The following is a 72,089-nucleotide window of genomic DNA, read 5'->3' on the forward strand; positions in this document are numbered from 1 at the left end:
CTGCAGAGCAAGGGGAACCCACCCCAGTGATGTTTTCAGTCTAGATGTTAAAGCTAAAAATATGTTTAAAGTGTTTGGGAACTGGAGCTCCAACCTCTAAATATCACATGGAAATAAATGTCCTATGATCCTCACCAGCTCCTGAAGCTGTAAATGTTTCAAGTTTATCACAAGATATTAACTAAGTAAAGCCCAATGCTGCAGTTGAGTGAACCTGACACTAAAGTCAGACCTTGCAGCAAGCAATCTTCATGGGGTGCATATTTACATAAGCATTTAGAAATCATTAGTATTTAGGCTTATTGTAAAGCACTTGTTACCATAAAAAGGCAAGAATGCTCTCTCAATTTGCATCAATACTTAACTAGCAAAGAGCCACCAAATCTTAGATTTCTACTAGGCACATAAATCTTGTATATCAGTGAGAACAGGCTTCACATTAGCCAAAAGCCCCCAGCAGAAGCAGTTAGTACCATGTGATAGCAGTCGCTTGTTAATGAAATCTATCCTTTGAAGGAGTGATTTTAGAATTCTGCAATAGCCAATGAAAATTACATGCAAACATTATGGTCATTTGTTATCATTATAAATTGTGATAATGTCATGGCTGACTTACAAAGATGATGACCTGAAAGGCCATGACATTATGACATTACATTTTATCAATAATGAAAAATTGCTTCTTTTGCATGATTGTACCGGAGGTGAGCCAGGACCCCGAAGGGCTGCTGGCTCAAGCAAGCTGGTCTCAGCACTACAGAGGAAAACAGACTGATAAAGAAGTATTTGGGAAAAACAAACCAACTATAACAAGACTAGAGACAGAAGAATATATTTACCTTACAGTACTTAATTTGAATTTCTGAAGACCTGGATGATGTATATCTTGAAGACAAGCACGGGGGAGGTTCACCCAATGCAAAGAGCTTACAATAGTACTTGGATGGCACAGGGAAAGCCTTGGGGACCAATGAAGCCCTTAACAGAGGAGTTTAATGTTTTCAATGGCATTAACTGACAATTCTGATTTGGTTGTTTTCTAATCCAGCCTTTCTGTCCACTGCCTAGAGTGCCCCTCTGCCACATACTTCAGACGATCAGCTTTAAGCTGGATCTTAGTGACACACAGTACCCTGAACTGTCTGCCAGGGAGAGGTGGGATGAACTGGTTGTTATGCAGAGAAGTCATTAGAAATAAAGCTAGCTCATCTATTGCCGCTGGTACAAGTGCTGTCATTTGACAGCTGCTCCAAGAGCCAAAAAGCTGGAGTCTTGCAGGACATGCAGTTCTGCTGTGCACAAGACACGAGACTTCTCCTAACTGCACGGAAACCTGAGCTTGCAGATGCCTGAGCAGATGCCAGGTAAGTATTTACACCTGTAAAAACGTGTAAAGTCAATCCTCCAGCCTCATTATTGCCAGGGCACAGGAGAGCTGGACCGCCTGAGGAATCACAGGAGGTGCGGTGACCGCTGCATACTGCCCTGCACACTGGAAAGGCACTCACGGGTACACCATGGTCCCTTCTTTATGCTTCCCATGCAGCAGTTCCTGCCTCCCCTCCTGGAGCACACTGTGTATCTGAGAAGCACCATAGGGAGTGCCTCTCCTCAGATAACACATGGCCTTGACACACACAGCAAGAGGGACAGCACTGCGCAGCTTCAGCACTGCCACATGCACTTTTCCAGGACCAGAGAACAACTACTCTCAGTCACTAAACTGCTAAAATCCTGTGTGCAGCTGATTCCTGCACTCCTGCCTGCTGTTTCACTACAGAGTGCGCAAAGTCCACTTAAGGATCTCCTACCAGCTGCCCCTCGGCCCCTGCCCCATGTCCCACCATCACCTGCCCAAGGCAAAGCCCTGAGCAAACAGATGGGCCTTGCCCCCTGCCTGGTGCTCCCACTGCTACTGGTCCTATGAGCAACAAAGGCAGAGGCTGCTCAGTGCTTGGTTTGAAGCAAATAGGGGCTATAACCTGAGTTTAGACCAAACCCTAAATTCCTCAAGCCCCTGGAGCAACATCAGGGGGGTATTTAACAAGCAGGACTACCTGACTTAAAGCATCCCCTTGGCCAGCCCCACCAACAGGTGATGTGGCTCTACTCCCCTCTAAGGTGGGTATGTTAATGTCACAAAATGCCTACGCATAAAGACATGTTCCCTCTGTAATTGTTTAGAGAACATCAGCCAAAAAGCCCTTGTGCATTTGTAGTAATATTTATGAGGACAATTTTATGGTGAATATGAAAAGGAATGCCCATAGTGATTCTCTTACGTACTGCAATAATGAAGATCCAAAAAGGAAAGTTGAGCATTTTACCTGCTGTTTTGCCAAGGCTGTAATGTTTCAAGTGGGTCTATACAGGGATGGTTTCTCACTAAATCAACACCTAGTGTTTGCGTTAATGTTTTGGTTTTTTACTCAGAGCTTGAAAAATATGATTTAATAGAAGCTAGAAGCACTGTGGCACCTTGTCTGTTCTCAGCTGCATGTATTCTCTTAGATGGTGGCAAAGAGGCAAATGCTGTACTACACCTAAATACCACGGGCTGAAATTCCTAAAATAAAGACTAGGAGAAATCTAAAACAATTATATCTTGGGTGCAAAGTACATTTAATTGTATTTTGTTTTGGTTTATGTATGTATTTCATAGCAGGAACAGAAAATACCTATTTATTTGATGCCATTTCCTCACAGTATTGGTTTCTGTGGGTGTTCTCTTGATGCCACCTTTTTGAGCCATCTATGTGGAAATTAAAAGCTGTAGCACTTTATAGCTGAAAAATGTTACAGAAACTGCCTTAATTCTAGTGGAGAGGATGGTGGCAGCAGTGCAAGACAGCTGCTTCCAGCACACGGAGCAGCAGCACACAGAAAGGATTGACCAGTTTTCACCTAAGAGGTTCACTTTTTGTGCGCATATGGGCTTCTGCTGGTAGTGTGAAATCCCAGGGCATCTGCCAAGACGTATTGCTTAATGTTCTCTGCTTTTCAAAGGTTCAGTAAGCAAAAGGGGTTATCCTGAGCAAGCTGCTATGACCATGACAGGAGCAAAACACCTCTGTGTATAAATTTGAAACCTTTAACCTCCTAACTGTCAAATTTCAATATTTCTGGTCACAGTGTTAAATGCACCCTACCATTTTTATTGGAAGAGTTTTCAGTGTATGTGGATGGAAAAATCAAAGTTTGCTTTTATATTTACACGCTGTTAGTAAGTTGTTAAAAGAAGAATAAAACAAGGTGACTGCCAGCAATATTTTGTATTAGTATAAGCTTTACAGCTGTAGCATAATAAAACAGCATTCCTATTCTCTCTGTAACCTGTGATATACACTCTAAATGACTTATTGCTGCTTTAATATACACTACATCTTACTAATGATAAACAGACTGTACTATGTTGAGGCTAGGGCTCAAACTAGACAGAAAGGATTAAAGGAAAAGATGAGATGGGATGAGCTAGGATAAAATGTCACCTTAGGAAAAAAAAAAAACCCAAACTAACTTTTAGCGAAAATCCAGTTTTGAAGTCCTTCATATATCAGTGCTCATCTTATCTATTTACTTTTAGTTGGTATTTTTTAGCTTTACATATACAAAGGGTGTCACTGTAACTGACAGGTATAGGGATCTTACACTGCCCTACCCAGATGGTATCTGTCCATTTTTGTGCATGAATCCTCTATTATTCCGTCACAAAGACCTTTATGACAGCAGACAAGTGAAAGAAATAATGGCTTTAGAAAGCTATTTTCCTTTCAAACAGTAAGTAAATATTATCAGATATATGTGCGACAGTGATGCAGAAACCTGACACAGAGCCATCTCTTGCAGGGGAAACACTTGGCTCCTACTGCCTTCAGGGCAGCCACCACCAGGAGCTTCAGCAAGCAGCATTGAGGACAACATTCGTGACACCTTGACAAGGCGAAACCTTCTGAAATGTCAGCACTGGCAGCAGTTACGACTGCAGAGGCTGCTCCCTGTGAGCCCCTCACAGCCAGGACACATGGGGAAGACTTTCTAAGGTCTTCTGCTCCCTCTGTGGCCCCAGGGATGGCTGCTGCCCATGCAGTGTGGCGCAGCCACCAAATGCTGCACAGCTCTTGCAAGGCTGCTCGTGCTCCTAAGCTGTGTATGAGCCAGGATTCAACATTTATTGTTAAGCCCTGCTGCCAAGAGGAAAATTCACTTTGGGGCAATGAGAGGATTACAACCCAGCTTCTGATCTGCCACGATTCTATTTTACACTGGGGTGACTGCTGGCTTCAGTTAGGTTACTGTGCTTTATGTGGAGTAGATGTAATCAGAACAACAAGGCTCTAAGCACCTATTTCTGCTGCAGAAGCATCTCTGCCTGTGGCTCTTAAGCACAACAGGATGGCAGTACCAGCATCTTTCAGGGTCTGTAGGCAGACACCTGTTGCTAAATGGCCTAGCTTTCTCAGAGATGAAAGCAGTAACACATGGCACTTCTGGAGGGGAACATTTTCTTGGGTTGCTGGCACAGATATTTTGAAGGGTAGGTGATGCACAGAGAGCCCTGAGTATCCCAGTGATTTGCTGAGCTGCATACACAGCACCAATCACATATTCCTCCTGCTCTCCTAACTAAAGCATCATAAGCATTTCTGCCCATGAGCTGCAAGGGGACCACCTGTACAACAGCTTTGTATGTCAAAAGCTCTGTACTCTCCTCAGCTCTGCATGGCTACAGCACCAGCATGCATGATTGGGGCTTGCCTGTAGCCTCTCTTCAAAACTGATTCCCAGGAGTCAGACTTTTAAGTAAAAGGGCAGCAGAGGGCAGGAAAGCAGCCAACTCTCCTCTGTTAAATGTAGAGGAACATGTTTCTCAGAGTGGGTGAGGAGTGCTCCCCTCCCTTCTTGACTGGGTGCAGGAGGTCTCTATCACCTCCACCTGCTCTCCCGTGTCCCCTAGGATACTGCACTCCTCCTCAAGGCACATTAATCTGAGCTGGAGGAGCCTCTGAATGCAGCAGGGTGTACTTACTGGTGAGCAGTTTTAGCTGTATGTGTTTCTCAGGGCTGTCTCACGTGTCTTGGAAGCTCAGCCCTGGCTGGGGACCACGAATGGAAGGTCAGGCTCGGCATGGTGATGCTCAGGAGAGCCCTGAGCATGGGGATCACTCCCACATTGAACACCTTTACAGGAGCCCTGCAAAGGCAGAGCCAAGCCATCCTACCATATAGGCACAAAAATGGCTCTCACATGTTTCTCTGGGGACAGGGGTGTTCTAATTTATTAAGGAAGCATAGCACTGGCAGCTGGGGAAAGGTGTCTCGCTGCCCTCTGACCTGTGACTCAGCTTGAAGAAAATGGGATGTCAAAATGCTCTTGCTCTGAAGATGCAGGCAGCAGCCGCAGCTACTGGAGCCAAGCTGTTTAAATTCACTTAAATTCACATCACTTAAACTAGTGATGATTTCTATGACATTGATAGAAAAAGGCAAAAATATGGCAATTGCACCTACACTTGCCCCATTTCACATGGAGTTATAGGGCAAAGCTCAGGTAGCTCCTGCCTGCTGGGATGGGACCTCCTGCTTCACTCTTTTGCCAGTCCCTGATGGTGTCCATGGTTTTGCTAGGAAATACTTGTAGCCTTATTGGATTTCACACAGATGAAAATGTCAGCACAACCTGAAAATCAACAATTCTGCCATTCTGATGGGGAAAGAAAGGATGGTGAGATCTGCCCTTAGTGTCATAGAATACAGAAAGGTCTCATACTGAAAAAAATTAAGCACAGTGCAAAGAAATGATGGTTCTGTCCACATGAAGCACCAGGGCCATTTAGTCCTAATAATCCTTTGAAACACACTGTTCAGAAACATATCTGGAGTTCTTATCACATTTAGGAACTTGCTTAAAACATTTCTGTATTTATCTGAAATCCATTACTAATTGTGATCAGTTTTGTCTGTTGAAAAGCAGGAACTGGAGCCTGCAGAAAGTCTTTGGGATTAGCAACATTTTCTAAATGCATTGTGACAGTGAAAAATAAACTTCATAAATGGTTGTCCAGTGTTTATTTATTTACTATGATTTATAATGAGATTCAAGCCTTTCAGACCTGAAAGATTCTTCACCATGAAATGCGCCCACTGACTGCAAGCGGCACTGCAAGCAGGTATGAGCATTTGCCATGCAGGAAGAAGTGTGTCAATGGTGAGAGCACTGGCTGGGAGGAAGGAGGCTTGAGATCTATCCCACGCCTTGCCAGGATGCACGAGGTGACATTGGAAAGGTCACTCAAACTCTGCATGCCTTCTGTTTGCTGTCTATAAAGCAGCAGCACTGAGGAGGGCATTCCCACAGCACCACAGGATCAAAGGAGAAGAGGTGCTGTTTTGCTGCTCCTAACTGTGCTTTTCTAGGGACACGACTTCTGCTGTTGCTGCTCTTGTTTTCAAAACATGCAATAATCTCAGTTTGGTCAAATAACAATCAAATACTATAATTTTAGCCATGAAATCAATAGTCATGAAAATGGCCCTGGCTCATTATAGCTCTCTGGGGGGGTGAGGGTGTCAAATAGATAAGAATAACAGCAGAACACTGAAACTAGAGTGGATCAAGGACTAATTGTAAAAACATGACGCAGGGCGGTTTTGGTGACTAAATGTAGGAATATTGCTCAGTTACGACCCTGAAATTATATTCCCTGTTTACAAATGCTTAGGCAGATTCTTGTATATTTCTCAAGCTGCTCCTTAACTTCAGAATATCCTCAAGTTTCAGATCAAATGACTGCTTGGTGTTCATCTGCTATGTGGTGGCTAAAATGTTCATTGTACAGTGCGAAGCAAGAACAATACCCTGTTTGTGTTGTGTAACAGGCACAAACACAGCCTAAGCCAAAACCCCATACCCACTGGGCATTGGGTCAAAGCCATAACCAATACAAGAACAGTTGGTGCAAGCAGCCCAGGGACAAGCTGTGGCTGAAATTTATATAAACGTTACAGAAATATTTAGAAATAACCCTTCCCATCTTGTGTCTTTACAAAGATGCTGGTCAGCTTAAGTTTCCATAGCAAAGCAGCACTACGTAATAGAACATTATAAGTTCTATACCATAAAGCCACCTTAACTTTGAAGAGGAAGAGTGCCTGTCCTCGCAGTGGACCTGTGATTGCTGGGACTTCCTTCAGCATCCCCTTAAATTGCTGGCATTTGGCTCATTTGTGCCGCTTCTATTCAATTGTTGTCTGTGTGATTCAATTTACCATTTAGAGCCATTACTGTGTGTCATGAACTTTCTTAATCTGAAATGCGAGAATCTTCTCTTAAATACGGGGCTGCTGAGAGGGAGGTGTCATGGGGGCAGGTCCCACAGGACCCATCGGAGGGGAAGGAGGTGGAGAGACCTGACGAGCAATCCCAGCATCACTTCCTCCTCTTCCTCCTCCCACCTCACTGCACCTTCCCTTCCCACTGCCCCACTTTGTGTCATTCCCCTCCTGTCCACATAGAGCCTTGTGGCATTTGGTATGGAGGTAGGGACCTACAGTGTGCACGGCTGGTTTTCCATGCAAAGGTGGGTAAAAGGTGTATTTATCTCCAGCGAGAGTATTCTGGCTGGGAGCTGAAAGGTGGAAAAATTAAGATTATTATTTCACTCCTTCCATGACCCGCCTCCCTGCTCTGTAATAAAATTAGCAACAAACAACAAGAAAAACATATCTGCAGAGAAAATTTCCAGGCTTGATTAATGCTGTTTGTCAGTTTGGCTGAGCAGAGTGTGGCTGTGGCAGGGAGTCTTGGAGCAGGCAAGGCTGAAGGGGCTGTAAACAAGCTATGAAAGTTTAATGACATTCAAATATCTGAATGACTCCTCAAACGGTATAGTGGTTAGGAATTGTCCTGTACAGCTTTTGTAAAGAATTCACAGGGTTAATGACTAAAGAATGGAGTTCTGGTAATCAATATAGTCCTCTGGCTCTATTGATTGGAATCGCCTGCTTATTTTGCAGCTAAGATTTTTTAGCCCATTCAGAACAAAGACACCCTAGGGGACTGTTAAGTAAATAGGCATTTAAGACTTTTTCGTTGCTAAGAAAGTAGTTAATTATTATTAGTGCTTAAAAGTCTTGATTTAGACAGAACATCCCAATGAACATCATAATTTTGCTAGTTTTCTCTATGCTTTATGCAAATTCATGTGTACTGGCAGCTGTTTAGAAGCATGCACCTATAGGGCTGGGCAAGGTGCTAAGGGATACTTCAACCCAGGAGGGGCTGAAGGCGCTGGGCACCTTTGCAGAGGACCTTGACAAAGAGAAGCATCAGTTCTCCGAGACTGGTTCAGTATTTGTAGGGGGATGACTGCTAAACACCAAGGAATCCTTGTTGATCTTTTGCTGAAAGAGGAGATTCAATGAGGTTGAGGAAAATGAGCTCCTCAAAAGGGAGCTGGGCTTTATATACACATATTCTTCCCCAGAGAAAGTGCATCACAAAACAAACAACTTTCTAGTTCCCCATACACATAAAGACTTTCTGCTGCCGACGTTGTTCTTGCAGGCCGAATTTGCAGAGAATCATCAAATCACCTAAGGCAGATGCCAGTACAAAGGACTGTGACAGAGCAGGGCGAAACCCAGCCGAGTGTCCCTTGCCTGGCGAGCAGCATGGCCCACAGCCTTGGGAAACAGCTGGGACCTGACTGCATTTGCTCTATGGGATTTCAGAGAATGGAACTCAAAACGGAGTGTGCAGTCAGACATCTTTAACCAGTGATGTGAACTATATGGTCAAGCTGACCCCCCACTTCACTGCAGCACTGTGCTGCAAACCCAGTCACACGCTTGGCCCTCAGACCATCTGAAGCTGACAGGGCCTGTAAGATCACTACTACTTTTACAACCATTATTACTAATGTTATTTTCTTACTACCACACATTTTAACTTCTTTTTGCCTTTTTCTTTTTTCATTTTAAACCAAAAGCTGCTCCTTGCTTAGCAGAAGATGGAGAGCAGAATGATGCTTCTCCACTGAACTGCAGGTTACAATGGAGCTGCTTTGCATTTTGATGCCACTCTAGTTTCCTTTGCTCTTTGCCTGTTCAACCATTTCTGCTTGTTACACTTAAAGCTGTGAACCCAGTGTATCAGAGAAAAGACATCCTTTTGGGACTGCAAGCATAGCTGATCTTTTTCATCCCCCTTAAAAATTAATTATCATAGCTGCTTGCTAGTAGGAGCATTTAACAAAAACAGAGATCATGCACCAGTCAACAAGCAGTTATTCACCAGCTGAGACATTAAGAAAACATCACATTTCATATATGATCCAATTAACAGCTTTTTCCCCTCACAATGATTTCCTACATACTTAGGCTATTATATACAATATGTGGAAGTATTCATCACGCTTGCATTCCCTGACACTAATCCTGTTTGTAGATTCTCTTCGCTTTCCCCTTTCTAGGATTTAGAGTGGAGATTCCTGACTATAGCCTGTACAAAGCAATGGCTGGAATTTAGCCATAAGTGATGTTGCAAATCCATAAAGTGATAGATAGAGGCAGAAGGGCAGCTGAGTTCCTAATTTTACATGCATCTTCATTTTGTCCCTGCCTTGTACAACTGTACCCACAGTACATTTGCTCAATGTGACTCTCCAACCTTCGTGGACTGTTTACTAACACTTGGAAACCTTCACTCATTATTTGGTCCAACTCCTAACAGGGATATTGGCCAAATACAAGCCCTGAATCTGACTTTAAATCTCAGCCCAAATCTGCTGCTGTCAAGAATCCTGGCAACTGAATTTTGAAGGTTTCAATGCACTAAATAGCAGTATCTCTTTTTGGTTACCACTGAAGTCTATCCTTGATCTGCATCAGGAGAGTCAGCAAGCAAAAGATCAAGTTAATTGTTCCAAGAATTGGAACAGTTATAACTGTATAATGATATCCGTATCAGGTGCAAGACATGAAAATCATTCCAGGTCCAATACAGAGGATCATTAGATAGATCTACACTCTTCAGGTTCTGATCCAATTTGCAACTGATTTCAGGTCAACTTGCAGAGGTGCCTTTGCTATAGTTTTACGTATCGCTGAACACCACAAGGCTCTAGTGGGACAAAATGGGAGGAAAATAAAGTAATGGGTTTCTCAAGTGTTTCTGAACCTTAGGGGAGAATCAAATTGGGAAGACAAATGGGAGGGAGCTAACCCTGATTTTGTTTCCACTGTGGAGTGTCCTTCAAAATTACAGGCGAAAGCCACATAGCCCATTGTACAACAAAGGCTTTTACAGTGAGTAACACAGATTCGGTCACACTGGAACCTTCTGGGAAATTTTGTAGGGAAAATTCTTTCACACTTTGGGATGGAGGAAGGATTTTAGGATTTGACAGGTTTTCTATATTAACTTATTTAGTTTCTCAGTGGTCAGAAGCATTTCAGGTTGGATAAAACCCTGAACTGGATTCCAAAAGGTTGGTTTCTTTTTTAAGAAGGTTTCTTGGGATCATCAGTGGTGAAAAATAATCTGACATATTATGCAATGTAAAGACCTATTGTGTGTTGCTGGGAATGTGATGCTGAAGAAACAGCTGTAAAGAGTGTGTATTGATATCGGATGTGTAGTCATTAAGAAAGGAGAAAAAGGAAGGTCCAAAGCCAGGGAATTAATGCAGTGTTGCCCAGGGGCTACGTTCAAATATATTTAGTTTTCCAATTTGTAGTTTTAACTTTGCCAATTCCATCTGCTAATTTCATTTATAAACAGCCTGCTCTTTCTGTCCTCCAGTACCTTCCCCTCCCCTCTTTTTTGTTTGTGTCGTCCCCCCCCCCCCCCCTTTTTTTATAATCCTAGCTTTTCACTAAAACACACAGGATCTCCCTGAGGTGCAGAGTCAGAGAACATTTTGCACTGCCAGACAAGGTGACATTCAACCTGGGAGCCTCTGGAAGTTGGGGTTTTACCTTTGCAGGGCTACAGAGGAAACTGCACCATGCCCTGTGATGGGGAGGACAAAAGGATCCTCTGGTCAGTCTTTCTGCACAATTTACTTGTTTGCTCTCAAGGAGGAAAGTATTGTCACCCTTAATGGTGAGTTGGGTTAAATTTCTAATGTCTGCATACACCAGATATTAAGTCTTGAGTCTTGAAAATACAGAAAAGAGGAAGAAAATTACTCAACTGGCTTTGTGCAATGACAAATGACATTTGCCTAAAAATTACTAAAGGTGCTCCTTCTCCATGGACAGCTGAAGTGCCAGTACAGCCAACTGGGCAGACTGGGGCCACTCTTGTCTCTAACAGCCTGTGGTGGTGAGAGTATCATACAGAGTGACCCCTTCCCATAACATACATAGAATTAAAGTCATGGCTATTTTTATTTTGCCTTCAAAGTGGTATTAAGCTTCTGAGGATTGAAGTTCTCTTCCAGGCCCCACCAGAAATTCACTGTGGGACTTTATTCTGTCTCCACAGGCTCTTTTTGCTTTTATTTCTCTATCTGTTTAATGGGGACAGTGACACTTGCCCACCTAAAAAAGTCCTTTGACACCCCCAAATTAAAGTAAAAATACTCATCATTGAGATGTAGGTGACAGAAGGTGATAACTTTTTTTTTTTTTGCTAGAAATTTCTCCCTCCAGTATGTATGCAAGATGTATCTTTATGGTTTGGTTGTTTCCCATGCTTCGTATGAATTATAGAGCAGGCATCTTATACCTTGGTATTCAGAGTAATGCAACATACTTACTAGAAACCCACCTAAGCAATTACTTTTCTGATCTATTGCCAGATTCCTTTCATATCAGCTGCAGCAGCTTGCAAAAACCTAACAAATAACATTTTACATAGGCTTGTAGTCTATATTCAATTTTATCTGATTATTTTTAGCACAGTGATTTGAGAATCCAAATTACAGCTAAGAAAATGGAAAATTCATTTTCCAACAATGCCTTAAGCTTCACTAGCATTTTAGAGTAGAACATTTCTGTGATGGCCTTTGATTCAATCCAGGCTGAACGAAAGACATTTCATCACCACAGAATGCATTTCTTTATTTGCCTTGGATCTATGATTCTGTCAGTATTGAGAGAAAAGAAAAATCAATGCTGCACTATAAACCTCGGGCAGCCCCTGGCCAACGTGGTCAGCATGGTGTGAGCAAAGGAAATGGCAGGGGAAAAAAATTGACCGCTCAGCAATAGTGTGGCACAGTAACGGACAAAGCTCTGGGCTAATAACAGCTTGCAATTACACATGGAAAGCCAAAGCTTGTAGGGCATTCAGTACGAAGGGGATGTAATACAATTTATTGAACCACCGGTTAGAGTTCTGCAGCTTCTCAATAAAAAAAAAAAAAGGGCGAAAAAAAAAAGGGGCTGTGGACCTGTACTGCTTAAAAGACAGACTTACATGGTGCCAGCAGGGGAAGGAGACTTGAAGAAAGCAGAAAGCCCTTCCTTTATGTCTTGGATAGTGAGCAAGTGGGAGAATGCAGCCTATTTATGCTTTCTAAAAATACACCAGACAGGCTTAAAGGCACAGCCCGCTGCCACTGCCCCGGCTGCTGCCACGGGCGCTGCACACACACATGCATCCTGCGCTGGAGCACACAGATGTGACTAGGCACTGCTGCTTAATTCCTAATACATAGTGCATCTACACTGACAGCACACTGCATGTCCTGCCTTCCTGGGAAAGGGGGAAAAGTGTCATGACAAAATCTTTGCTCAGATACAGTTATTTATCTGAGAGAAGCAAGGTGTTTCTGCAGGAGAAAGCATGAAATTAAAATGCTAGTAAAACAGACGTAAAAATGTTGAACTGAGAAGAGGAATTGTTGATAAGCATGTTCTGGAACAGATAGAAATGAAACCTTTCAACTAAAAGCCAGTGAGGTACAGTGATCATAGGAGGTGGCAGCATTTTTGGGCAGGTCAGGCTGCACTAGTGAAGGTCAGCCCTGCAACTGGAGGATACTCCCTTCTTGTCCACTGTGGTGCCCTTTGCCAGGAGGGACAGTCAGGGACACTGCGGCCACTGCCCACAGCAGGCGCGCAGTCCCATCTCCATGGGAATTTGTGCATCCCCCAAGAAGCAGCAGAGGTTGTTGGGTGTAAGCAGTGATAGAACAGCCTGCAACCTCCATGTATTTGTGTTTGTGCTTTCAGTGATAAATAATGTTCTGCAGACAGTGATGGAAAGTTCTGTCACTTGATTGTATGGAGACAGGTGTAGTCCTACAGCCACAGGCAACAAGTACAGCCCAGGCTCGGCCGAAGCCCTGGTGCTGGCAGTGCTGGGACAGCTGAGAAAGCTCGACAGTCTTTGGGAGTAATCTGCAGCAGCACCCACTGAAGTAAATTAGAGAGCCCTTGGTGTGGCCAGGGCAGACCTTGCCTTGGAGAAACCTCTGCATGACACCGTTCTGACCTTTTCCTGCCTATGTTTGCATAAATGTACGTTTACCAGAGAACAGATTACCTCTTAGCATCAGTTTCAGGCATCTGACATAACTGCAATAGTAGCAATGTTGCTCAAAGCCATGATTCAGAGTGAAGATCCATCTTTTCCCCAGAGTTTGTAAAACACAGCAGGAATTTTAATACCCAGCCACCAGATCCTGCAGTTCCCAGGGGACCCTGATCTTTGCAGCACCACATGGGTCTTGCAATTGCCTGACCCCATTTGTACACATTGCTAAGAAACAGCGTTTCTTGTATTTCTGGCTGACACTGACTTCCCAAGTACTGCAGTGCTGGGGTAAAGCGTGCATTGAGAACTGAAGTAACAGCCACAATGTAGCTAATTATTTTGTGCTCTTAATTGAAGACACCAAACTCCCCTCACAATGCAATACAGCTACAAGATTCCTCAGCCTCAGTAACAAGTAACAGAGACAGATTTTCCCCTGTTGTAACCAGAGGAATCAGACAACCAGTATTGCTGTTGGATGCTATCCCAGCAAGAATCTGACCCAGAGGTATTTTTGCTTTATCTGAAATTTAATTTCTAGAATCCCAGTCTAAATATTTTAGCCCTTCAGTTTTCACATCATCCTCATCCTCAGTGCAGTTTACGGCCCTAATCTTTCACTGTGGGGTCACTCCTCTAGGGTTCCCTGCACAGGAGGCAGGTTGCTGCCTGCACATCACCTTCGATGACAACACACCAGAATTACCATGTGAGAGGACACGGTGCATCTTTTGTGACAATTATGGCAGGGTCCCTGCTAACTCTATTCCCTGTGTGATAAAACAGCCTCGCGCCAAACAGTCACTCAGCAAATCCCTTGCCCCTTATCATAATTAAGTCCTTCTACATGACATGGCGCGAGAGATAAGGGATTTGTATGTAAGACATGAGGAAAACACTGGAGTGAGGCGGTGCTGCGTGTGGGGGCCGCGGTGCAGCAGTGGCAGAGAGGGAACCCCTCGCTGGTGACTTCTGCAGCCACAGGGATGGGGGGAGGAGGATGGGAGCGCTGACCATTCCCAATGTCACCTGCAGAGAGCCATTAGCCCTCTCAGCCCTCTATTCCTACATGCTGAATCAAATTAATCTAACAAAAACAGATGACCTGTGAGCTCAGCCTGCCTTACAGCAAAGTCAAACGGGAGCGAGGGGCAGCGGCGGCAGCAGCGAGCGAGGCGGGGAGGACCCGTGCGGTTCCTGCAGCCCCTCGCTGTGGCCTCCCGCGGATCTCCCTCCGTTGCAGGCTGTCACATCCACGCACCTCAGCCACCTCTCCCTTCACAGCCAGACTAACCCTCTCTTGTCTACCTTGGACCGGCTGTGCGCTACCCCCTCCATTACAGACGTACACACACACAGAGCTGCTGACCTAGAGGTGTTAGCCACTCCGCAGCTGCCGTTCTTCTCACATTAATCTATAGGAATCAATGGACATTTCATTAGAGTAATCAAGTGTGGATGCATCCCGCATTTATATCCCGCGCCTGCTCCCTCCCCCCAACTCTTTCACAGGCTAATTGGTCCTACAGCAAAAGCTACGTGGATATTTTTCCCTACAGATGAGTGTCAAGAGCAGTTTTTTGCTGCTGGTTGAAATACCTATCAATAGAGAGGTAGTATAAAAGCCTTCACCCATCAGGCTGTGTTGCTGATGCTAATGCATCAGGCAGTCTCTGTTCTTACACACCCAACTCCCTCCTTTACGCTGTTATCCCATACATCCATGTCATTTACATTTACTTCAACGAGAGAATTAACCCATTGCACTTTTTTAAAGAAAGACTGAAACCCAACATTGCAAGAATTAGTACAGCTCTATCAGATCACAATACATTGAGGAAATTGCTCACTTGTTCCTATTTCACCAGTAACCTTTTTATTTTCAGTCAAATCTCTTCATCTTGCTTACTATGTGATATCTGTGATATCTTATTATTTCTTCTAGTATGTTGTGGTTTATATGCTTATTGGTATACAATGACCCCTCGTGAAAGGTACAGGCAACAGCATTGTTTTCTGCAGCCTTTGTTGTCTGGGAGGGGATGCTCTCCTCTCTAGTCACCTCCACAGAGACCACAGAGGTTTAGTAAGGCAGCACATGTCACAAGAGATGCTGTCCCTAAAATGCATATGTGACAGGAGGCTGGTGACTGAGCAGGGTCCTTACAATCAGGGGACCAGGAACTCTGTTTGGATCATCATTTGGCAAGAATAAGAAAATGTCATGATACTTGTTTGAAAGTTAAGTTTTTCATGAGATCATAGACTTTTCATTCAAAAATAATTTAAAAACATTTTCAGGAGGTGGGCACCTAACAGCTCAGTTTAAAAATATATGAAAGCCTCAGGAATGCCACTGAAGGCAGGAGGCAGCCCAGAGAAGGCAGATGGTGGCTCAGAGTGCTGTGGGTTAGGGTTAGGACCCTAACATGGGTCATGAGGACCTCTGCATAGGGCACTCTCCATTTTATGTCCTGATGGTCCTTCTCCAGGCTGTACCAAGACCAGGCAGGCTGCAGGACAGAAGTAGCCCATATGCTTTTGAGCTAGGGAAACAGGCCTTGGTACTTGGCAAGTTGAAAGGGGACAATTTGCTAAGGGAAGCAACCAGTTTATTTAAGCCGTTTTGATTGTTGTGGAAGAATACAGACTGACAAAACTAGAAACCACCCACTTGACCTGGGGAACCTTCAAGGAAGAAGACTTAAACGCAGCAGGGAGCAGGTGCAGGGAGTTTGGCTTCCTCTTGCACTTAACAACAAACAGGCAACTAAACTTCTCTTTCTTGTTAACAATTTCTGACTATTAAAGATGAGCTGAATTAAAAAATCATGCACTTGCAATACAGCTGGGAGTTCTGGAATGTTCTTAGTCATCTTTCAGCTCATGTCAGACCTGAAAAAAACCCCAAGTACCTATTTTCTACGTAGAAAGCGTTTAAGTGCAAGAGATTCAAGTGAAAAATCTCTTCTTTGTCCTGTTTTTAGAATTCTTAGTGTGAGTTACATGGATTTACCCCAGGTGAAAGCACGGCCCCATTGGCTGTTGGTGCTACAATACATTATTTGTAAAAATACTTAGATATATTGAAGGGATGTGGAAGTCCTTCTCTTTTTCCAACTTTTCCATGTCACATGCAATTTACAGTTTTGTTTAATGAATACTAGGTTCTGTTTTTTTTTGTTGTTGTTTTAAACTAAAGCCTGCTTTTTGCTTATGGCCAAATTCATGAAACTGCAATGAAGAAAAATGAACCCGCTGAAGGGGATTGACCCCAAATGCTCAAGAACAGGTCTTTCAAGACTAACGAGAGAGTCTGCACATTTGGTTTTCCTGCCAGATCTCTTTCCTGAGGGCACACTGCATAATGCAAAAAGAGCTACGTGAAAAGTTTGGTGCAGAGGATGAAAATAGGACCGTTCGGCTGCTCTACAAAGAGATGAGGTTCTCTTCCCCTTCCCCCTCCACACGTTTTTCACTGTAAGCGAAAATGAAACTTGTGCTTTTCAGAGGAAATAGCTGCTAAAGGTTAAAGGGTAAGTCTTCCTTGCTGCAAGCATACATTTTTGCAAGCTGAATCTTAACCATGTGGCCAGCAGCACACACACTGAAGAGAGCCTGGAAGAAGAGTAGGGAAATAGAGGGCAAAAGCATCAAAAGAACATCCTGAAATTGATTCATCTGTTCTTTTTAACTCCTTTATTTGAGTTCTGGCCACCTCCTTCTTTGTATTACACGTTCACTTTAGAAACAAGACCCTTATTCAGAGGTGGAGGGCATTGAGCTGTGCCATGGAAGGGCAGTAGCTGTGCAAAGGAGGAAGAACATCTCTCCAGGGCTGGCCGGTGGCAACCCATGAGCGCAGGTAAGTTTGGGGCAAGAGGCAACTGAAGCCTTGACTCCTTGTCCTGCTGTTTGAACCAATGAGCATATTTGTGCAGTGGATGTACCCAGATAGAAATACAATGTCACACATCATAACCTGCAGGGAAAAGAGTGAATGGAGGCAGGAGGAAGCTCTTTCCCGCTCTAGCTCACATCTCTGCTTGCTTTTGTGGTGAGAGAACCAATTATTGGCTCTTGGGTTTTTCCTTGTGAAGGAAGCTACAGTGAAACAACATCTGAATGGTCCTGAAAGTAGTGCCTTGGACATTAGGTATATTCTGCTTAGTGTGATGCTCCTAGGGAATAAGTGACCCCAAGAAAACACAACCACTCATCAGTATTTATGTGGAGTTGAGAATATTCCTGGATAACACTGTTATATTAAATGCAGAAAAGGATGAATGGGAGTGCAATCAAAACCACACCTTCTGGCAGCATACTGTTTGCAGAATGCAAACGTGGGCAAGTTTGAGTACATAGTATGTCCTGTACACAGGACATAAATGAAGAGCAATATAACACAGATGTAGATCCATAAAAATTACAACCGTTTAGCTTTAAATGAAGACAGTTGTTATAAGATAGCAATTCCAGATTTGAGAAAGAGTCAGCATTTTCTTCGTATTCCTTCTTTCCCACTTGTATCTCCAAAATAAACAATCAATAAACACCTGGGGAGGTTTTAGTGGGGTTTGGCACATTTAGCTAAATGCTGAAGTCTCAGTGAAGCACCTTCCCAAATGATGCAGGGTAGAGGGATGCCTGGGGAATGGCTATAGCCACTCAGGTCAGGGAAGGCCTTGTTAGCAGAAGTCTAACTAAAACATCAGAGAAACTAGAGTTCTTCCAAGTTTGGATTGTCTGTTATTCAACTCAGTTAACGGGATATGTGCAATAGGAATGCATGCCCAGTGTCAGCTTTCACTGACACCACTGCACCTTTATGCCTCTGGAGCTGCTTTAGTTTACCAGCCACTGGCAAGTGAGAATCAACCACCAGATCCACACCTCAGTGTTTCTCCACTGTGGATGTGGGTGCACATCCGCTTTCTCTTAAGATTGTAACATATGCTTTTAATTCACTATGTGAATTTTCACTGAACTTTACTCCTCAGCTGGCACAGATGTGATTTCAAGGATTACCGAAAAATGATCTGCACAGATTTTAACATCTTTATGAAACGTAAAGAAAAAAACCTCAACAAACCCACCTATTTCATCTGGCACTAGGAATATCAGGAACTTTAATTCTAACTGATCCCTTGAAGCCAAGTAATTTCTGATAAAGCCAAAACCATGACTGTATTGGGCTACATTAAATACAAAGTTGTGTTTGGTATTTGACATTCTCAACGCAGACCATCTCAACGTAGCCCCCTGAATTTTCTGGGCAAGTTTCTTGAGTGAGTTGAGATACCTTAAGGGGCATTAAGATCAGCCCTAAGTGGCTGGTTGCAAGAACCCATCAGGGTCAGAAATAGGATTTTTTTTTCCCCATGGTAAATGAATGTATTTTTGAGCCTTTTCTGACACTACAGATTCCCTTTCTTCCTACAAAGATGTAATGAAGGCAAATTATTTACATTCGGTCTGCTGCATAAACTTATTGGTGAGATAAACACCTTTTCGATTTAAAAAATGACCAAACCACCAGACAGAAGATGAGGTCATGAGAAAATGGTGCTGTCTTTCATATTGTACTATTAGCTCTGCTGATATAGGAGAGCTGGGCCAAGAAGTTTTGAAGACAGTATTACTTGTATGTGATGCCGGTGCAGTGCGCAGGGCACAGAGGTCTCTGTGGCTTCTGTTCATACACATTACCAAGAAGAAAGTGAAGCTGCTGACAAAGTTTTCCTATATGGTGTTAGGAAATATGTATCAAGTCTTTTTTTTTAATTCTGCTTCTATACATGAAGAAAAGTGAAAGCACTATTAATGCACTAAAGGACTATACTGAAATCTCCAGGAATTCTCCTTTTTTATCTTTATCTGCAATAAATCCAGAAGAGGAGGCAGTCCAGGAAAAAGACATTCTGAGAAAAACAGCTATGTCCAAAGCCCAGGCTTGTACATTATTTATAATGTGTAAAAAGCCTATACACTCTGTTACCACTAGAACCTGTCTGTTTAGAGATACGGATTAGACAGCAGCAGCATCTACGGCTTTATAAACTAACTGATGGTCTTCCTCATGTTTTAATGGGTGCAACTGATATACAACTGAAGGGATCACAAATGCCTCCATTCTATGCCCTGTAGATCACCAGTAGAGAGGAATAACACAGAATACCACTAAATGGTAGTCATAGAAACCAGTTATCAATGTAAAGGTTTGAAAGTAAGTATAAAAGTTTCTGTTGAGTTATATGCCACTCTTTGCTTGAGGAAGATTTATCATAACACTTTTTTTTCCCCCCCAAAACAAGTGCATAAAGCTCCGTTACTCTTGCAGACCTTTTGGTGTATGGACTGTAACAGAAAAACATAATCCTCAGGGACAGACCAAAGCTGTTCAGAACCTGTGCAGGGAGAAAGAGGGACGCAGAGGATGGGAGCAGATAAGGCTTCCTCTGGGAGAGGTTCTAGATGGGGCAGGGGAAGAGATTACATTAATCCCTGTCCCACTTAGAGACCCTGCTGGCCATCAAAAGACATTCTTGAGCTGAAGAGATGAAAATATTCTAGCTTTGGATCTGTTAAGAGGCTCTTCATAAAATGTCACTGAGCTGGTTTAGAGAAAATGGATCCACTTCCTTTCATCTGCTTTCAGGGTTTTCACAATTGTTGAGGTTAGTGAGTTTGCTAATGGCAAGAAGAAAGGCTCTGAAGTGGTACAAGTGGGAAACAAATCAAGCTGATGATGCAATGCTTGTGGCCCCCAGACCTGTGCTAAGGTTGCATTTCTGTGATGGAAGTCTTTTGCAAAGGCCAGCCAGGGAAAATGAACACAAAAACCAAGACATTCTGCCAGCTGCTTTCCTCTGTATTATACACATCTTTAGCGATAAAACAAACTTGATTGCTATGATGAGCACGAACTCTGCAGAGCAGCTTTCTCACCCTCCCGTTTGCCCAGGGGTGACAGAATGAACCCCTGGTACGGCCCCTGGGTCAGGCTTTGTTTTTGCATTTCTAACCATACTGCCTTAAAAAAAAAAAAAGAAACTCAAAGTACAAATATTAGCAACATTTTTGAGTGGTCAGATTTTAAGGTGGATTAAAAAAAAAAAGTCTTCAGAGCTTGCACTGCTCTTATTGCTTTACAAAGTGTTGCTGGCACCAGTCATTTTAATACCTAGCAATAAAAAAGGAGGTGTGAGTACTATTGCAGTACGATTTGCAGAGGGATGCTCCATCTGAGCACTACTGTGAGCACCACTCATGTTGCCACAGGTGGCTGCAGGGAAGGAGTACCATCGGCAGTACCCATGGCCGTTCAGAGCCAGGGCTGAGCACAGAGCCTCGCCAGGGAGCCCCGAGTTACAAGACTGCTGGTCACACACTATCATCTCTATTTGCAGGAGTTGGTGGACTTTCCTCCTCAGCTAAATAGGCTGACAGGCTTGAAGATTGGCTTTGAGTTTTTGGTTTGAACAAATCAATGAACAACAAGGAAAACTACAAAAACAACAACAAAAGAAATGGTTTCTGAGTGTTACCTGAGAATCCACACAGTTATAGAAGAAAAATCTCTAACAAAAGGGATACCAGGAGCAAGACAAGGGAAGAGATTTCTCCTACAATACACAGATCTGAGCAAAACCACAAAATGCTCTGATAGGGGATTGCTGCTCATTGCATACTGACATATACATGTTCTGAATAAGAAAGGCTTGCTGAGAGTCACTTTTAGGCTGTCCCTCAATGAAGCTGCCAAATTGAAACTTAGAAAAACTATGGTTTCTAAGTTGGTTTGTAACCTGCGCTTGTGCTGGCCACAGAGGGAGAGGATAGTCTAAGCAGTTCCCAGGTGAGTGAAGTGTAAGTAGGAATATGCAAATAGAATTTCAATTAGTTTTCATCATCAGTCTTTCAGTTAAATTACATTTAATTCACACATGACCAACCCTGCCAAACGAAGGGCGGAGGAAGAGAGAGGGCAGGCCAGAAAACCATGAAGCTGACATGAATAACTTAAGAACAAATGTCAATAAACAAATGTTTATTACTTATGATAATGATTCCCATTTCTTATGCAACATTGAAAATAGAGATCACTGCACAAACATTAACTAATCAATGACCTAATTAATGATTCAAGATCCCAAATCAACAATGGAATGAGGCGAGTCCAGTGGAGCTGTGCTATCATAGAGGTGTCCCATGCACCCACAGAGCTCTGCCCTCACACAGAAGCCCAGTGAGCAGCATCACAACCTTTCCTCCCTACCAGCAGCATGCACCGCATGGGCATGGAGCCACCTGATCCTTTGGTAACGTTTGGGTGGCAAGTTTAAGACAGAACAGCAAGCACTACCTTCAATGGGTTTTCAAAGGGGAAAAGTGGCAAAAAGCCACAAACCAACTGGCTCTTATCTTAATAATGATAAATACATGGGTGAGACATTTGCTTAATAAGGTAAACTCTCTTTTATCTGGAAAGCTATGTAATGTTACATTGATATTGCTGCTTTGCCAGCCAACAGGTTCACAAACCAAGTAGGGAGCTGAAGGAGCAAACATCAGATGCTCAGCCATGCAAGAAAACTCAGTGTGCTGGGAGGAGCTACTAGCAGGTCCCTGAGATGGTGTTTCTCTGCTCCTCCCTCCACAGCGCTGCTACCTGGCACTGAGTCCCTGCTACTCCAACAAGGGGGTCAGGGGCAATTGATCGAAAGGAATTAACTTGCTGAGCTCATTACAGATCCTGCAAAAGGTTTCCCAGGATTCTGGGCTATATCCAGCCCAATAAGTGACATTTTGCATAGTTTCACTTGGGTGCAGCAGTTTTAAATTCAGGCTTAGCATTAGCCACTGCAGAAAGGGCTGTGAAACACAGGGCTATAAAGCAGTTGCTGGTGAACCTGGTTCTCTGTTGCTGAAGCCACAGGGAGAAAGGAGGTCAGCACAGCATGGCATGTGCAGCCCTGCAGTTTTCCACTTCCATGCTCTATCTTGCATCCAGGGTAGCGCCGTGTCCTGTTGCTGGCTGAGCCAGTGCCCCTGGAGAAGCTTTCCAGCTGCAAAACACTTAGCTGGTACAAAAGGTAAACCTACATCATTTCATTAGAGCTCAGAGTAATTGAAGGGTCATCAGTTCTGTTTGGCTGATTGACACAGAGGTATGTAAATTTTGTTAATTTCACAATAATTAGGAAAGCTACTATATTATAGAATCTAATGCTGGGCACCCTGACAGGTTAATGCTTCTTACAGTAATATCCTCCTTGAATTATGTTTTAATGTATTTTGAGATGGTTAAGTCTGGCTTGGAAAGAAATTGAGATGGTTCTGGTTTATGAAGGGTTTACTGTGGCTTTTCACAGACATAGCTAGTTTTTTTAATGCATGTGTCAAAGTTATAGATGTCAAAGAATATTTTGAGTTTTCAAGTCTGAGGTTCAAATTCATTATTGGTGTAACTGCCATAGAGGAAACCAATGATCTGACCTAGATCTGGACTTTAGACAAATTTTATCATCCCAAAGGATTATGTAGAGTTTACTTATCAGGAGGAGAACCCAATCACCTTTCTCGGCCCCTTGTCTAAGGAGTGGACTTTGCAGCCACCTTTGCAGTGGATACCTTGTCAAGGAAATGCCTCAGCGTGACGTATAATGAATGGGACTTGCTGAGTGCTAGGAAGAAAACATGCTGCCTTGCTTCTGTGTGTAGTGATATGTGAATAGGCTGAGGGTCAGAGAGATCTGTAGACAACCAAAGCCTGAACTGTTTATAGTTTACTTATGCAAGTTCCTGCTTTTCATTGATCTTCATTCACTAAATCTGGACACTGGGCTACTGGAAATAGCTTCACCTCTCACCTCTCTCCAGTGCTTATGAAGTGCTTAGTTTCATTTTAAATTAGTGGTGAAATTGAAGGGAATCCCTGTTTTAAGCCTCCCAAAATATTTGGAGGCTATAAACCCCTGGCTGAACTAGAGTTTACATTTGCATGTTTCTCTCCCATTTTATAGTGAAGTAATTGATCTGTGTAAAGTGATTCTATCTCATACTGAGAATGGCAGCACGTAGTGCCTCAATATTTTATATGAACAATTGCAGTTTTTAATGTTTTATTAATCTTAACCCAAGACATTGTATGTTACTGTTTAATAGCTTAGCTGCAGTTGCTCTTGAAGTGAGCAGCTTTGGAAGAGAGTAGTATGGGGTGGTTATTGTTCAAAATACAACTGGATTTCAAAACTGAACCCACTAAGTTCAGTTTCACTTCTTAGAATTTAAATCAGCCATATGGCTGTTAGATGCCATTCACCCCAAAGGAGAAGACCATAACCCAGCTGTTGATTCCATCACACAGAACATCTGTGTGATTTAGCCAGGACTATCTGACTCTTTGGAGGGTCCCAAGCAGGAATGATATTATTCTTTCCAAAAAGGAAGGAGGAGAAGTAAAATATCTTCATTTAGCTGCTAAGGAAAAACGTGCCTCTCGGGTCTGAGAGATTTAGACTTTTTTTTCAAGTGTGCTGCATATGGATATTTCCAGACATGAGATGAAAACTGCTTGTCTCAGTTGTGTTTCTTTGAAAGGACCTAGTCAATCTGCAAAAGGATTTCTCTTAGATACTTTTTGTACACTGTTCTATTTCTGGCTTAACAACTTTCCTGTTTAAATCACTGCAAAACATCAGCTAAGCAAAACTGCACTTTACTGATCCACGACCAAAGTGTTAGCATATTGTGGTTGCAGAAAGCATAAAAAGGACAGACTGGAGGAAGGGAGAGAATTTTCATTAAGAGATTAATTAGACAAAACAAGGCAATAAAAGAGACTCCAAAAGTCTCACTCTTCAGAGATTTCCATAATTGTGCTCTTTACAAGCGAGTTTAATCACCCAAAGGAAGAACCAACAGGCAGATGAGGAAGTGGTCAATAAGAAACTATAACTGACCACTGCATTACTGGGGTATCTCGTACACATCAGGCCAAGTATCTGGATTGCCAAAGTAGTGCAATAATGAATCCCGACCCATGTTCGTATCACTGCAGTGAGTTCCTGAGGTCTTGTTCTATTCTGGGGAAAAAACAGTTCCACTTAAATTTTCCCCTCTCATCTCGGGGCTGCCAGCATACATATAGGATATATATTTTGGAGGTCAAATAAATCAATGAGAAGCAAACCAAACCAGAGATATGGTAAACAAACAGCCTAATTTTATTAACTGACTCGGAACAATAATTTTCCTATTATTTTTTTCTGTGCTTGTCCCCCAAAAGCCTTAGTGGAATAAACAATAGAAAAAAGAAAATTAATATGTAAAGTATCTCAGTCTCTTTCCACATGTAATAAAATGAAAACAAATGTTCTCACTTCTACAAACTCTACCACATCAAATTAATAATGGAAAACATCACATCAAAGCACTCTTTGTGCTCAATAGCCTGTGGCACATTTGGACTCATCAATAGATGTTCAACAATATTACAACTTGTTTAAATCTTAGTAAAGTAGTGTTATGTACTATTGTTATTGACTTTCTTTTTCTAATTATCACCCAAAGGTGACAGATGATACAGCACTAATGATCAGACTGTTTAAGAGCTGAATCAGCTTAGAATACCAACTCATTAAACCCCAGCAGGACTAAAAGATTCCTTGCACTTTAAGGCTAAAAGCTTCACCTTGCTGACAACGTTTTGGTCAGTTCTACAGGACACACCACCAGGAGATTTAAGGTGTTTTTTTTCACTGACAGTATCTTTGGAGCTTTTAAGGCTTCTAGTGCAGGTTAAGTGTCTGAATACTTAAAATGTGTAAAATGCATTTAACGTCATGATAAAGAAAATATTTGCAGAACCTGTTTTGTTATGCTGAATCTCCCCTGAATCTGTTTAAGCTAAGAGTAAAACTGTTCTTGATTTTAATGGAAGGTGAAGTCAATAGAAGTTGCAGATCCATGGCATTTTTTTTTTCTTTTAATCCATTTCTCTCAGCCTGCTTGGGAGCAGGGACCACAATGGTGTGTCGGTGGTGTGTTCTGGTCAACCTCAACCTTGTACCAAATTCATTATTTTTTATGAAATTAACTGGTTTGGCACCAAATGTGCCATTTTTACACCTCTGTTTTAGGAATACATTGGCTTAGTCAGGTTTATTTTTGTTGTTTCATTGGATATAGGTAGGGAATAAAATTCCTAATGCTATCCTTGAGTATGAGAAATGACAGCCGTGCCACTGGGGGGTGGAGGAGATGCAATATGACAGCCATCTGCCTGTATGTTCCAGCTTGTCTCAAGAAACCAGACTCCTCCAAGACTCCTGAATACTTTTAAAAGGCCATAAGCTAAGTAGCATCTTGACTGTCTTGCTGCTCCTCTACTCTGCATTGTATTTGCTCTATTTGGTTTGTGCTACTATCAATACTCCTGGACTAAAAGCTCTAAGACTCTCAACATCTGATTCAACTTGGTCACAAACTGACCACCTAAGACAGCAGTGAGCTCCATTATCAAATCACTCTGTTGCAAAAGTACTTGTTTGCAGTTTAAGAATGGTTCAGGTGGAAGAGCATTATGAGAAAACCATAAATGAGAATTAGTAAAAAATGGATGTCAGACTATAGTAAAGCCCGTTCACTTCCCACAAACGCTGTGGTGCCTCTTGCCCAACAATTATGTGTGAGCTGGAGGTTTCAGGATGCTTGTAAGATGCTTATTCTCTCTCTCCCATGTTTTTATAGCCCGCTTGGGACCTTTGTAGACTTATGCTCATTAATCCCCCCGTAAAAGGCTTGGGTATCAGGTGCCTCCATGACCAGCATTCAGACCATTTGAGCAATTAGAGAGAAATACCACAGATCACTCTTAATTCTCTGTAAAGTTTGACTATAAACATGCAACTCTGACAGCCTACTCTGATAGTGTAGCCACAGCACAAACATTCCATCCTACCAATTTTGCTACCAGGTGTTAAGACAAGGCATTTCAAAACTGGAGTCCAGCAGAACTTCAATCCCAAGTGTTCACATAGGGAAGTACCACCCATTTGTCTACAAGGAGAATTATTGTTCGGATTTGCAATACAGATTCCTGACATGAAAATACTCTTAAGCCTTTATTTTCAGAGGTTTAGACTGCTTAAAGTTCACTTGGTAAGAAAGCAGCTAAGGCAAAACAAGAGCTAGCAGAAACAGAGCATCCAAATACAGGGAATACAAAAGTTTAGTCAAAACAGAACAACTTTTTCTTGAGAAGCAGCTCTAATAATTTACAGGTTTTCACTCCACAAATATTTATTTATTTGCAATCTCTAACGGCAAGAGTTGAACCAGAGATCTCCTGAGCTAAAAGTTTACTAAGGTTAAACTAAGGGATGTGGATACACTAAACTCATCTTTTGTGGCTCTGTTGAGAGAAATGCTATAACTGGGAAGTTTGATGCATGCCTGAAGATGCTTGTTTACAGCATTTGAAATCCTCACCTGGAAAAACTTCCATTCACTTGACAGTGACCAGAATTAGAAGCTACCTTACGCTTAAAGCCCAGACACTTTATCTTAAAGTGTGCTATCCCTTGTGAAGGACACAGATGATGGTTTTTCCAATAAGCTGTGTTACTTTTGCATGCAGATCTAAAGGAATTAACTTTTAAAAGATCAGGCAATAGTCACTCTGATCTCTAGATCTACTTTCTCCCATTCAGGCCTCATGTTATAATTCAGGCTAGTAGTTACCCAGTTTGCCAGGTCACATTCCTTAAGAACAAAGTAAATGAAACTATTAGATCTTATTACAAGGACAGGATTAGCAACTAAAAACTTCCCTGTGAACTGCCATCTAATAATTTATGATGGTTTTGATGTTTCCTGGCAACAAGACTCACAGATTAATAAGTCCATAGTCCGCCTCTGATATTTTCTTTCCCCCTATCACCAACTTTTGGACCTTGTAACGTTCATTTTCACTTTAGTGAACTTCACTGTAGCACACAGACAGTGCGGGCCTGGCAGCAGTGCAGCAGTTACAGCCCAGGAAAGATTTTTATCTCAGAATTAGATGAAACCCATGTGATAAAGGGGCACAGCAGCGAAGTGCAGAGCAAGTTTTTCTGCCTGATGTGTGAAGAGAGTGAAAACACAAAAATACCTTTGGAAAGAACCTTCCCACATCAACTATTTTTGTGCCATGAGCTTCCCCTCCTGCCCTCTGCAGACGCATCTCAAGTGCACAAATGATGCCTTGCTCTTTTTTCACTTTCTTTTGTAAGACTACTCATATGCTAAACTGGCCACAGACTTGCCAAACCGTAAACATTGTGCAGGTCAATGAATATTGTAAATCCCAAATTACACAGGATTATATTCTGGGAAACTGCTTTTTCCCCTTCCCCCCCACCCCCTCACTGAGTTGATTGAAACTGAGCATTTTGGGTGGGTTTGAGTCCATGTCCAAATGATACATCTGGCTTTGCTTTTCATGAGGACATAAAACTCAGTTTGGATGCTCCCGTCTCAGCTGTGCAGTCCCCAGAGGATGACAGGTTGGCAGCATTTGAACCATGCTAGCAACCAGAACTATTTACTTTTGAGATGCATAATAAGGGCTAAAATTTCCTTTTCAATATTGACATTCAATGGAAAAGTTGCCTGTTTCTCTGAGTCTTTCAAAACAGGTTTCCATCCATTCCCCCATTTCTCCTTCTCTACATATCTCACCCCTGAAACCTGCAGCTGCAAGCACCATTCTTCTTTGCAGCATGTCAGCATGAGCAATTAATGGCTCCAAAGAGTTGCTTTGAATGACCCATGTAGTCCCACCCACAGGAACTGGCTCTGAGATAGCTGTGCCAGGTAGTTTCATGGGAATCCACAGCAGAGCAATAGTTTTACCCAGAAGTCATAATATTTTGGATGAAATTGTGAACCAGTTTTCAGCTGTGTGCTATGAGCTTCAGGCTACTTTTTAAATTCTCCCCCAAAGCTTACTGTTTTTTACATGAAGAGGCCATATGTCACAATAAACATCAGGCTTAGGAGCGGCTCACACTCTAAATGTCAGGCTACAAAGCTACCTTTAAAGATTAAATCTCTGCCCTCTTCAAAAGGGAGGTTGAAGGGAAAGATGGAGAAATTCCAAATACAGAGAACCTTACAAATAAAGTGAAGTTTACTACTAACAAAACGTATCTTGCAAAAACACACTTGGTGCTTTGCTGTTGGAGCTGCCCTTGATAAAATGTGGGTGTCATTTGGAAAGGACATCATTTCCAATGAATTCTGAAAGTGTCACACAGAGTATTGATTGATCGAGTCTTGCCGTCAGCGTGACCAGGGCCAGCAAAGAGCTATCCCTGTGATCCAATTTTCAGAGCTCACAGACACCTCCACTCCCAGGCAAATGGCGTCAGCAAGTGGCAGGAGGGATCTGGGGGAGGGGAGCAGGAGGGAATCGTACAAGGGAGGGTTGTTGCCCTGCATCTGCTTGTCTAAGCATTAAATGTTATTAGCCACAAGCATGGCACCCCCATTGTGAGAAAGGCTGCTGTATTTCTGGCTTTTGTGTTGCCAGCGGTGCCAAACCATTTGTAAGTCAGAAGTAGGTTCTTATCAGCAAGATATACCCTGATAAGATCATGGCTTTTATGATTCCATCAGTGTTCAGCCAGTTTCCCGCTTCTGCCTACAGACATGTACACCCGGCACAGAGGTGGGCAAGGGCACACAAGCTGCACAGCCACTGCTTTCCAAACACAGCTCCGGCAGTAGGAAGCCACCGGCATGCTGCCTATCTGCCCCATGTGCCACTCTGGTATGGGGCCTGGGAAGCAGGTTCTCCCCATGCAAAGTGCAGAGCCAGCTTTGGGCTCTAGTATAATACTTTGGACCTGCTATTTACAGAGGCTCAGGTACTAAACCAATTAATCTTGTAGGAGAAGCTGGAGAAGGAAATTATCGACACCCATTATGAAGCTGAGTAATCTCAAAAGGAAACTGTTGTCTCAGCCTGAGCGACTCCTGGCTTGGTTCTGAAAGCACTGGTGAGGTGTGCACAGGGATGGCTCTCACTGCTGCACAATTAGGGATGTGCCTTGATTTGCCCACATTAAACAGGAAGAAATATCATGTGGGATACTAGCAAACCAAATCCTTTGCTGGACTTTAGGCACCAAGTGCCAGTAAAACAACAGGAAAAATGAAACAATGGAAAACAAGATTAAAAAGAGAGCAAACCCTTAAGAGAAATGGGGGGATTTGCTGTTTGTATGAGACTGGTGAGGAGCTGCAGCAGGTGAAGAAAGAAAGACTAAGTGGGATGAACGAATTACAAATGCCTTCTCATTATACACCAGATGACTGCGTGCCGACTCATTGTTACTCAATATAAGAAATATTTGCTCCTGCTGTATTGTTTGCTCTTGTACCAAGTGACATGAAATCTTTTTCATTACTTTTGAAAGGAAATTACTTTTTTCTCTTATAATTATTTATGTATTCAAACAAACCTAGCAACTGATGTGCTTTGTCAGACATTTCTGATTAAAAAAGTTGAAATATGGATAGCACTGGAAAAGAAACCCTCCAAACCCCTCCAAAATGTAAACAATAATTTAAAAATAACAATGATTTTCTAAAAAAATAATTCAAGAAAAGCAGGCTTTAATCAAATTGAGACAAAAGGTGCCCGAAAGTATTGTGGGATTTGCAGCTATATTTTATTGAACGGAAAAATTAAGGCCCTGACCTTCTAATGAGATTTTGCAGATGGAGTCCAACACCAACACGTAACTTTTTACTCTATTTAACAGACTCATTTCAAGATTAGTATCTATATCTGTAAATATTTCTGGCTAAACCTGAGGATCTCTCACATCTGAGTGAATATAGCACAGCAAAAGCAAGGCTCCACAACTAGTTATGTTGAAATTTGTTTCCTATAAAGTAAATACCTTGCTTTAAAAAGCACATATAGAACTGAAACTCTTGCTAGACATTCAGAAAGTACATTCTACACTTTGCACTGTGAATTTACCAAGCATAATTAATAACAAGGACAGCAGATGCAGTGAAGATACATAGTAAAGCCTCCTACAGGATACACTGTGTTTGCATAGAGAGCATAACACCACTTCAAGCCACAAGCAAATCAATCAAAGTCAACATCTATTTCCAAGTGATTTAAAATAGAACAAAAGTAACTAATTTAATGAATTTTTCATTACAAGCCCTTCACTCCACCACAGATGAACTAAAAAAATCTACAAAACAATCATACAGCATAAGAGAGAGAAACCAAATTCTCCTTACCTTAGAAAGGACTGCTACCAGCTGATCAGAACTAGGCTAAGCACAGGCAACGTGCTTGGGCTGAAAAGCTCTTGTTAAGCCTCTGCTTATTTTATGCTGCCTGAGCAGGTGTGTGTGTGTGTGTCTCCTAACAGTTGCACCTGAACTTTTAAGTTGCTCTCTACTTCCCCCAGTAGAGACTTTATTCCATGGTTCGTAACTCTGCTAAGGAGTTTAACTGCAGAGGTCTGCGTTTCTCTCTCTGTGTATCAGATCTCACAACTGGCTGCAGCTGACTTCTTTTTCAGAAAGTTTTGGTAGAAATGGGTGTATCTGAAAAACCCCACTGCTATCAGGCAATACACATACCATCTGTGCCATGGGCCACTTCACCAAATAGGCTTTTTTGGAACAAAGCCTTATCTGCATCTCAACATAACATCCACGTGTTCATGGGATGAGCGCAGAGTGAGCTCGTGTAACATGAAGGACTCTGAAGTTCACTGCTTAATGAAGGTATCACTAATTGCTGTTGCATCTACTGTTGCTCCAGATGAGTGGGACTGGTGTTGCAGTCTGTGGTTGCACTATACATTGACAGCAGCAAAGGGAACTACTCAGATGGAAAATGCTGCCTTTCCTCATCACTGATGTGATGTACCTAGCCTAGAAGCCATAAAATAAGTTTGTAATAAAGTGGAGCTGTTGTTCTGGGCACTAATATGTGAGTAGTAAAAGAGGACAATCCTGGGATTTTATTCTGAAGAGATTGAGGCAAAGTCTGTTCAAAGCTGAAGCTCCCATTAACTTCAATAGGTCCAAATACTGCAGATGATTTCTGCAGAGGTTCATCTGGGTAACCCACTTTTTGCTGCAACAGCTAAGTATTGACAAGGCCTGTCTCTATTTCCAACACTATTCGCACCTTTGTCATCTCCAACTTTGACAGTAGCACTGGCCCATCCAACAGAGATTAAGCAGATTTCCCCCCCCTTAATGTATTTTCTCATTTCTTATATTTCTTACAGCAAGTGGATATTTTGCAGAGGATCACACAGGCTAAATCAGAAAACTAACAGGAAATTAAAGGAGAGCAAACCTTCCCTTTCACCACTGTTAGCACTCTATATTAGTTAATTTACTCAGTTGGTTTTATTCCGGCTCCTTTTTATTATTTTGCAGTACTAACAAGTGGAGGGGTTTTTATTTTGATCTTTCTCCAATAACCATAGCTGGTGCATCTAGGTCTGCCTTTTTGGACACCAAATGCCAAGCTGTGCTTCGATGTGTGGCATTCATGCAGCTTTCCATAAACATTCCTGGAATAAATCAGAGCATTGTGGAGCCAGCTAGCTGGCCTGCATATGTAACCTGTAGGAAGGGGCAGTGCCAGAGCACCTGGCTTTTTGTAGCCTTTTCCCTTTCTTTTGCCTGGTGTAGGATGCTCCTATTCTCTCCTCAAAAGAGTGTTAGTGGTCAGCACAGCCCAATATGACAGATATTGAAGTCCAAAGCAATGATACCAATTTTCCAGAATTTCCTGTTTTTCACAAGTGGGCAACTAGACAAAAATCTCTTCACAGATGGTTTCCATTATGCCAAGCAAGCCCATTTTGTCTCCTGCTGATCTCCCCAGACAGTATCTCTGTGGCTTCTCTATCCAAAATCACTCGACTACCTCATGCTCTCAGAGTGCCCAGTTTCAGATTGCTGTTGGACTTGCAGAGCCCTAGTTGAGCTTGTTAATGGGAGTTTCACTGTAAGACTTAGTAAATCTGAGTGAAATAAAGAATCAGAAAACACTCCAGAGAATGGAATTCTTGATTAACTAGCATTACAAAAATGTGACATGTAACTTCTGGGGAGCATTTAGGGAACATACCATGTCCCATTTCACCAAATGGGACTTCAATTTTTATTCTATTATAATGTATGCACAAAATCTGGCATTTTCTTGCCCAAATTCTATTTAAAAAGAGCAGACTGTTGACTTACCAGAGTGAATGAAAGAAAAACCTTGTAAACTAAACTTTAAATTTCTTGGGTATAGTTCCTTGAAGTCAGACTATTAGCACCAAAGCATACTAATTCAATATATACATTTAGTTGTCAATACATGAACTTAAGCTACTAAATGTAAGTAAAGAACCTGGGAGTTTTTCTACCCTTTATACTTCATCTGTGTATGCTGCACATACAAGCTGAAGTCTGTCTTGGAAAACCTGCAGATAAATGAAAGAAAGGAATCTGGTATAATGCTAGCCTTGGGCAGAAATCCCCCTCACTGCATTGCCTAAGATCCTGCCCAGTATTGGGCATCTGGGTGATGGGCACACCTTTCAGCAGACCTGCACAGAAGCAATAGTAATGCCCAATACATGTGGCAATGGTGGTATCGCAATAGTTTTATTTGGTGAGAACAAGAAGCTGGCCCCAAATCTGTTGCTTCTGAGGGCTATGAAAAGAGAGTCTCGGTTACAAGAGGTTAAGAGGGCACATCTATCCTCAAAGAACAGGATAAGCAGCAGTTCATGGAAACCGAAAGAAATGCAAGTCCTGGAGGGAAGGCTGTGGAAGTGGGGAAGCCTGAAGCTAGACTGCTTGTCTGTCTCTGCAGGAGCCACACTACAGTGAAGATCATCTCTGCATTTGAAAAATACGCATTGAAGAGCAGTCACCCTCTGGACCTGAATGGCCACATGGAGACACACAGCAAGCCTGCTGCAAGTACAGCTGTCCCACCCCCTGCAAGTAATTTGCCTTTAAAAGAAAAGAAGGATGCCACTCATGCCAGCTTTCCCTAAGCAACATTGGCACTGCTTCGTGTCCTGGTGCTTGTCTCATTAAGGACAGAATGAAGGTGCAATACTCTGAATAGGAATTGTTGTCTACATTATGTCAAATCCTTCATAGGAAGGAAAAAATCCAACTGTGGGGTAGAAAACCCCTGCCCGTCTTCAATCAATCCTCACTACCACCAGGCATCTAGTCAATTTTTATTCAGTCTTCTGTAGCCTCGACTTCAATGAAGTGGCACAGCAGGGCCAGTGCCGGCAGCTGCCGGGCCCCACTGCCAGCGCACCGGTGCCGCCGAGGAGGAGAGCCAGCAGAGCCCGGGAGGGCTGTACAGGGGACACTGGAGTATTTCAATCCGTGCCCCAGCCCTTAATCATAAACTCGAGGTTCAAAGCCTTGCTGGGCTGCTGGCCGCTGATCCCATCTCAAGGTGATAGTCACCTCTAGCCTTTCTGCAAACTGCAAACCTACTGTCCATCCATCTTAAAGCAGCTTGACACTGGCTTCTCTACCCATTTTACAGCCAGCGAACATTTCCTATTGATTTATTGATTTCTGTCTGCCTGTGGAAGGAGCTCAGAACAGACTCTATGTGCTCTTGCAGCCTCCTGCATAGATTTTTTTCTCCCTTTTTCCCTTTTTATCCAAGCTGTGTTAGCAGTCTGTGGTGAAGCAGGAATTAGACCATGCGGGAGCCCAATTTGCTACTGGCAAATGTGCCAGGCTTTTCTTCCTCTCCCTACCTGGAATACACACCTCCACTCCCACTCTCTGCCTCCTGTCTCCTTTTCCTCAGGAAAGCCAGCAGATCCCTGCCTATCCAGCCAGTTCATCTTAGCTAAAAACTTCTGCTGCTTCCCTTCAGATCCTTCCCTGTCATTAACAGGTGTTTGAAATGCATCTAATCGCTGCTTCTAACTGCGATTCCTTGATTTACACTGGGTCAGAGGAATTCCCTCTTTTCTCAGTCAATCCAGAAATGGGCACACTTCCTGACCACACACTCATCTGCGTGAGTGCAAACCTCTGCATGCTTTAATAGATATGTTGCATGAATTTCAGAGTCCCATGGGGCATTTGATAGCTCATAGGTTTGAATTGGAGAAGGGACATATACTGCCTTCCACCCCCTAGTTGCCAGTCCAAATGCAGCTCAGGTCAGCAGTGATTGAAAGTTATTCCTGGCTGAGGCTGGTTCAGAGCCTTGCAAGAAATTAGTGCAGTTTCCAGACAGCTCCCAGTGGTCAGATGTCCACATCACAAAAAAGCAATCTGGCTTATCGTTCTCCGCAGAGAGGCAAGCATTGAGTGAGTGAGAGGCTGCTCTTTCTGGTGTCTGAGGTGGTGCCTCTAAGCTATGTCTCAGCCGTGACAGTGGGAAACTTGCTGCTGGTGGCCACACTCTTCCTCAGCTGGGGGGCGATTTCCCATGGTCCACCTCACCCTGGCTTCAGGGCCAGCCCCAGTGTGGAGTGATGCTGATGCTTTGCCTTGCTGGAGTCCCTTGGAATGTATTTTAGGTGAGTTTGGGTTCACCTTCTTACTCTTCTTCATCCTCCTCATACCTCTGGCTGCCAGAGCAGCAGTAACACTTGGTCAGACAGCAAACACAATGGCGTGGCAGGATAAAAGGGACATTAACAGGTAAGAGGCTGTCCTCTGTAAATACAATCTTGCAGAGGACTGACAGAGGTTCCACTGTAGATAACTTTTGTGAAAAGCACTGCTATTTGTTTCCTGCTTCCCAGCTTTCCCTCAAAGTGCCCATACCTGAGCAGGAGAGGAAAATCAAACAGCAGCCTACAGAGCTGGCAATCAAAATATGCAGCCTTGGTATCCTTTCAGGAGATCACTTCTCTGCACTCACATGTGCAAGCCTCCCCTTTGCCACTCCCTGGGGGAATACATACAGGCAAATGTATGTATTCATACATTTGTATTTCCACTCAGACAAAAGGGGGGAAGGAGAATCCCTTTGGAAATGGCTCCTTTCTTCCCTTAGAAGACCTGTGGGGATTAATCAGGTTTCCAGGCTGTGGGGTTGCAGGGGCTGAGTGCTCAACACCTCTGCTCAGACCAGGCATCTATTTATATTCTCCTTATCCCCCTTTTACAACAGTCCTTTGGCTCAGCTTAGATTCACAGGAATTTTTGCTCCTTTATCTCCTTAGAGACTGCCCTGATTGTGGCAAAAATGCCTTTTGTGGGCCATCACCTGCCTTCATGTTCCTAGAGGATGCACAGACTCAGCCTGGCTGGCTGGACCAAAGCAAGACACTGTCCTCACCCCTCATCTCCACTGAGCACCCTTCACAGCTGCTCCAGTTTAATCACTATCCCTCAGCATTTCATTTCTTGACTAGAATTTACAGTATCACAGAAATTGCTGTATTATTCCCTAATATTACAAGCTGGAATAGATCATCATAGACATACTTCAGAGGTATGGCTAGAGGTGTCTGCACCGAAAGCTGTACGTGTTTTCCTTTGGAGAAGCTGGCCTTATGCATAGGGAACAGGTACTTTCTCCAGAATAACTCTGTAAAACTTAGTATGAAACCTTGAGGGCATGACAGTTGAAAAATATATGAACAATTAAAAACTAACCCCCACACTGGTGTTGCCTGTTCTAATCTGTTGAAAATAAAACACCGATGAGATACTGGGGTCTCTGGAATAGAGATATTTGAAGCCAGAATAAGGAGAGTGTGCAAAGGGAAAGCTACAGGCATGGTTAAAGGCTCTGTGGCCAGCAGATACCAGGGGCTGGAGCCTGCTCTTGTTTAAGCTCATATACTGCCAGCAGTGTCAATTAAATGATGCAGATTTACACCAGCACAGAATCTTGTCTGAAGTCCACTCTCTGCCTCACGCACAGGAGAAAGTGTTTACAGGGCAACTACCACTGTTCTTTAAGGAAATTGCATCTGCTCATTTTTACATTGGGTCTATCCATATGTAACTACATGCATTTCAATGGGTTACTTCTGATTTACACTGCAGGCATTGTGCATTTCCCTAGACCAACATTAACTATTTATTGATCTTCCCAGTACCCCTGTGAGGAAGGCAATTATTCCCATCATATAGACAAACAAGGATTACATTTTGGAGACTGTCTGGATCTGGTGCACACATTTGGACCTCTTTTGCCATCAATTACACTTCTTACAGCTCTTATTTTCCCCCATTTTACCCCCCGTCACCATATGTGTGCAGGAGAATGGAGAGGAAAAACAGCACAAACAATAATCCAGGTCTAAATGCAAGGTAAGTCTCTCAGGCTTATTTCACCTGATTTCTCTTTTTTATAAACACAAAAATCTCTCAGACTTCTTAAATTTGCAGAGAGCTATTTCCAAGCCTGGCTGGTGTTCTGGTTGATGTCTCAGACTGTGCCTGGAGATGGGTGAATATTTTGGGGTGTATGGAGTATGGGGTTGCACCAGCAGCAGGCAGCTAGGCAGCCCCACAGCCTTGCTGCTGTGAGCTTGAGGAGTGATGGGGCAGCAGGTGGCTGCAGGAAATATGGGCTGGTATTAGCATGTGTTTGGTGTGGAAAGGGAACATGGTTGCTGTGAATTAGTAAGCGGGATGTTGAAGCTTGATCCAAAGCACACTGAGTGCAGTGTTAAGTCTCCCCTGGACTTCAATGTGTATTGCATCAGGTCTGTAATAACATAATTCTTCAGTACGAGGTGAAGAAATCTCTCAACAGCACAATTACTATTTCTTGATGCACTCTAAGTTACCTGGATCTCCCACTCTGCCTGTGTACCTGCCATGTGCCAACCAAAATTACCAGCACTGCACTTTCAATGCTGCTTCAGAGTTTCAGCCATTCAACAGACCTAACCAAACTCCAGGAGATCCCCAGCCCAAGATCCTGATCTTTTTGCTTGGGCACTGGGGCATGATTTCCTTGGTTTGTCCCTGACAAGCAGCACGCTGCACCCTGCGTTGGCATTTCGTGGTCCCCTGACTCCCATGGGTGGGATTTCCTATTGCTAATTTCTTTCCAGTTCCCTTCTCCCTCTGGAAGGAAGAGATGGAGCTGAGTTTCTCTGAGCTTCCAGACAGGAAACCCTAACTCAGCATTGATCACGTGAAAGGTCCAGCAAAGACAGCACCAGCCCTCTTCACTGGCCCAGGCACGCTGGAGTGGAGTACAAGTTGACAAATTGAATAAATACAATTGGCACCTGATTTATTGATTACACCCCTTCTGAAGATAGGCCCTCTACCGATACGAGATTCATAACACATCACATCACTTAAATGAGCCCTGAAGCATGTCCTTAGTCACGTTTTCACCATTGGTGCTTTCATGAGGCACCAACATTCTTGTCAACTTCAGTGGGACTGTCCCACAACACAGGGTTTCAGAGCTGAGCTATATTTTGTGACAAGCTCTAGTAAATAGTTCAGCTCGCTTTGTGATGCTTCTGCGTGCCAGACTGGGAGACGCAGCAGCACACAGACATGCAGGAAAGCACTAACAATAAAAGTTGCAACCTGTGGTATTGGCACATTTTAGGAATGAAAGTGTTTACTAGATAGGTGGAATTTTATTGTTGTCACTTCAAAAATGCTTGTGTATTGGGATGAACTGCAGTTGCAAAGAATATCAATCAGATCTTTTTATGAATAAAGTGATCTGCTACAGAGATCTTCCATCAAGTGATTTCATTTACCGAGTCACCCTATTTTACCCTTCTTGCTTTGAGAAGACATTAGCTTGATTTGGTTTTGTTGCCAATGATATATCTTCTTTTCCTTTTAGTTTTGCTGATCTTACTCCTATCACTCTTCTTCTGTCACCTGCAGTGCCTCTCTTCAGTGCTCAGTTACTTTCTCTGCAACCTATTTCATCCTATTAGGTGGACAGCTACAACTGGTGATGTGGCCCAGACAGATTTTCTTGTTCCTGATAATAAATGGAACGTTCAATTGTGTAACTCTGACCTTGTGTATAATTTTCAAAGATAAGTTTTGGGGAAACAAATGGGTTAGTCATTATAGAAATATTGTGAGGCTTGACAGAAAATAACATGGCAGAAAATTATGACAGAAATAGCAGAAAGCCACTGTGAGGCTCTACAGTATCTAAATTATCTTTCTATATCCCAGGATTGATAGTTTTACAATAATTCTCTAAGTTTCTAAACTTCATCTCCCTTGGGCCTCCCACTGCTATTGTATTTCCCATTTTCCTGCAAAGATTCCTGTTAGGCTTATAGCTCTTCTAATAATTTTTAAAAAGCTTCCAAAATGTTTAGTCTATTTCTTCTGTTATTTTCTACTAAAAATAAATATTTTGCACTAAGGATTTTTTCAGCACTTCCCAGTCTCATCTCATTGTAGATAGTAATATTTGGGAGGGGTCCAAAAGAGTAGAATGATCTGCTCCAAATAATACAGCACAGGACTGTGAGCATTTGCAATAGGTAGTGGGAAGCAAGTGGCAGAAGATAGAGGTACTGAGGACCTTGGAGGAGGCAGGTGAGGACAGACACTCTGCCTGTCTCTGGCAGCAAGTCACAGACCAGTCTGCTTGGCCTGATCCTGGTTTGTTTCTTATGGCAGCAGGAGCCGCATAGCAAAGGCTGATGCACACTTCAGGATGTTGGTAGGGAAAAAGCCCAGTGCTCAGAGCAAAACATACTGGGCAGAACATCCCAAAACAAAGCCAGAGGCTATAGAATATATACCATCATGAGCATTGGTGTTCGTCAGAAATCAAACACAAAAATAAAGCATGTGTATTAAGGAAGCTTGTCTCTGTCCTGTCCTACACAGTCAATGGCACTGACTGCAATAGTACGTAGCCATCCAGTCCTGCTTACCATCTATTGCTGATTCTTGAATGACTAATGACACTTTAGGGTATCCGAGATATGTTCCTATTGATAGGAGTGCTTGTTGACTGCACAAAGGTAATGAGATTGTTTCTATGCTGAAGGTAAGGCCACTGAATCCCTGTGTGCAAATGATGGGAGGTTTTTTGCTTCCCTGGCTGTTTTGACCAAGGCATCTTGGCCACATTACAGCCAACATCTGCAGTGCAGCAGCCAGGTCTTGCACCAGCAGTCCTCATAGTATAGGATATCTCCTGCCTGTGTTGCCACTGCTATGCTCAGTTTACCTTGTTGCAGCACCCCTACATTTGCAGGTATTTGTGGTTTGACTGCTATTTATGAACTGTGCTTATTTGTGTGTTGTGTTAGGACAACCCTGCAGCATGTGTAAACTGCTGTAACTCTGTGGTGGTCTTTAACCAAAAACCTCTGAATGCAACCAGTTCCACTGAGGTTGCTAAAAAGGGAAACAGAGTTATATACGCTCTGTGGTGAGGCCCAGGGGTGGATTTGTGCAGAACAGGGAGTAAAGAAGTTTGATCCCAAGAGCCTCCCTGACAGCTCTGTGTCTCCACTGATGGTTATAGTCACAGCCTCTTTCTTGGTCCCTTCCTTCCCTTCCTGCCTCCTTACTCCTGATATATTTTCCCAGGACTTTTGAAGGAGAGCTTAAATGCTGTTATGTGGCACCATTAATGTAATACAAGTTGGACTGGTTTTACTATTGTGCTATGCTTTTTATACTCTGGGTGTAATTGTTGCCTCCAAAGACACACGTCTAGGACTGAGAGGGGTCTTCTCCTTCTGCCCAGCTTTGGGGAAAGCATATGGCATGGTGTCTGATTGGAGTGAGGGTAAGGAAGAGGGACCTGCCATCCCTGACACCTTCACCATGTCAAGGCAAGTGGCAGAGGATTACTCAGTATAGGGCCTGTTGAGAAGATAACTTCCCTCAACTTTACCTGAAAGAATGAAAGCTCATTATATGCCTAGCAGCAGAAGGTGTTTCTTCTGGCTTTCTCCCAGGGGGAAAGATGACCCTAGGACATTGCAGGCAGATCTGCACAGAGAATTTGCCAGTGGTCCATTAGAAATGATTGCTGAGCAAGGAAACAGCACCTTTTCTGCTGACGCCAAAGGCAGCTGTGGAAGGTGGGACAGACGCTGGGAAGAGGTAACACCTCAGCAGAGGGGCAGAGGCTCACTGGCATTTCCACTGCCATCTCTCACCTTTTATACCACTTTCTGTCTGTCCTTGAAAAAGTTACACAGGGACATGTTACCCACAGAGCATCCTTGGGAGGTGAGGGAAGATTGTGTTACGCTGGATAATATTAACAGTTGCATCAATCACAAGCCTGGTCAAAGCAAATAGATGTCCTACTCACCCTTTATTCAGGCTGAATGGAAGATGCAATTAAATGGCTCTCATATAGTGACAGCAGGAACAGCAAAAGCCATTATCCAAAGCCCTATCAGAAGTGTGTGGGCTGAAGCACCATAATCCTCAGCAGAAGAGAGACAGGCAGAGAGGTGCCCTGGGCCTGGCTCAGAAAGGCAGGCAGCAACAGGCGAGTGCATGGAGAGCAGTGGGGAGGAGGGGACGTATGGAACATTCAGGTGTGAGCAGTGGCAGCACTCCCTGTGTCTTAAGGCTGCTGGCAGGCTGGTCTGGAAACCTGACCTGAAAAATTGCCTCTGCCTGTGTCAAGGAAACAGGTTTAGACCAAAGAAATAACTGTTCTATATAACTGATGTCACTTTTGGGGAGGGAGGAAAGCCCAGGAGAATATTGGGTAATTTGGGGGCCAAAAAGGTCCCTTTAAGCTCATCCAACAATGGGAAAAATATTATCAAATGTGCTAGAGGGGTGGGATTCACCACATGTAGATAGTGCAACGTACACGTCTGCACTGATTTAACACCCTAAATTGTCCTTAAGTCACTAAAGAGAAATAGACCATTTTAGGGAAAGCTTCATCTTTTCCCAAAGAAGGTGTCTAAAACAGGTCAGATAAATTGGGCTTAGAAATGCCTGCTTCTCTCTATTGAGTTTCACAAGAGTCTAGACAACAAGCTGAGATAGAGATATCCACACTATATATGTCTAAAGTTAGGTAAGATGAATCCCATCCAATAAGTCTCTGTGCCTCTACCTGCAGGCAAGGAAGGGAATGTGAATAGTGATGGATGAGAGAAGCATTGAATTTCCTACAAACATTCATCCACTCTTTCTCTGAACTGGCTTTGGCTGCATTCTCATGTATTTGTGCTTTTCATTAACACTCTGTGACAGTACAAATGCTAGTGGTAGGCAAGTATCATGCTTGCACACACAAAACTTGTGGGAAGAAGATTATCAATTTTTTCTCACAGGCTTTTTGCACTAAAACTGATGAGCATATTTACATTCAGCCAGGCTATCTACACGAACTGCTCTGAACTTCTGACCTCTTTAGGCACAATGAAAGATAACAAAGATGAAGGCTGTATATTTTCTTTGACAGAATTATGAAGGCTGGGACATAAGTCATTTAAGCAGAAAGGATTGAAAGGGCCATGGGGTACATTGGCTGCTGCAGTGAGAAGAGCACACAAACTCGTTCTGTCAGAGAGCTGGTGGATGCTGATGATGGAAACATAGGTATAATCTGCATAGGAACAGGAGTAAGATATTTTCCTGCTGGTGTGTGAGCCAGGGCCAAGTCACCCTCCTAATTCTTCCTGTCGTTTCTGAAAGATTCATTTCCTGATGCCTCTGCTGGAGAAATGGGCTCCGTATCCCAGGTCTCACCTTGTCCATGAACGTATCAGGAGCTGTCCCAGGGGTCAAATTCTTCTCCTGCTCACAACCCAGGCAAGCCCATCATCTTTAAAGGACTTACAGAAGCACTAATATGAAGAAAAATATGGCCACCATCATGTTATTCTGCTTGTATTTTTGTGGGTGTCCAAAGTGTTCTTTTCAATGATTTTAGGTATGCTTTCTGCAAAGCAGAAACATGTCTAGCTGTTTCTCAGCTGCTAGTAACATTTCAAACCCTAACATCAACTATCTGTACACAATAGATTTTCTTTAAATAACTCTTAGCAAATGCTTGACATCTGTTTTCTCTAATTAATTCTAGCAGTCATCATACTTCACTGCATATGTTGAAAGCTTTCAAGGATGATAAGAGCTACCTACAGCATTTCAGTCCTGGGAGTTTGTATTGTAAACACTACTCTATAAAAGCTTCAGGATAGTTCATTCTGAAAAGTCAGTGAGAGAAACACAAGGTGAAATATCTGCTGAATGTGAAAATAATGACCAAAGGAACTAAGGAGAATTGTTTCAAAATGTTGTCTTTTGATTTTATTGTAGTTATATTCGGGATTAAATTGAGGCAGTAGTTAGAAATAAAGAGCCTGGAATAGCAGTGTTTCCTGTGAAACTATGAAACAAAAGTCTTTTGCCCTACTGCAAATTCAAAGCAAAAGGTAGTCACAGATGCAAGAGCACAAGGAAATGAGAAAGCAATACTCTCATAACTACGTACATGATGCCCAACCTCACAAACTGCACTATGGTCATCATATTCTAAGAGGAGAAACCTGTCCTGAAAAGCAAGAGTCAAAAGGCATGCCTGTGTCAGTGCTGGTCAGACCCATCCATGCTCCCATTTCTGCACACTGGATATGGTTGTTGCCACCTTATTTCCACCCACATACCTGCCTGCCATTTGCCTTTGTGCTCTTGCAGCCTAGAGGTTCCCAGTGACCTGGGACTGAGAGAACACTTCTGGTCCTGCCAGAGGCAACAATAATCACTCTTACTGCAAAAAACATCATAAAATCAGCATTCCTAAAAATCTGATGCTGTTCTCTGAAGAGGAGTGTAGCCTTCAACATCACCTTTTCCTTGCCTGTAGTCACCCCTTGTGTGTTTTGTAAACAGAACAACAAAGACCATTCAGATAACATGCTAATGAGTATAAGAGTTTGCTGAGATCCTCTGGGATCAAACGCCCGATGCTGCATAAAACTTACTAATTGCAAGTAATTGGAAAATCTCCGGATGCATCATGCCTTGAACCACACCAGTCACCTGGCAGTCCCCCCTAAGCCCTGTCCCATTGGTCCTGTCATTCCCAGCAGTAGGGCTGGCAGTGAGAGGCTGCATCCCCTGGGGTGTGTGGGAAGGGAGCAGGGAGAGGGATGGGGAGGAAGGTCCCAGTTCCCCAAGTTGTGCCTGTGCACTGCCTCACTGATCAGCTGGGACTCTGGGATGGCAGTTAGTGCCTTGTACAACACAGGAGCTGCTGAGCAAAACCACTGCCCAAACCTTCCTCTGTCAGTCTCTGAGACCCTAATGTCTATTTTAACAAGTCCTAACTCACCTCTAGTAACTCTACAATGCTCTGCAAGTGGTGTACCACAGGCTTTTTGCTTTGCTTTGGGGTTTCTGGTGTTCTGTGGTTTGCATGCTAGGTACACTGGATTCAGAGCTCAAAAGCAGCATGAGGATAAGGCACAAGTTGTTAATATTTGTTGGTTTTTCCTCTTGCAGAATGCTTATAGTGCCCATTTCCATGTAAATACCTTCCAAAGTCTCCTCTCAATGTTAAGTGTCCAATAATGGCAACAAACCCCAGCAAAGATAACATGTTACAAGGATACACAGTAAATCAGACAATTTAATGAATTCATAACCTTTCATTTTATTTCCTTCCTGTGAGATAATTTTAGCCAGTGTCAATGGGATTTGTAGGAAAGGGGAATGAATAGTGATCTTACCTCAACCAATAAAACAAAATCCTAATTTTCTGTCTTTTATCTTTTCCCATTCTTTTGTGCGCCTCTTTGGCCTTGTCAAAACATATCGTTCAGTTAGAGACTAAAAATATTTTCCCATCGATTGGGGTTATTGATTTTTTTTAATCTGTACTTTGGCTTAGAGAGCTCGGGTGAAGGGTGAAAGTTCACCGGCTTAGTCCGCTGTTTTATCTGGACAGCAGAAGAATGTATTGGCAGCAGATTTGATTTACCTTGTTGGTCAGCTGTAGTCACTCCAAGCACTGCAGACAAGCAGCAAGCATATTTTGCTGTCTATTTTATTGTACACTGAAGTTCTTGAAGGTCCAACCTCTCTATTGATTTATCTCTCAATTTCCAGTGGCCCGTGTTTCCATTGTTATTAACATAAATGTATCAGAAATCAGATTCCCTCTCAAAGATATATTGATCATTTATGAGCTTTGAAAAAAGTCTGACATGTGATGCTATACATTTTGATCATTCACTAAGTCCACAAGACTCGTATATACTGATTAATAAACAAACACAGAGAAAAGTAGAATAGGACAGTATATCTCACGGTGCAGTTATAGAATAGGACATGGGTATATCTGGTGTTAATACTGGTTTTTTTCATACTAAGAAAAGGTTGTTAGGAGCAAATGTTTGTCTAAATCTTCAAGAGTCATGGTGGAACTGCTGCTAAGTTATTTTGGAACAATTTTAAACTATAGTGAAAAGAAAATTATGAAATAATGATTTTATTATGAAATATAAATTGTACTATACAGTACAAACTATTTCTATTCTGTCTGTAGGAAGCATTGAACATGCTAAGCCCTTTTCTGATGAGGCTTGCTTGAAGCTTTTCGTATGCTATTTGTTACATAGGTAGCAGGTACAAAAATACATACAGGGGTATATTCTTGTCCTAGGAAATGATTTTTTGAAAGATGTCATTAGCAAAGCCTTGTACCTAGCCAGTATTCTAAGTCACAGTGAGTCCTGCTAGCTCAGGGACTTCAGGGCTTCATGGGGAAGCCCTGCTAGCAGAAACAGTGACAGAACAAGGAGGTGGGAAGGAAAAATGTCTTTGAATCATTCTCCTCTGAAGACAAACTTTTCTTGTGCTGGTGGAAAATACGTCTGACTAAAATTATTAAACTATGCCTTTCAGACAAGTCCGGCATGCTAAAACTGCAAACACTAAGCAAGAATATTTAGCAGGCTCCCTGAACATCCTCTGATGAGTGGCTGCTGCAAATCAGTGTGTAAATTCAAGGGTAACTTAGCTGATATTTGGATTTCTTAGGCAAATTCAAATTCATCAGCTATATAAACATCAAGTAACTCTAAAGAAGGTCTATGTTACTGTAGTGCCAATCTCTTCTTGGCCTCACTGGGTTTTGGAGCATCTTTCAAACACTTATTCTTGAGGAATCCTTTAGCCACCAGTCCTTTGTTCCAGTATTGACTTGATCACAACTACCTGAAGTAATTTCTACGTGGCCATCCACTCTGCTTCTCCAACTTCTCTCATGCAACCTGTGGCTATCATTGCTCAGCAGATGTGGACAGTCTTTTCTGTGGATACCTACTTAATCACGGTCCTTCATTATCCATTTGAAATGAATCTCTGTCACAGGTACGAAGTCACAAGTCCTAATACTTTAAAGGCTAAATGGTCTTTTGCTGTCTCTTCATGCAGCCTCCCTCTTTCAGCTAGCCAGGTGTTTTTAGCCTGCCTGCCTGCCAGGTGAGGGACAGGGAAGCTTTCCTTTGCTGTAGGCAGCATGAGTGTGCAGGCTTAGGGCTAATTCACGTGGAAGTTTATTTTGCTACAGCCCTCTTCTGGAGGGAAGGAAAAGTGGGGAGGGTTGTTTTCCTCTACCCAGCCATTACCTTCTCAGAGGCAGTGAAGCAAAAGGACCTTTCCAGTAAGGATTTGAATGAAGAGAGCACTGTGACCTTGCGGATGACAAGTAAATGCTCATGCAGTGAGCAATGTCAGTTCCCCATCCTCTTTGTGGCTGGAAACATCCTGGAGGGCTCTCTTAGACAAAATGCATTTCCCATCGCAAACCAGCTTCCTGCATTCTGGATAGTTTCTAGCTCTGGCAGCAAATGCTCCCAATCTGTGGTGTCAGTTTTATTTTAGGTTTTACTTTTGCCAATAGTGCTGTTCTTGAATTTGACTTTGCTCCACACTCCAAAAAAACATGCACACTGCCTTTTCCCACTCACTGTCTCACCTTGGGCTCACAAGATCAGGAGGATGCCTGAATATTGTCCTGTCCCATCCCATCCCCTACAGGCTTCTCTACATGACACAACACACCACAGCTGGACCCACAGACCAGGCTTCCTTCACTGCCACTTGCTATCATGACTTGCTGTGCTTGCTCACTTTCACAAGGGGTTGTTTTCTGCTGCATTTATTTCTTCTTATTTTTCTTTCTATTTTTTTTTTCTTCTTGCATGCAAAGGGAACAGCTGGAAAAGGCTTTTTTTCTATGAGTAGGGGAATCATATCAATATTGCATAATCTATCTCCATTTTCAGTAAGTCTTCATTAGATAGCCATACAGGGATCCCCAGGTGACACATAATAAAGCCCCTCTCCATGACAGAAACATACCCATTAACAAATTTTACATTTTCCTGTCTTCCGCTGTTCACCACAGAAGCAATTTCAGTAAGTAAGAGCCTGATTAAGTCTTTGCAGGACTGGAGCACATGCTGTCAAAGGAAGTACTGTCAAGACCAAAGGAATGAGTTACAGGGCATTTTCTGGCTCTGAAAACTCAATTCTAAAATTCAAGTAACTGGACACAACAGACTGTTGTTCTGTTTTGCAGTTGTGACCATGGTCCTCCTAGGTGCCCCCAAATCTGAATCTCTTTGTTACCTAGAGTAGATAAGATACAGCAATGGTTGTTCAAACATACTGTATCAGAGACCTTTGCACAGGGTATTGCTACTGCAAAAACAATCAGTACCTGCAAAAGCTATTTGCTTTGCCTAGGAAACAGCAGGAGCTGGACATGACGACTCACACCACGCCAGACAATGTGACTGCCTGGTATCTCAGAAGATAGTGTATTCCATTATTGTACTATATGATCCTAAATACTGTCATAAACTGCTAATACACTAATGTGTTCATAGTCTATTGATTGATACTGGGAATACTGTTCTGGGTTAGTCTAGCTCATTTGTAATACTGCATATAAGCAGAATTTCTTGGAGCATACGGCATGGAGGAAAAGGGATTCCACACATACTTTATCTTATCATTGCGGCACTAATATTACAGTTTCTTTTATAGTGTAATAAAAATAATTTTATTTATAAATCTCCTCACTCTCTTCAAGCATTTGGGACAGCACACAAAATTCCAGAAATAATTCAAAATGCATTAAAACTTGTATTGAAGGGCCACAGCCTGAAAGTTTTAATAAAAACCTGATGAAGGGAGAGGGCGAGAGATGTTATTCATCTGGGGTCAAGAACAATCAAACTGAAAACACTGTTAAAATATTTTGAATATTTTTAAGACAAGGAAACAGAGACTGAGGGAGACCTGGAAAGGAGGAGACACATTGGGCCCCCCAGTGAAATAGCTTTAGCTGCAAGCGGGGCAGCAAGGAGAGGTGCAGGCCACATCTGGATGGGATCAAGGGGTCCTTGTGCCATGCTAAGATTCAACATGCACTGTGTGGTGCTATTAGGGGCCCTAATGCTCCTCTTCCCACCCAGGCTGGGGTAGTTGCATATGTGCTGCTTCCACAGGGCTGTGGCTCACTGGAGCTCAGTGCCACTGACTTTTGCCCTGGTCAGTGTCCCATTGGCCATCAAGGACAGCCTAGCATGCAAGGCAGGACATAAGTAAGAATGCCCCATCCAGGCGGCTGTTGCCTATCTACTCAGCTTACTGCTGAGCAAGAGTTTGGATTCAGGCAGGGTTTATGCTGCTCCAGGACTGAGAAATGCAAGGATTAGACTGCTTTTACCATTAGTGGGTCAGACTTTCAGATTAGACTGGGCACTCCCAGTGAGCTGGGCACGGTGCAGCGGGGAGTCTGTAAGCAAACCATTTGTTGTGCACTGAACAACCTGCAGGTAGCAGAGAAACCTGCCTGAAAGGTGCCCTAAATAGATACCACAGCTGCTGAGCTGAGCAAGAGCACACACTGCTGCTGTGCAGCCTAACAGTCTGATCAGGATGTAACCTGCAGGGACCACGCACAAGGCATAGCTTTTGAAAGCTACACTTCCTAAGCATAGTTTCTCACTGAGGTATACATAGATTAAACACCGTTCCTTTGGAGAGATTAGGTTTGACTCGATGATCTTAAAAGACTTTTCCAACCTAAACGATTCTATGATTCTGTCATTGGAAGGCAAAATCTGTTTTCTTTTAATTGCTTGAAGTTGCTTGCAGAGTTACCAACACTAACTGCATTCTGATTTACAGACAGCCTTCAGTCTGGTCCTCATTCTCAGAGCCTGTGAATGTGTCAGCCACATGTCTATCTCATGGTCTTATACAATAGTTTTGTGAAAAGAGCATTCTCTTCACACAGTAAGGCATGAGCAAGTAAATGTGAGCAGTGTTCACAGCACATGGCATCAGCATTCACTCTCAGATACTATTGATACCTACTCTACGTTTGGAGATTCAGGATATCTTTTATACCCTACTAAAATATATTATTGAAGGTGCAACTGGTTACTCAGGAACTGCAAATGTCTTTCAGATTGAGTTTGATTAGTGTAATTAGATATTGCAGGGTTTACCTTGTGTTTTATCATCTAGGATAGTCTACAGTAAGTACCATAAGAACATTGTTAAAGAGAAAAGGTTTTTTTTCTGGGAGGATGGGCATGTGAGCAGGGGTTTGCAGTGTTGCATGCTGTCAGTCAAAATTTGCTAGCAATGTCAGTGAAGGTCAGAGTCCCAATATCTCTGCAATCAAAGCTGACAATGACACATTCAGTAGATAGATGTAAGGAAGGTACTTTTCCACTTACTGTTCTGAAGTAATAAGTGAAAAATTAGAACTTTTCTTTTAAATATACTGTGCATAGAGCAATGTAGGTTTGGATTTTCTTCACTGAAAAGAGATAGGAATAATAAAATGGAAAATGAAGAACTAGGACTTGTCATTTTAACTAATAGTGCATACTGGTTCCCAGGTTTAACTCCAGTTATTGTAATGACAATACCCAGCATCCTGCACTTGGGCCCAAATCCTGCTGGTCAGAAATACAGTGTTCATTTTTCATCAAGGAATAATAGGAATCTTGTTGAATACGTAGCTGTAAGCACAGGTATCTCGCATTTATTTTATAAAAGTGAATTCCTGATAGAGGAGAGAAGCATTCACAAGGGAAGGAAGAAAACAGAGCAAATACCTCGCAACAGTGAGTTTCACACATTCACCCTGGGAATTTGGCACCCAAATACAAATTTAGAAGAGCTAAAATGGCAGTATAAATCACCTGGCAATTTATTGTGGAGTGATAATATATATTTCAGAAGATGTCACACAATATAACTGCATGAATTAAAATGGAATTAATACAGGGAATCTTGCCATATCTTGCAATAAATCAAAGGATAATTTGGAACATGACTTGTGTCCCCACTGTAGGGCTCCAAGGGTACTCCCTACTTCAGAAACAGTTATTGGCTTAAGCCCTTGTTGGTTTGATTATCAGCTGCAGTGAATTTTGAAAGAACCATTTTTTTTTTTAAAGACAAGTAACCAATAAACAATGTGGGCACTACCCTAAAGTCTTTTGATGTATTTGTGTTCACAAGGCTACTACTATCACAATGTGGATTTCAGTTTTCCAGCCAAGGACAAATATTAGGAAGAAGTATTACTTATGGGACATGGACTCTGTATGCAACTTCTTTTATTTCAAGTAAAAATTGTCCTCCCACCAATAGAGCAGGTAGAGGTTACAAATACCTTTTCAATTCTAGTACTATTAACATTCAGAAGGAAGGAGTGCCCTGATAAAATAAGGAGCTAGGCTGAAAGAATGTGAGGTTCTTAAAATGAGTTCCTATGGGGAATCTTTTCATGTGCTTTCTTGTTTCTAGCACCCTTAGGACTGAACTCCCTCAGTTCTCCACCTTCAGTAAAAGTGAAGGGATGGGGAAAAAGAGAAAAAATGATGCATCAAATATTAAAACACTAAAACGCCAAAAAAGAGTTGCATCAGTTATGCTATATGTATGAAACTGCAGCAGCACTGCTTGATCTGAGACAACAGAAAAGAACACATGAAAAGCACCTCTCACCGTCAACAAAGAAGTTCATTAGAACAAGAGAAACAGTGTGGTTCCCTTAGCTTCTTTATCTCTCTCTATAATTCACTACGAAATTCTACTAGATCTCGTCTTTGATGGTAAAAAGTTAAGCACTCTGTGCTTCTGCTAAGTATTCAGGATCAACTTTTGAAATCACAGCAGTGTGAACACTCTTATTTCCAATGGCATCTGCTTTTATAAATACCATTTTCCTTGTTGCCTTTAAACATTTTTTCAGGCTGGAAGAGACAAATTCTGTTCTTAGATGAAAACAGGAGTTTCTGCTTAAGAAAGTGGGAGCTACATTTGCATGTGTCTGACGGCTCCGTTTGGCTCTTAGTCCAGGAGTGAATTTTTTCTTGGATGATTTTAGAAATCAGTTCCACTGCTTAAATCTGGTTTTCTCTACAGCAAAGGTAACAAAACCCCTAAACCAAGAAACCTAATTAAGATGCTGTGTAACTGCTATAATAATCAGCAGAGCTTCTATTTATTTCTAAAACAAATGTTTCCTTTGCTATACAGGATTTGCAGTGAGGTAGTGAGTAAAGAGCAGTCTCCTGCTGTGCCTGGCACTGTAAAATTGCATGCTGTAGAAGAGGAAGCTTCTCCCAAAGAATTTAAGGCTGCAGCAGGTGACTTGTCCACTTTTTGCAGTGTGAGCCATGCAATTAAGGCCTGGCCTATATCGAAAACATGGAGAGCGTTATTTGATATTGGTTTAATTAAATTGGAGCAACTTTTGCATGGGAGTATTCATACATTGGTTTAATTTGTGTTGATGAATTTACAGGCATGAACTAAATTTGCATAATTGGTCTTAGGCTGACATAAAAGAGTACAAGCACAGAAATTGCACCAGTTAGCTAAATGGATATAAATTAACCCTGAAGCCCTCTCTGAGCAGAAGGAAACCTTAGAAATACTATATATCTGCAGAGAAAAGCATCAAACAGAGCAGTTCTATTTATTATTTAAGGATTAACAATATAAGATTAAAAAGATGCAAATCCAATCCAAAAAGTTTTCCAAAGCTACTCTGTGTTGAAAACTACCTATTTAAAAAGTCACACTTTCAAATATAGAGTTTGGAGATGCAAGTCATCTCACACTAACTCCATGGCAGGAGTTCCTGGGGAGGTGGTACAGCCTATGCTCCTCCACGTGTTCTCGCTCCCTGCAGCACCTCCTGCTCACCCTAGCATGGAGCTGGACCTACACCATACCACCACCTCAGTAACCCCCCAGAAAAGAGGGGTGCAAAGAGCAAGACCCTTCTCTGTCCTAGTCACAGACACTAAATAATTCATCTCAGATGTAGCAGGGCAATGGAGTTCTGATCAGGTGCATGCACAAGTGTTAGAACTTCATGTTTAGTAGAGACCCACCTGTGCCACATAGCTTTTATAGTAATTAAAGATCAGAATCCAATCATACTAATTTCACCAGCAAGACCAAAAAGGACAGTATAAAGTAACAGCAGGACAAGAATTGAGAGCAGGACTATTACAGTATTTAGATTGTAAGGAAAGATGTAAATTACAAATAATGGAGAAGTATTGCAGAGATCTATAATCTCTGTCTGAAGATCAACAGCAGGCTTTTGAAATGCCAAAAAAATTACACTCATGACAAGGTAATGTCACAGTGGGAGAGGAAAAATAGTGACAAATAGTTTGTCAGAAAGGTAAGAAGCATTTGATGATCTCTCCAGCTGGGGCACTGGATAGTCTTTTTATTATTGTAGTTTGCAAGGCTCTGGATGGAGCTGGGCAATTGCTACATAAAAGTACCTTGATAACAGTTGTTCAAATTAAGAAAGAAGTTCATTTTGGCTGCACCATGCATTGTATCTTGTGCAGTCATCTGCTGAACTGCTTGAGGGACGTTTTCTTTCTGTGTTAATGGAAAATAAAAATTTCTTTTGTGAATGCACTTGGTTGGAAGTTCAAGATAAAAGTATTTGTACACCCATCTTGAATGTCCCCCCTGCTCCTTTCTGCTGGATATTTTCAGATATCTGATCGGAGATCAAGAAGGATATTTTATGGCAGAGCTGAGCAAATACACACTGTTAACAACTTAGCAAACAATGAATACGCAGTGTATAGTTAAAGTGAAAAGATCAACTTGAAGACTAAAATAACTGGCACACTTGTCAAAACAGGACTTTTTGTAGACAGTTGACAAACAGAAAAAGAAGAAATAACTGTACCCTGTCACTTCCTACAAAGTTTGTGCCCTCTAATTTCTAAAGCCAAATAAACCCAACCACTTCCATATCAATGTGTCTGAGGAACAGCCTCAGAGCTGAGGTAATGTGATTTGTTATCTGTTCAATAATGCACATTTGTTGTGAAGATTATGGATTTATTTATTTATTTAAAACTGGTGTACTTGAAATGTGTTGGCTTGTGAATAGTTTTGAGCAGTATTTTTTATTCACAAAAGAAACCCGATTGTCTCAAACATGTCATGTGGGCTGTTCACACAGATTTTATACTGCCTTGCTTTTCAGAAGGTGCAAAACTCCTGCTGATGGCAACAACTTTGTCTCACCTGGTGCATCAGCACCCACCACTAGTCAAGTGCCAACACTACCATCAACTAATCCAAATAACACAGTAATTAGTGTGCATGAGAAACTGAATCCAGACACCATTTATTTCACATAAGCCAACAAACTGTCATGGGACCAATCAACTTTTATACTTTGCTCATCTAGACAACTATCAACCCATAAAGCTCCACATTTTGAAGACAATCAAGAAACCTTATGGTCCTCTTCAGTGATACTTTAAAAACTAGCCAGATGCTAACACTGGACAAATACCAGCTTTTTATGGGTAACTTGTCCTTTTTCAACAATACTGCACAAGAAACATATTTATATGTAAGATTCACAGCTGGCTGACATTTGTTCATCTCTATAGACTACAAAAAAGTAGAAGTCGTTTCACCATAAGGGAAAGGCAGTACCCTCTTTCCATCTACCTGCTTTACGTTTCACTTTTCATGCCTGTATACTTTTTCCTCTTACTTACACTTTTCCCTTTCAGCTAGTACCTACTCTAGTGTGAGAGGGACTACCACTTCCCTTTCAGATGACATCAACATCTTGCTCTGTCTATCACAATCCTTTACTCCAAGTGTTGGCTGGATAGCTCACCTCTGTTGGGTTTTCACTTTCCTTCAGCTGCTCATCTGTCACAATACCTTAGAAAACATTGTTAGCTAGGCAGCCAGACTAAAGATATTATTTTACAATTGGACTTGCTTTTGCTGAATATTCTGAGCACTTTCTTCCATCTGAGAGGGTTCATGATCTCTGTTCCCTAACTGTTGACATTTACCTGCCCTTTCTTCCATTCCCAGCTCTCTTTCTGTCATTCATGATTCTGATTCCAGAATGACCTATTACCATTTGTCTTTTCTTCCTGCACTCTTTAGGAATAACATCTTATATGTTGATATGTGGATTCCTCTACCTTTTACATTCCTCTAAGCCTTTATTCAGCATTACCAGTTCTTTATGTGGAGAAGCAACTCAGCAGCACAGCTACCTCTGCCTCCCCACACAGCTCCCTCAATAACCGAGGGCACTCCTCTGCTTGTCCCTGGGCCTGTCAAAGGACAGCATTGATCAGACACTGATTTTGCAGTGGGCTGAGGTCAGGCTCACATATCTTCCTGTGGGCTTGGGGGAAAGCTTGGACTCATGGAGCTGTATGCAGAAGCATTCAGCAATGCTAAAAGCAGGGACTACCATTCTTGCTATAGATGGTGTCCCTCTCAGAAAACGGACCTGGGAAAACCTTCCCCCTTCTTCAGGCAGCCCTGTCTCCACTGAAATATCTAAGGTTGTTTTAAAGAGAGCTACTGAACATGGGAAATGCCACTCAGAGCTGCAGACTGTGGAGTCACTGGTGAAAGAAGGAAAAGTCCTTTCATTTAAGTACAAATTTTAATCCATCGCTGGGGCAAATGGAGGGTGAAAATGCATTAGGTAAGGTTACAAGTTTGCTTGACTCAGCTAATCAATAACTAAGTAAAGAAGATTCTCTAACCATGGAGAAAACATATCTATTCATTGCAAAGGAACTAGGAGGTGCTTCCAATGATGCTTTGTATACAAATGTTTTTGGACCTTGTTCAAATAATGTTCTTTGCATTAAACTGCACACTGTTAACCTCAGTATCGTAACTGATGACAGCCTTCTCAGTGCTTAGTTAAAATAAAGCAGATGTCTAAGAGTAAATGAGCTAAACTGCACAGAGCACACTTCTGCAACTGTTCACAGATAGTTTTTTCTGCACAGCTCATTAGCTATTTAGCACTGCGAAATGCAGTTATTCTCTGTTCCCACTACAGTTTTAATTGAGAGCTTATGACACAGCATTGTTCAGGGAAAAGACTGCAACAGCCTTTTCCTCATGGCTGTAGGACATGGGGTCTATTTTTTGCCCTTAAAAAAATCTAATTCTTTGTACTTTTCTTTTTTGTACTTTTGATACATGACTCTCCAAGGGCTTAATATCTTAATGTCCCTTTTACAGAGGCCAAGAATCAGTCAAAGACTAAGTAATCTGCGTAAGAACACAGAGGAAGACTGTGGCAGCACCACACTGAGACCTGAGGTCTCCAGAATCCTATTACTATGCTCTAACCCCAAGACCATCCTGCTTTCCTTAAAAGCTTTGCTATTACATTCAGGTATACAGAAACTCAGATGGAAACAAAACCAGAAAGCATAAACAAACTCAGCATGCTGATGACTGCAGATACTTAGAAATAACAGAAGAGCAAACATACAAAATTAGATCTGCTGGATTATAAGAATAACACTTCCCCTAAGAGATAGTCCCTCTTTCCCTGTGACAAGTTTGCTCATCCCCAAAGACCTGATAAAAGAGCAAAAGCAAAGGTCACTGACATCAGAAGTTACAGAGTGATGTGGCAGAAATGGGTCTGGACACACACGAAGTTATTCTCTACCTTGTCATCAATGCCATGGATAGACATTGCACAAACAAACCACGCTGCTCAGAAGGACTCTGGCAACACACAAGCAGAGCTCCTGCATGTTGGAAACTCTCCTGTTCATTAGATAGTTAGATAGATAGATAGATAGATAGATGGAGAAATGGATGGATAGATGGATAGATAGATATAGATAGATAGATAGATAGATAAAAAAACCAAATGTGAGCTGTTTTGCTGTGTTGTAGACACATTATTTTAATTCCGTGCCTTCTTGATTTATGCTCTCAGGCCTTTTATTCTGTTGGGCTGTATCACTGGAGTCAGTCCACTGGAGTGGCTTTATGTCACCTGAAATCCCCACTATCAGTGGAGGCAGGAGGATGTAAAGGACTTCCCCATGTGGGGGACAGAGGGAAGTTAGGTAAAAAACAACTGGAGATAAAAAGGCATAATGAGGGAATAGAAGGGGGCCTTTGGGGAAGCTCACACCACCTTTGTTTGAGTATGTCTGGAAAACTTCCTTCTACTTCCAAATGTCCAGTATAGTAGATGAAGTCCAACATCCAGCTAAGGCATTTCACAGTGTAATGAAGTAATGACCTCAGAATACGGTTCGTTAAGAGATTGTTTTATATACACCTGCTATGCCACATTGTTCATCATGCCCAGAAGGCTCGGCATGACTTGCTCCCGTTCATCATAGTTCAGCCTCTGTTGCAGGTGACTGTCACGAAAGAAAGAAAAAAAGATTTTCAGAACAACTCAACCAGTCACCAGGCACTTGGTCTGGAACTGTGCTCACAAGGCTGGGTTTGTTCCAAGGGCTTTGAGACGAGAACTACAGTCCTGTTGTTCTGCACACTAACAGCAGAAAGCACAGTTCATGCCTTAAATGTTTCCTGTTTGAGGCTGTTCTTACATTTAGGGAAGTCAGGGAAATTGAAGTTTGAGCTTCTTCAGATCATAATATGAATGGTAGTTTATTTCAGGGAATTATCTTTTTGTGTGACTAATATTTGTTCATTTGACTGTTCTCTGGAATTGCAAGCAGGGCATTTTGAGATGTCATTGTACTGCTAAGTGCAATAGAAGCTGCAGAGTGAGTAGCTAAATACCCTCAGGAAAGCAAACACACAGCTAATGACAAACAACTACTGCTCTACTTTGAGGATTTACTGTGACAAACAGTTAAAACCAGAATCAGAGTTTATGAAATTGAGGAGGCTGATTAACTTCAAATTTAACTTATTCTGCCACATTTACCTAAAAGAGCATTTCCGACTCATGAAGGGTGCCTCATCAACCTAACTGGGAACATGGAGGGAAATAAGAGATACTGTCTTGAATAAGGGTTTGTTTCTGGAAGCATGTAATGTCTGTGAAAAGACCAAATCAAAGGGTGAACTGTGTCTCCCAGTCTTATTATGTACATTGTAGTTTACCACCCTGCATTTGTTTTAAGGTTTACCAGGGGTTTGAATTAAATCCATCCAAATGAAGACTTGATATTCAAGGCTGCCCCTCGGCAAAGAGGGGTTTTGCATTCATTAATATTGCCTTGGGATGAAGGAAGGAACAGGAGAGCCCTGATTGACCTTAGACATTTATAAAGGTAATCTAATTTGTGCTCGTTTGCTACTTTTTCATTAAAGCCACTCCTGGAATGTTTCTTACCATGAGTTGTGCTTCCCTTGAGAAAAGTTTTAACAAATAGACCAAATCCAGCACAGAGCTGGCCCAGCAACTGCACTCCTTACAGGGATGTGGAAATGAAAGCTTTGGAGAATCTGTGATCCAACCTGCAAAATTGGGAACTTAAAGCCAGATCCAGGGGTGCCTACAGTCAGACAAGTCAGCTGTAGCCAGGACATGGCTCGTATTACATTCACATTTGTTCACAGAGGTCAGCTGCCCATTTTGCAGTGGGCACATACTACCAACCACTGTCAGTCTGCATATACACAGAGGGAAGAGCAGTAAATCTGGTCCTCAATACTTGAGCTTTCTCATAGCCATACAGTTGAAGATGTAGTTCCAGAAAGCCCCTGCCCAAGAAATAGGTGATGACCAAAAGAAATGTTGCAGTTCTCAGAAACGCTACCACTGCTTGGCAGGAACTTTGTTTCCCTGATTTAAAGTAGATTTGTTATACCACAGATTAACTGCATCCATTTAGGGAAGAAATGGTCTTGAATCATTGTTTCATCTTAGGAACCACAGGTGATGTTGTACACAGTCTGTTTACAACCTCAGGGGTTAGTGAAAATGAAACCAAACTAAGAAAACGCAGACCATTGACCAGAACGAGACCTGCCAACATTTCCTTCTTTAATCTCTTAACCAAACAATACGACACATGACAGCGCAACGCTGAGGATGAGGTTTCACAGCCTGCTGAGAATGCCAATTTTTGGTTAAAAAGAAAAAAAAGAATATTTTGCTCATCCTATTTACATATTGCACGTTAAATAAGCCCTGCAAGGTATCATGCTTCAAAACAGACTTATTTTTAAAGAAATGTAGATTAATAATCCTCCTTGCTTAAAAAATGAGCTTCAATATTTGTGCGAATCGTAGAGTGAAAAAAATCAATGTGCTATCGACTGCTGGGGATGATCACATTCATTTTGCCCTTTGTGGTTGGTGAAATCCATGCTGCAATTACAGAGACAGGCTGGCAGCAAAGAGCCTCAGTTGGGCTTTCAGCTCCACATTAATCCAAAACTCACCATTTTAATGCAGATATAGATTGCCACGAGTCAATAGCTGACTACTTGAATTGTGAAGTAGCAGTTCCATGCTATATTGGCAGCACTGGCTGTTACAGTATCTTCAAGTATTTTGAAATTTCAAAGCGTTACTCCATGAAAGTGAAGAGCGTAACTGACACCACATCAGAAGGGGACTGCAGTGTTAATGCTATTATCATAAATGGGAGAATGTGGAATAAAGACATAATACTACAAATAATCCTCGAGTAGGTCAGAAGTAGACTTTTCATGGGATACAAATACATACATACCCTTGCTCATGTCTTAATGCCCTGATGCATTATCTCATCAAGTACACCAGGTGTTGAATTCTTATAATATAGTTCCTGGTTATCTCTCATTTACACAATTCCAAGCAGAGACGACTTCACCAAAATCAGAGGGATTACTCTGCATTTATAATCTGGCAAGTGAGGTCAGAATTTGGCTTTATCAGCAATTTCCTTTTTAGCAATCTGTCTGTAACTAAGAACTAAATTTTGCCGCTAAATTTGTGTGAAGTATTGGGGAATCTATATGCGGTCAGCCTCTCTTTTATAGCACATTAGGTGCAGGATGAACTTAGAACTCTATTTTATGTACAGTAACCCTTGCATACCTTTATGATACTGACCTCTTTTCTACCACATCCTCCTGAAATGGTGAAACTTGCACTAACAGATCCCTGCACACAGAGTGTTATGACTATCATTTATGGTGCACAAAAGCAGATGCGATTCAAAGCCTATTGAGCTCCATGGAAATGCTTCCATTGATTTTACTGAACTATGCATGTGTGACTGCAGACAGCTTCACTGCTGAGGCAAACACCAAACCTGTGCTCAGGAGGAGCTGGCTGCTGGTGTGCCAGGGTTTGATCTCGGAGCATAAAGGCTATGCCGTGCTGTGCCCTGCACACTGCCGAGCAGGCAGGCTCTGCCTTCTCTGTACTGCAGTGTGTCTGTGGATCCAAGAGTCACTGTGCAATTTGGTTGTAACAGGTTTTTATGCAAATTTCAGAAATGATCAAATATTTACAAATTTCCCACCTAGTGCATGATGGTGGCATTTAGGGACATAGAGGTTTGCCATTGATCACCTTTACCTCACCCATGCCTAGATCTATTTTCTGTGCTACAGGTAGGAAAAAGGGAGGAGTATGCTAGGGCCGAGCAACAAACTCAACTTTGTCAGATGCAGAATAATGTGAGCAGTCATTTTTGTTACCAGGGTAACCTGTGAACTCAGTAAGATTGATTAGCACGTGTAATAGTATCAATAATAAAAATAATAAAATAGGTAATATAAAGGGAGTAGGACTTGATATTTTGCTGCAGGATCAGATGTACACACTCAAAAGAAGCCATTTTCCTTTGTTCGTGTCTGAAATATAGACTCATTTGATGTTGGTAAGCCTTCATGTGGTTTTAGACTCATAATGATGAGTCCCGAGCAGAATATGCACCTATAAGGCTTTGTGGAGGATTCATAAAAGAAAAAGATTCACCCCAGTGTTACATATTGGTATTCTGTGTAGCTTTTCATAGCACACCTAACACACCTTAACAGTCTTCCTTAAAAACATTATGAGGCTGGAGCAGGGATCTTAACTTTGCCTGCAGAAGAAAACACTGGTTCTTGCTGCTGACCTGTAGCTGATGGCTTCTTGTATCTGAAAGTCTCGTGAAATTCAAAATTTGATATAGTTTGGAAATGAAGATATTTATATCTTGGTTATAAACAGACAGGAAAGTATGTTTGGAAACAAACTTTGCAGGTTTTCAGTTGCTTACATAGATAGACGTGAGCTTTTAAATGTTTTACTTTAGATTTCCTGAACCAAATATAAGGGTTTCCATGAAGATTAGAGTTTATATCAACTATAATAGATAACGATCATAATTTCATTAGTATCAAGAATCAGTATAACTGTGACACTGGCTTCACTGAACACAGTGAGAGAGAAGGACACGCATGGAGAGGCTAAGGGTCTTCCATAGGAACACTTCCATTAGCAGAGACTGCACAAATTATTAAGGTTTTTAGATTCTGGTTCTCTCTTGGTGAAATTGCTGTGATCTAAAATCCCAGATAGAAAGAGCTCACAGCCACAACATTTCAACAGCAGTTAGAGTATTAATAAGTAAATGGAAAAAGTGCTTCAAACCGACAGGAAGAGTTTTTCACCTTGACCTTGCTACCTGAGTAGTTTTCATTAATTATGAGGAACTGGGCTTAAAGTGGAGTGCATAATGATAGCCATTATGTGGAGACTATAAAATTAGACCCTGTTTTTACAGCCTGCAAAAACAAACTACAAAGTCTGTCCCAAGGAGCTTGTAATCTTAATAGAGAGCACAGACAAAAGGAATAAGGTGCTGAATGCACAACCTAACTATGTCCCAGGAACAGAAGTTACCTGTACAGGTTTTGGGGGAGGTGGGAGGTCAGTTGTGAGGGTTTAGGTTATGTGGGGACAGCGCATTGAGTGGAGGGAACCACACCTGACTCATGGCTCATGTGGCAGCAAAGCAGCGGTTGGTGAAAAGGACAGAAAATACCCAAAGCGAACCGAGGCCAGGGTTCTGCTGCTCTGGCTCCTTTGGGCTTCTGGCTGGCTCCTCTCTTCATTTCTTCCCTTTCTTTCTGAGGACTATTTTGGAGATGTTGGTTTGGTTTTCCCCCGTGCAGCTGAGTCCTTTCCCTTCTCTGGGAGGGCACCAGCTTTCCTCCCCCAGCCTTCCTTCCCCAGCCTTTCCCAGAAGCCTGCCAGGGACAAGCCCAAGGAGAGCACTTACAAAGCTTCCCCCTCCACTTCTTTCTCCCTGTTTGTACCACTTCACCTATCACATTTTCAGACCATCCAGCTTGATGACTGATTTTGAGACACTTAGTGAAACTTTGTACTCAGAGAAAGTTAATTTTGAACAGTTCAGGAGAAGTAAGCCTGCCTTTAACAATCTCCACCTGGAATAAGGAAAACGTAATAAATTCTTCATGTTTACTGCATTTACACAAGGCCCCAGACTATGGATTACCTTTTTATTACTCCTTGTTGTAAGTTTTTTTCTTCTATTATTAGTTTTTTTTTTAACAAAACAGTGGCAAGAGGAGAAAATTGTTATCTTCCCTGTGGACATTTACAGGTGCTTGAACAAAAGTTTGGTTACAGGTCTGTACTCTGTGGAAGCATGAAATAGTTTACATAGGTGGTGTGCCCTAACAACAGAAAACCTTTCCCAATGACCTGGCAACAGCTATTCAAGAGAATCAGGTAAACATCTGAGCGTTTGGATTATCTTCATTGTTGGAAAAATACCAAAGAAATAATGTGCACACACACAGAGAGATACATATTCCTACATAGGAGGTTCCACGTGCACTTTTTCATAGACAGATCATAGGCAGTGGCTTTTTATTCACTCATTTCAGCTGCAAAAATCTATTCACTCTCCAGCAATGAGTGGAATTTTCCAGTGCTGCTTAATGTTGAAATAATGAACTTTGGCAAATCTAACTTAGCACAGAGCAAACTCCAAATATGAGAACCTGTAGCTTAGGTGGCAGCTTGCGTCATTGCATCATTGGAGTTGAGCCCTTAGACCATTGACTACAAAGGGATAAATCCTGGTGGACTCAAGGGTCATAATCTAGTGTCTGTACTGCTTTCTCCTTTATCCCATTTCCATCACTTGGCACTATCATTTTGTGTTCTACTCCTTTGCATGACTTCCTACGACATCACAGGCAGTAGTCTTCTCCAGAGAAAGATTTGGTGTATTCTAAACCAAATGTAACTCCTTACCAACATATAGTATCTGCATTTCAAGAACACACAGAACTGAGGAATGGTTCAACACAGAATGATCTCAAAAGAGAATTATTTTTCTCTCTAGTGATCTTTTAAGATCATTATGAAGTCTTCAGAAAGATGCAGTACAGTGCAGCATGGGCCCACAGAAATGCCCAGAAATGCAAATGCAAAGCTCAGGCAGAAGTCAATGGACAGGCAACCAACTGAGCATTTCAAAGATGAGAGGAATAAAATCAGACAGGAAAAATAGAGTTAAGGGAGGGAAAAGAAAGCAATTCTTAACCACCATTTTAGAATCAAAAGAATGGTGAGCTGACTGAATTTGCATGTTGCTGCCCAAGCAAGAGGAACTACAAAAGGACATCATATTATGCACTGGAAAATCAGTTCCTCTCTATGCCACACAGAAGTTTGGGAAGCTGAGAATCCAGGTATTAAGCTTCCTTATTTCCTACTGTTTCTCATTCCAGTGGTTATTTCCATCTGAGCATGTGCATCAGCAAAATTAACTCACCAAATCTACAGGAAAAAAAACCCACCCATAAATGCCTCAAAACCAATTGATTGAGGTTTTAAATAGAGTGGATTTGTAACAGGTGCCAAAATTTGTCAGTGAACTGAAAAAAACAACCCTAAGCCCCAAACTCAATCATCAGACTTACTGGTTCACATCAAAAGATGGGGCACCTTGCTTGGCAGCACTGTAGTCCACAAGAGTGTTGGGGCATTTTCTTGAGGAATACAGTGACAGCAGAGGTAAAGGAAATGTTACTTATATGGTCCCTTCTCTCATTATGCTTAATTGTCCTTTAAACCTCAATGTGTTGATCAAGTCCTGTTCAACAAGTGTCACAACATGACCAGGTGGAGCTCTAGCACCCAAAACATGGGGTCATGATTCTTGGCTCACTGACATATGCAGATGGAAGACACTGGATTTGATCAACAGCTGGAAGGGCTACAGAAGGGCTTCTGAATGGGAGTGAACTGCTAATTAACAAAGAAAATGAATATAGACTTTAAATTTAAGCTTAAGTATGGCCAATGTGAAAGACCAGATGGTCAAAGTGCACAGCAGCAATCTCACAGGTTAATCCTCATCCTGTGTTTATGCCTGTTCATAAGTCTCTGACTAAGCAGTTAGTACTGAAAATATGGATATCTACCACGAATTATTGTTTATGCATGGTGCAATTGGTCTAGGCAGCAAAGTCTGGCTGAATTTCTCTGGATTCTGGAAAGTGCAGAAGGTTGTTTTCAAATCATCCACAAATCTGTAGTCAGAAACAAAGGGGCAACTCAAGAGACATGAATTCATGCTTGCAGGCAATAGGAAACAAGGTAAAAAACACCTAAATCCTCTTTCAGCATTAAACCTCATGCATGGACATGCTATTGCTCCCAGCCATGACATCTCTCAGTACTGAGTTCCAAAAGAAGAATGGAAACAAGGAAGCTGGCAGTCCCTGGCCAGGAGCAGCTCTTTCAGCACTCACCCTTGCTCCCAGGGAGCACATAACCTTAGCAAAACCTGATCCCAAACTTTAGAGCTCTTCGCTTTGCTGTCTGCCCTGTTCCTGCCCTGTGACTTGAGCAGTACAAGGCACAAAGTAATTCCTGGACTTGTATAAGCAAAGGAAATTAAAATGGCAAAAGTGTCTGTATATGCTATCCAAGAGACCAGCTCAATTTCTGAATCTCCAGCAAAGCACTACTCTTCCAACTGAATGATGAAGTGAAACCTAACTCAGAGAAATTGCACCCCTGAGATGTTTACATGTTTTCAATCCTATGTCTTAACAATTCAGAAATCTAAAGTAGAAACTTTTTTATGTATCAATCTACAAAAAACCTGAATATTTACAGATAACTGTTAAATGAAAAATATTCTTTCATTAGACTTAAGTAGATTTGCGTTTCATGGTACATTCATTACAAAAGTTAAAAATCCATTGAAAAAGACTGTAGTATCACCATTGTCGTAATTCAGTTGCTAGTGAGCCTCTTAATGTGATGATAAGTTCCTTCATTAGAAGAAGTTTTTTGTTTCTTAAATGAGGTGTGAGGAAAGGGGAAGTACAGAGATAAGTAATTATATTTCTAATGGAGAATATAAAATGAGTTAAATACATCTGCGTTAGAACTCAATATGAAATAGGTTTGTCATCTTACGAACATTTTTAATATTGCAGATCTCATTTGGATCCTAAATCAGAATTAAACAGTGTAAAAGTTTTTTGAACCGAAAACTTCAGAAAAATTCGAGCTTATGCCAACCAGAGTATTTTGATTTCCTATGTTCAAAATGCCATCATTCTGCTTTTACACTTTTTTCTTGACATACGTTCATGAGGAATCACATTTTCAAAGGAAATGTAATGAAAATGAACTTTCAGAAAATGGTGCAAAATTCTGTATGAACAATTTTCAACTTAATTTCTAAAACTTCCTATAAATGGAAATGTTAAAGGACCCCTGCTTCAGTAAATTAGTGCACACTTGACAAATCCACACATTTTGAAACAAATAGATTTTGCCAAGTTATTTTCAGTCAACCCTCTCTGATATCAATATTCCAAGTCTGTGAAACATCAGACTGTGTGAAGCTACTACAAATAGTGAATGTGTAAATAAGTATCTCCATCTATATTACTTCATACTTTTTCACACAAGAAACATAAATGCAACAATAGATCAATCTGACTGTAAATATCTAAATATGTCCTTTAAAAGCCAAAGGAATGTCAGATACAATTTATTTTCAGCGAGTGCAAACTGAGACATTAAGTGGCAATTCTACTTCCATTAGCTAAATCTGGCAAATATGCAACTGTTTAAAGGCATTGTCAATAGCCATTGCACAATTAAGTATTTGTACTGATGCCTTATTAAATTACCCTTTTCAAGTAGGCATAATAAACTAGGAGTTCACTGTACAGATTTTCATGGTGAAAGTCCGGATCACTGGAAAATTTATTTAAAGAGAATGCAGTCCACTAAATAATGAAGTAAATGTCAAATGTTTCTGCGCAAATAAGTCTGAGTTGTCTAAAACTTTTTTGGCAGATATAGCTGAAGACAACACTGGTAATAAAAAGCCTGCAGATTAACAAATTTGATTTACAGAGTTCCCAAGTAAGCTTTCAAATGCACCGCATTTCCAGCAGCAAACCCTGCTTGGTGGGGAACGGAGATTGTTATCACGGGCAGTCAAAAATGGCAAGACAACCAGAACTAATAACTTGGATACTCATTCAAAGTACCATTGGCCACCGTCAGTTTACTTATAACTTATGCTATGGTGCCCTGGAAAGAGCTGCTGCAGCTGCTGCCCTCCTCCAGCCATAGGAAGAGGTGCTTGGACCTGGCTGCTGCGCTCATCCTCTGTTGCCTCCCACCCAGCTCAGCATACCACGTGAGGTGAAAGTATCATACAATTGGTTTTCTGTTGTAGATTACTACTCCCCAGTGGCAAGGCATGTCTTCAAGGATCAGTGTTTCTGAGGATGGGCCATCCTTGCAGTCTCTGCAGGTCACTTTCTCCACCCTCTGCTCCTCTGATCAGCTATGCAGCTGTATGAGAATAGATCCTCCTACTTGTTTTAGGGCACAGATATGACAAAGAAAACCTCAGTGCAGAAACAAGTGCCCCCGCCCCAGGCATCTGCTGGTGACCACCTAGCTGTTTCTGGCTGTCAGGATGATGGCTGGTGCCAACAACCATCTGTGGGCACTTTGCCCTTTCCCCTAGATAACAATGAAGCCCCTTAATTATGCCTTTTTTTCCCCCAAATATTTGCTCTGCTTGCGTTCCCCACAAACAGCAATGGCTGTACCCACGTGTGAGATTGTCAAAGACTCCTTGAAACCTTTCTTTTCTAACATCATTGTCAGTTGCCGAAAGGCATGGAGAATTACCGTCAGACCCTTACCTTTGTGCCAATTTGCCACTGTCGAAATGGAACAACAATGGCCACAGATTGACAAGATATTTCATGTTGGAAAATTGGGATTTTGTCTTTCCAGACTTCTTCCAGGGCTGTGCTGCTGATTCTTTATACACGGTGTAAGCTAGCTGGGCACGCATCCTTCCAAGACTCAGCTGTGTGCCTCGCTTGAACTGACCTCACAGGAAGACAGGCACTGACATTTGCTAGCAGATTTTGGACTTTTGCAAGACAAAGGCTTTATCTTAAATGTAACATCAAACCACTTCCAATATTTATATATTCTTCAGATGTATCTTCTACTCTTTAAATACTCTCTCACTGAACATACAAGAATTTTTTCCTCTTCATAGCTTTATTGTATTATTAAGTTAAATCTGATGCTTTTAAGAATGGTCCAGACTGTTATACATAGGGTTGAGAATTTATTCTTTTAAATTATAGCTTAGTATATTTAGTCAGTTTGTTTTATATCAAGCATTTATTTAAGTGGTGTTCATTGTATTGACATTTTATAATGCCCTCCTAATATTCTTATTATTGATTTTAATACTGCAATGGTATTATTCATGGTGACACCTATTGGAAAGCAAGCTTCAATTATATCAATAGATGCTATTATTATAACATTGATAACATTAATATTTGATTGTAGCATAAAATGTGATGCACTGGCAATTAACTCATTAATGTAGATATCATTAACAAAAAATGTCAGAGTTGTTTTAATGATTTTGCTGTTGCTGTCTTTAACAAATTCTCTAATCACTACCTCAGTTTTGTATTTTCAGATGTGTATTAGCCACAAAAGTTTTTCTGGTAACTAAATAACATCATCCCATTTAAATAGGAAAAGATGGGCCTTTATGGCTCAGAAGATACCGTGAGTCGTGAATCAACAGCAATAGGTACAGTACATGAAACTCCAGCACAGAATATTCAAAACTAAAAGATTTACCAAAACATAACAGTGCCTTTTTGCTTGTTGCTTAGCAACCAGAATTGATCTAGCAAAAAAGTCACCTGACTGAGGAATTGCTGGTGGCAATATTACTCCATCATTTTTCTTTTTCACACTAAACTGATGAAGGTTCTATCAGAAACAGCTATTAATTGTTTCTTTCTTTTCTCTCCAGCTCCCTAATTATACAGTAGAAACGTTTCTATTGCTCTTACCGAAAGGAAGAGAGTACAATATAAAGCTTCACAAATTATCAGACTTATTCAAATATGTCTACATCTAAAAGAATGAATATTGCAAGCCACAACTCCCTGTCAACTCTGCCATCCCAAAATAACAAATGCAGTGAACTGTTCATATAGCAACAGAACAACCATTTTTACCACACCTGCACTGATGGACAATTTGCAATAATCTTTTAAAAACCACAGACTAAGAATACTTGTTGTTTTGATGACTCAGTTGGAATTCACCACCACATTTGTCTTGCTTTCATCATTTCTAAACATTAGCATTTTCATCTGTTGACTGAAAGCATTTCTGGTCCTCTATAGCATATATAGAAAACACTTTTGATCTTTTAAAATCCTCCTGTCAACCTGGAATCACACAGCCTCTTACATTACCTTGTTCTTGTCCTTAATGGTGACCTGCAGTGAACTCCGCACTCCCTACTTTCAGATGTTCAACATCCTTCCTTTGTTAAAAGCTGCTGATCAAAAAGGAACATTGTGTTCACTGTGTTTCCCTCTATAGCCCCTCACAATCATTTACAGGAATTACACTAAAACACAGGGTATGGACAGCAGCAATTTTGTTTAACCACATACTGTATTTTTGTTTTGCCTTCTGCAATACTGAATTCCATAAGTAAACAAGAAAAGGGAAGACATCTTTGTGCACATACACTTGGCCCATCATGAGCAGTCAAATATCACCGTTGAGTCCAGGAGCGGCAAAAGATTAATCTTTTTACCTTTTTTTTCCTTTGAAATGAATGCTTTATATAAGCTCAAATGACATTTGTCCTTTTAAGAAGTGAAGAAATGTTACCTAAATGGAGCATATATCCAGTTTCACTTTTCCTCTGTATCATATTCAGATCTAGTAGATGGGATTTGATGCTGTTTCCCACAATGCCTCTGTGCCTTTTTCTGTAAAAGCTTAACAAGGACACAGCATCAGAGAGTCTTTAGTGGCTAATACCCGACCCCTTTCTCTCACATTACAGCTCCAAGTGACCATTTTCATGCCAAAGGTCACCAACATCCCCATCCCCATGGAACCAATGTGCATCAACCTTCTAACCTTTGCCACCGAGAGATGATAGCTATTTGGGCTGCAATCCCTTCATTACAGATGGTCCATATTTTATATTTAGTGTGGGAGGTCAAATTTAGGAAAGCAATTTCTCTTAAAGCTAAGAGTTCCAATAATCCAAGATCTTCTATTGGCTTATGGGTGAGTGGACAGTAATGGGTTTATGAGCAGCTCTAGAATTTTTCTCTTCACTGGGGAGGGAGTTCCGTCAATCTAAATTTTTCAGATTGGGTGGCTACCATTGTTTATTATTCAATGAGCTCTTATTAGATTGTATCTAAGCACAGTAGAGCAGGCAGAGAGTATCCTTATAAGCGGGCTTGCAGGCTGGATCAATATCTCAAGGCATTTACAATCTTCTTGAAACAGATTAAACAATGCTATTTTTTATGCTGTTTTTAAATATGTGGTTATGCAGTTTTGTTGGTGACAAAAGCATTCACCCATTATCATTACACAATGGTTAATCTACTGTTAAAGCAGCTTGCATCTTAATACAGAGACCACCTTTGGTGGAAATAACCTAACATTTCACAACAGATCAGAGAAGGGTTGAGCAAATCCTGAAACCAACAATAAAATTCAAAAGATCAAACTCAAAAATGTTGGTTAAAAGACATCTGCTCTACATTAAGGTGAAGCACTTTGATTCCATTTTTTATTCTATTTTTATCCATTTTTATAAAATGGAACAATTATTATAGCCCCATACTGCAACTATTTATGTACATGCTTAAATTCATTTACTGAGTCCCAAGCCAGGAAAGCATATGAGGACATTGTTACATCCAGTACTGCTCAGGACAGCATTCAGGCATGTGCTTAACTTGCTGGTAATTGACAGTTCCATACATACCATATGGAGTGTAAGGTAAGAGTTTATAACCCATGACACTGTTGAATGATTCTAGTTCTTGGAGGCCAATGCAGTCTATGGCTAAAAATCATTCCTAGTCCTCCAAAACTCAAGAGAAACTCGAAGTTTTGAAGCTGCTTGTGAATATGCAATTTAAATGATATTTGCTACTGTCTGTAAGATCATTCTCTCTATTAGCCACAGATATTCACCACAGTGTTAGAGAAACCTGAGTTTGTCCAAGATAGCATGAACCAAAGCTCCTTGTTAAAAACAAAAGCCTGATACAGTCAGGGAGCAGAAAGAACATCGGGTCACTGAATCAGGAAAGGTAACAGGCTCTTCCTACAGGTTTTTGCTGCTGTGCAAAGCATCCTTAGCTTAAATGCATACCCTCTACATGGCTTAGACCAGTAGGTCTTAAATTTCTACCTTTCTCTTTAATAACAGATCCATAGATTAGAAAAGCTGATCATTAGGCAGATGCTCCAAACAACAAATAGTACCTGTGAAGAACACCCTGGGCTCAAGACAAAGTCACAACTGCTTCCTGCAAGTCAATTTCTCAAATGCTTGTTCGCACCTACATTAGTCTTTACCACTTACTGAAACCTACACAAAAGATTTCAAATGAGCATAACTGATTCACTGGCAAGCTGGTCATAGCTGCTCTGCTGACCAGGCACTGTGAACACACAGCCCCCTCCTGGAGCAGGGTCCTGTCTCGCTTTAGAAAGGAACTGAATAAGGTGTAGCTTGGCATGCACTGAGGGTTTGGTGAGAAGAGCCAGAATTTTACACACATTTAAGTGTCAAAAGATGCAGCATGAATGCTAGTGAGGCTTTAAAATAGCACCAAGCCTCCAATGCCAGGCACCTGGGCAGCAGGAGGTATCTGCAGACTTCCTAGACCCCTCTGTGCATCAGAGAGGGGGCAAATAGGAAGCATATGCTAAACGCCTTCCTAAGACCATCTTGATCCATTAAAGAAAAAGGTGCAAGGAACTTGTGCCACATGTTTGCCTTGAGAGCACCTGGAAACATCTGTGGATGTCCATTCAAAGTGGACATTTGGAGAGCATGGAGTGGGAGCTGGAGGTGATAACATCAATTCTAGAAATAGCAATGGGCTGATCTGACCCTGGATATAATCCCACTCTGATCAACGGGGTTATCAGGATTTTTTCAAAGGTGAGCCTGGCCAGCTTGACACCGCATTTCTGTAGCTGTGCAAAGACAGTCAGTGTCTTTGGCCTGTTTTAGAACATCTTCCATCACCCTTTTCCCCAGGTAAAGCTGTGCCTGCACAAAGTGGCCACTGTGTGAATGTAAGTCAAACTCACAGGGTGGCTCTGAAGGGAATGAAGGGACCAGAATTGCCTCGCTATTGTTAAAACTTCCTTGATTTTGTTTTCCCTCTTTTATTAGGCACAAATATTATAATTCTGTTAATATTTGCATGCAACACTTCCAAAATTTAAAGCAAACATGATACAGCAAATCTCTATTGATTTTGCCTTCAATATTCTGTTATCCAAAACCCAAAATAGCTCTCCTCACCACAACACAACCCCACAGTCAATGACCATCAGTATGCCTGCATCCAACTTAAGTCAGTTATCCAAGTTTTAAGGGTATTTTTTTAACTACTTTGCATAATTCCCTATGCTGGTGATGGGGAATATTTTACACATTTGTAACATAACTGCTACACATTCCTTGGAGCAAAGACTGTTGCTGTGTTGACCATGTGCAGGACCCTACACAGCAGTGCCTTGTGCTTGCCAGGGTCTCTCTGCTGTTATCACAACTCAGGTTTTCTGATGTATTGGGGCAATTCCTTTTTCCCCCTTTATTTTGGTCTGTTATTATCACATTCAATGAATAACCTCTGTAAAAGCTGTACTGTGAAACTAAAATAATGTGCTTAAAGACACATTCCTGCTTTAGGGTCTACACTAGAATCTATCATAGCTCAAAGCAGTTAATATTAAAACGATGCGCTGTGAAGATACAATGGGTGTGGACAGAACCAATTTGTTTATACAATTGTGTTTTGACACAGACTAAATTAAGTTATGGGGTATTCATCAAAATTGAATTACCACAGTGTGAGCTAACAATTTTCCACAGGCATTGTGACATGAGCACAAAGCAGCCCCCGTCAGCCACGAGGAATCGCTGTCCTCTTCAGGCTGCAGCTGAATTACTTACCAGCACAATTAGACAGAAGCAATCCTCAGAAAGCTGGAAGTTTGCCTACCAGCGGAAACAGTGACAGCTCTAAAACGGTGTTTATTCCTTACTTAGAAGAGCCAGAAGAAAGGAGAGAGCTTTCATGGGTGGGACTTCATGGGAGAGCAGGCAATGGGGACATCTCAAGGTGAGGAGGACTAGTGTCCTGGTGGGACAAGCAGGACTTCTGAAATATTTCTGGAAAATCAGATTTTAAGTTGATGGTTTCCCCTTCATTTTTCTTTTCAAAACTTCCCCTTGAATGAGATGAAGCAAGAAGCCTCCTCTCTTGTTTCATGTTTCTTTACATGGAGTGAAGATGAAAGTGAGAAAATAATTGTATCTGAGTACATGAAAATTTAGGAGGGAAAATATACAGAGGAAGAGTTTAGCCTCTATTTTAACTCCACTGTAAAATAGAGAAGATAATTCTGGAATATTTTTCCTTTAAGAAAGTCTGTTTTGCTAAATGCCCTCACTTGAAAGAAAACTGAGGCATAAAAAACCCTGTTAAAATGATATTCCAGTTAACCAAAAAGCAGTTTAAAGTGTAAAATGATTTTAAGAGCACTGAAATGTTACTGTTGGGGGAAAAAATATCATATAAGCTGAGGGCTGAATTTCTCTCATTTTTAACCTATTTTTGAAAAAAAGCAAATCTGTCACCTCACTTTTCTTAAGTAAAT

General features: G+C 41.7%; 1 long non-coding RNA gene across 1 annotated transcript; it reads left to right on the forward strand.

Annotated features, from left to right (window-relative positions):
• Positions 1-7,470: 7,470 nt before the first annotated feature.
• On the forward strand, positions 7,471-36,908 carry LOC133208984 (uncharacterized). Its single transcript, XR_009724547.1, has 3 exons — positions 7,471-7,577; positions 33,399-35,097; positions 35,811-36,908. It is a non-coding gene; the product is annotated as an uncharacterized LOC133208984 (long non-coding RNA).
• Positions 36,909-72,089: the final 35,181 nt, after the last annotated feature.

The sequence above is a fragment of the Neopsephotus bourkii genome, unplaced genomic scaffold (genome assembly GCF_033783945.1).
Source record: "Neopsephotus bourkii isolate Nb327-2 ecotype Australia unplaced genomic scaffold, CSIRO-AGI_Nbou_v1 NB_318, whole genome shotgun sequence".
NCBI lineage: Eukaryota > Metazoa > Chordata > Aves > Psittaciformes > Psittacidae > Neopsephotus > Neopsephotus bourkii.